Genomic DNA, 71,453 nt, shown 5'->3' with positions numbered 1-71,453 from the left:
AAAAAAAAAATGCTCGCCCCGCAGACAAACTTTTTCACCCGAGCCTCGTTCTGTGTGTGTGTGTATGTATGTGCGCGCGTCGAACCCTCGAGGCATAATAAAGCTAATGAAGTATTCCCACAAGTGTTTTCCTCCAAAGAAAACTTGGAATTTAAAAAAAAAGAAAAAAAAACTCGCTCGGCCGTGTAGTTTTAAGGCATACATACGGCACAGCCCTCGAAGCCGAGCTTTGGAGAGAAAAAAATCAGTGCTTTAATAGCGCTGAGAGAGAAGAAGCTCGTCCCCCGCCCCCACCCGCCTACGCGAGAGCAGCTGTAGTGTAGTATAATATGTATCGGCGCTCGCGCAGTATTTGCCGAGCCATTTTTTCTCCTGCACATTCGAACGTGTAATGAGAAGCGGCGCATCCTTGATATATCTGTACGCGTATATACACTCGGGGTATAGCGTACAGCGGAAAGCCCGAACTTTCGTTGGGCTGAATTATTGACGTCGAGACGCGGCGAATTAAAAATATCCCCTTAGTATATGGCAATAGACCTATGAGCACCACCAGAAGAGACGGCGGCAGCAGCGGCAGCAGCAGACGAAGAAAAAGATGAATGGTAGAGAGCCAGAGAAAAAATTGGGAACTACTCTCTGCTGCTGCGCTTATTTGAGGAGTGAATTAAAAATGAGGCCGAATAAAGACTCTCTCTCTCTCTACGCGAGCTGTGCGTGTACACTTTCCGCACCTTAATGTCTCGGAGCTTTTTATACATCCATCTCTGATCTCTCAACTTATTTTTTTTCCTGCTCTCACAGCCTTGATAAATCATTCAACTCTGCCACTGCTGCTATATACTACTACTGCTACGTTCGAAAAATATTAAGAGAATCCTATATTTACATACTCGCGCGCGAGCAAACATTTCTCGTCGCGATCAAAAATACAAAAAAAAAAAAAAGCTCTGCGACTCACCTCGACCGCTCCTGCCGACGAACCTGAGATCGTTGAATTTCGCCACCTGATTCTTCATCAGGGCCGTGGCGTTGCGCAGCTCGGCGCAGTAGTTCTCGTCGTTGCCGGCGCGCACCGTGACCAGGGTGCCGTCGCCGACCTCGCCCAGCGCCACCACCTTGAACGCCACCGGCAGGGTCTTGTTCGAGCGCCAGTGCGACGGCAGCACGGTGCACACTACGTGCGGAGAACCTGGCGATAACGATTCGTTATTCGAGTTTTTTTTCTTATTACAAATATTATTATTGGTATATGAGTAAAGGTATATACCGCCAAAAGTGCATTAATTAGTTCGAGTCTGGTTTATTTGCAAAATATACGTGAAATTTAATGACGTAACTCGTACCAGTGCGAACATATACGCTCATTTACGTTTCGACGAAAATTTCTATATTCGAGTGTATCGAGTATAGAACTCGGGCCGCGCGCACGCCGAAATACACGTGCGTCATTATAGGTACTAGTAGATAAATTGGCCGAGCACATTAGCGCGCGCGCCTCTGTCCCTCTGCCCCTGCCTGCCTGACTGCCTCGCGGCATTGAATCGCGAGTTTGAAATCAGAGCATATATTGTATATATTTTATATACATATGTGACACGAGTGAGCCAGAGAGAGCCAAAGCCCGCCTCAAAATCAAACCGCTAATGTGCGATATGGAGTGTGTGAGCGTCGATGCTCGCATATATACATGCGCGTGTACACGAGAGCGACGAGTAGTAGAGTATGAGCGACTGCCAGGACACGTTTATAATATTGATTTTTCTGCCTCTCTCTCTCTTGCTCGCTCGAGTGTTTGCACTTTCTGCGACCGATTGGAATAAATACACACACACACACGTTTGTTGCATTGTCGCGAGCGCGCGCGCGTCGTACTACGCCGCTGCCGCCTGCAGTACACCGGCTCTTCGGTCATTCGATAGGCTTAAATATGAGTTCGATTGTTACTCTGCCTCGGCTGTATATATTATGCAGAGAGAGAGCGCCGCGCATAACTTATTACGAATTTTCAAAGCATCGTTCGGTGGGTCGCGCGCGCGATGATGATATATTGTATTTGCGCAGCGGCGAATGCGCTATTTGCACTCGCTCGAGATATTCGAGTTTTGCGTTTTCGCGCAAAAGCAGCAGCTTCGAACGTTTTTGGGGGCCGAATATTCGATTCATTAAAAATTATCGCTTTGCCGTGCGTATATAGCGCGTGTATTATAGCGACAGCTATTTTCAAAACGCGCGCGGCCGAGAGCTGCGAGCGCGATAACGACATTCAATACCCGTTAATGTATCGCGCGTCAACGTTAAAGAGCACGATAATAATGGACAGCAGCGTCGACTCACCGGTGCGTATGAGCTCGCCGGGATGCTCGGCCAGGAGTCCGTCGAGGGTCCTCTCGGCCAGCAGATCGGCCGTGAGGGCATAGTCCGACTGGCTGCTCGTGGGGGTCGCGGCGCTGTTGGACGTGGCCCCGGCGACGGCTGCCGATGCGCTGCTGCTGCTCCCGTTGCCGCCGCCGCCACCGCCGGTCGTGCCGCTCTGTTGACCTTTCTCGGCCGACAAATGCATACTACTGTTGTTCGAAGACGACGATGCACCACCACCACCACCACCCCGTCGGCCCGAGCGCGAACGTCTCAGCCGATTGCCTTGATTGTGGTGATGGTGGTAATGAGACTGATGATGAGTGTTGTGATGATGATGATGATGATGATGATGAGGATTTTGGTGATGATGTTGGTGATGGTGTCGCGATTGGAGATGAGCTGCACTACTACTACTGACACTGGTTGGACCAGCCGCCTGTTGCTGCTGTTGATGCAGGAGCCGCGACGGATCCACGTAGTTTTCCACCGCTACGCCACCGCGTACATCGCGCGCAGGATTCGTCATTCGAGGGGCCTTAGGAGCTCATCGGTGCGGTCATCGGTTGTTGGAGGCGTCCGTGAGCAACAGTGCTGTTGCTGCTGCTGCTGCTGCGCGTCGTCCCACGGCCGACGGCATAGCTCTTCGCCGCGGCTTCTTTTTATTTATATTTGTTGAATTTTAGCCTAGCAGCAGTGCTCCGAGAGTTGGATCTACGTGATAAACAGGGGGTGAATAAAATTGCGTTAGTTTTTGTTAAAGCGTAAAGATGATTAATTTCTTTGGATATATTTCTTTGAAATAAGATAACGGTATTTTAAATGACTTTCGTTGATTTTTTTATACCATAGATTCACTTTTATACCTTTACAAAATTTCGCTATTCCTAATCACACCGTTTCATAATTTTCAATAGGAATTTTTCTACACAACATTTCTTGACATAAATGAAGACTAGATGGTCAAAAAATAGCCATTTAAAGTGTTTCAAAGTACGATTGAAAGTACCATTGATTGGTTTGTTTCTAACCATTTTTATATTACAGTTATGTTATAAATATTCAACACATTCGAAATAGCCTGATAATATCCATTTGATTCTTTTAAAAAATTTAGGCTTGTTCTCAATCACATTGAATACGATAATACGACTGTAAGCTTCTACCACTAGATGGCGAGTACTTTTATCTGTCAATCCGCAAGTAGAAAAGTAAAAAATCATGATATATTACAATTCTCTATAAATCTAAATGTCTGATGGCATTCTGTATTTGATTTTTATAAAATTAAAAATAACTGTTGAAAGTGTATTTAAATGGCAATTGGCACAAAATTTCGAAGTAAAAAATGGTCATTAAATATGAAAAAAACCCTGAAGCGTCGTATGAAAATAAAGTATCGAAAAATACGTTACACCGTGGATTATTCTATTGTGTGTTCACGTGTTCAGCTCTGTTGACCCTTTTACGTCCAAACAGCTTTTCATCTCGCCAAAAATTAGCCATACAACGTTGAACATTTCTACAAGGAAGCTAAACGATCTTATTGATAGTCTGTGAAATTCGACGAGTATCAATCTCCTGCTTAGCGCTCCTACGAATTCGGGAGAGTAACAAATGAAAAAAAAAAAAGGAATCCACTACAAAGACACAAATCTTACGAAATGGGATTTGTTTTTTTCCTATATACCTCCCCGCGCGTATAAGACTAAGACCCCGAGAAAAAGGGATTCCCCGCCAGAGCTAGATTTCAATATATGCCGCACGCGAAGAGAGAGAGAGAGCTGCTTTGCCTTGTTTTAAGCAGCAGCCAGTATCGGCTGTTTCTCTCCCTTTGATCCTTATTTCATTATCCCGCTGGAACGGATTCGATGGCAAATTTGATGATGTCGGTTGTGTTGTTCGTCTGTTGTATATCCCCCCGCATCCCACGCATCCACCCCGCCGTGCACCGCACCATTGGCTTTCTTTTCTCTCTCTCTTTCCTTTCCTTTTTTTTCCTTTTCTTCCCGGTTGCGGAGGAGGCTCGATTGCCAAGTTGTACGAGGCAAAATTCGTTTTATTCGAGCTCGCGTCTTTGCGACTGGTTTGTCGTCGATATCCGAGGCAAGCGAATTGCCTTTTTTTTTTGTATACACGCGCTTTGTATGGCATTCAATGAGAATAATCCTCTATACCCCACGACGTGACTTTTATCGAGATTTTCGATCGCGCGCATCAATCGCGAAGAATACAAACGCTTCGAAATTTTTGCAAATATTATCGTAAAACACTTGTGTGCGTTGTGAAACATATGTCTCGCGTCGAGACTACCTACCGAAGGGTGTGAAGTAGACTATATTCACTAGCGCATCGAGTTAAAACAAGTTATATATCACTTGATAGCACGACGCACAGAAACACACGTTTGCGAGCACACAGACACGAACACGCACGCACTTGTTGATATCGTCGAAATAATATAATACCGCAAGTCACTCTCTCTCTGTGTCGAGCTGGCGAAGAGCAGAGCTATATACTTGCGAGTCACCGATCGGTTAACTACCCGTACACGACAGTCGCACTGTAATATATTCGTCAATGTCTCTCGCGCACTTTCAAAAATAAAACGACGTTCAAAGTTCCACCGAAAAGACTACAAAAAAAAAAATTCACTAAGCACCAAAATTAGTTTTTATACCAATTCACTCGCGATAGTGTATTTACGCGGAGAGATCGGTAAGCGACTGTAGTAGCAGTCGGCGTTCACCAAAAAGCCGCAGAAAGGCCGAGAGTAGCAGCAGCAGCAGAGAGCCGCTCGTGCAAAGAGTGCGGTGATATCGGGAGAGGTATATATAAGGTTCGGCCGGCGCCGGAGCCGCGGCTTCTGCGGCCTCGCGCTGTGGTGTGGTTGCGGTGTATTTTTGAGGCCGCCCGTGTGCCACCAACCACCGCCGCCGCGGCTACCACCAGCAGCAAGCAGCAGCAGCAGCAGCAGCGGCGGCAACGGCAACCCCTTCCTCCTCTTCTTTTTCACCTACGGAGCTTCCTCCGCCTCCTCCTCCTCCTCCTCCACTTCGGGGCAGAAGCTGGATGCTCTACGATGCCGCGCATCGGTCGCGCAGCCAGCCAGCCAGCGAGTCGGAGAGAAAGAGAGAACGAACGAAATGGGAAAATGTTGCTGCTGGTGCGCCGTCGGAAAGCTATATATACACCACGGCTGCCGCGTTCAACCCCACTACCTGGTAAAAGTCATTTTCAGTCTCTCTGGTGGGAGCTAGCTCTCTTTTGCTGTCTCTCTTTCGCTCTCGTTCTCTCTCTCTGGGTGCGAATGTCTGCTTTTTACCCCCGCGTTGCACGCGAAATATACTATATACGTGCGCTGCCCTACGCTGCGCTCGCTGCGAGCTTTTCTGTCCGTGTCCCTCTATATATGTATACCTTTGTGTGCGTGCGTGTGCGTGGGTGAGTTTGTTCAAGGAGGGGAAAAATTGCGCGCGTGGCTTGTTGTATATATGTGTGACGGCTTCTCTATGTCCCACTACTGCCACTACTACCACTGTGGCATGCCCCCGCGAGCAGAGCTCGTTCGCGGATCGTATTATATACGGGATGTGCGGCCAAGAGAGATGCTCGGACGGGCTAATTTTTAACAACGATAACGAGACAGCCACCGCCGTCGTTGCCGTTGTGTGTGTGTGTGTGTGTGTCTGTGTGTGTCCGTGGCTTGGCCCATGGTCAGTCTTGCGTGATTGGATAGTGGTCGAGCGCGCGCGAGCGAGCGACTTTCCGACCTCGGAGCTAGCTCGGTTTTACACCGACCGAAAGTCGACCGACCGACCGACCCTTTGCTCGTGTACCGATCTCCTCTAATTCGTATCGCAACCTCAAACATCGTCCGCAAAATTTCGACGAGCAAGGGTCATTAGGACCGAACACTTATCACATAAACACTCTAGTCCAGCTTTATGTATAATTACTTTTACTTTCCCGCTTGCAGATTTGCGGATAAAGGTATTCGCCATCTAGCGATAGAAGTTGGCTTTAATTATGGTCTATCTAGTCTAGTCTTTATAAAAGAGAAATTAAAAAGAGAAATGACAAAAAAATTAAGAGAAATTAAAAGTTTTTACATCATGCTTTGATTTGTACAATTACTTTTGCTTTACCGATTGCAGATATACAGGTATGTCGGGACTCGCCATCTAGTGGTAGAAGCTCAAAAAGGTTTAATCGTATTCATAGTGGTCAAAAACTGGTCAACATTTTGACGAAACAATTGAACTGTGATTTTGAAGTTCCTCGAAATGCACTCAGCAATTTTAACGTAATTGTAACAAGAAGTAGCCAAAAACAGATCAGTCCACGGTAATGTGAAACATTCAAAATGATGTTTTTATTTATTAGGCCACTATTAATTTTCAGCACGTTCACCAAAGAGCTTGAAAACCCGGTACAAAATTTCGTTGTAGTTGCAGTCTAGGGATTATCGATGGGTGTAATTTTTCTGAAAAAATTTCGACGCAACGACGCTAATCAGCGATGGAGACTCACGAATGATATATACTTCTATACTGCACTGCACACAGTAAACGACCACCCGCAAAGCTCTGATATATATATATTATGCGAGGCCGAAGAATGCCGCCCGCTACCCGAAGAAAAGTAAACGCTACATAAGCGCAAACAATCGAGGATAAAAAAATTTTAATTACAGAAGTATAGTAGAGAAGCGGGACGGGGGTGCGCACATGTATATAAGGGGGAGCCGTCGTTAAGGCATCGTCGTCGTCGTCGTCGTCGTCTATTGAAAAGTGTCTGTAGCACACCAAGTATAGGACGGTTCTGTGCTCGATGAGCAGCAACAGCAGCAGCAGCAGCAGTAGTAGTAGTAGTAGTACTGCCAGTGTACAGTGCAGTCAAATGAAAAGAGAGAAAGAGAGAGAGAGAGAGAGAGAGAGGGATAGACAACATAGGCAGTTGTATTATATAGAGCGTGGAAGTGTGCAGGAAGAAAAAAAAAGTGAAAAGCATCAGCTGCGAAACAAGGCGCGCGCGACGCGAAAGCTCGGAGTGATGAGCAAGAGGAGGAGGTGAAGGAGGTGGAGGAAAGGAAAACAAAGACTGTACAGTGAAGAGACGTCGACGAAAACACAGTACACCGACCTTGTGCAGTTAAGTTTAACACGACGACGACGACGACGAGAAAACGGAACGGTTGACGCTGCACAAGAATGGGGGGTGGCCTCCTCTCTGCAGTAGTGGTACGCGGCTTGTGTCGCCGTATATTACAAAGCTACGCGAGAGAGAGAGAGAGAGAGAGAGAGCAAACAGTAGTTGATGGGGAAGAGAGAGAGAGAGACCTTATACGTAGCGAAATTTAACAAAGAGAACTAAGAAACGAAAGAGAAGAAGAAGAAGGTACGACGTGAACGAGACGAGACGATGGACTTTAAGGCCTCGTTTTTAGCCTCACGAACGTCATTATTATAATGCCGAACCACAATATTTACGCCGAATGTTCTCGAGTAGTGGAGACAGAGAGAGAGAGAGAGAGAGCTACGACTATCGAAAGCTCGAGGAAACAAAAATAAAATGTGTCGGAATCGTTCGCGTGATGACGTAGAACATAATTTTTATTCGTACTACTTGAAAATTTAAGACACTGATCGCACATTTCTCTTTTGGGTTCTTTCAAGTTACTAACTTTTTTTTTTCATTTCGGGTAGAAATGCTCAACATTTTAGGTAATATACAGGAATAAGATCTAAGTGACCCTATACGACATACCAAACCATGCTTCAAGTTATATACAATTACTTTGACTTTGCCACTTGCAGATTTACAGTTTAAGGAACTCGCCATCTAGCGGTACTGGCTGTTAAGTACGGGCTACTTAACAAGTGGGTAATATCAATTCCTCGTTATAGTCAATATTATGTTCTGAGAAAAAACGGACCACAAACTTATCAATTATTCCAAAAATCGTGCTTTCACTTATACAATTATTTTTAAATCGACACTTGCGGATATTCAGATGAAGGTACTCGCCATCTAATGGTACAGGATCAAAATAATAAATCTTGCATAAAAGTGGTCAAAAGTTAAATGATCATTTTCAGGTCATTTAAAATGCGCTTGATTGTAAAACAAATCGATTAATTATATAATAAATCGTTTTCAATTATTGTTTTTTGGATATTAAACCCTTATCAATATCGAGCACTTTTTAACCAGCATGTTTCACGAAGGACTCGCGTTATACAAAAACCCAACAAATAGTTTTCACTGAAACGAATGATTAAAGGCTACACGAGTATAAAATCAGTCAGATTTCATTAATCAAATGAATCATACGCCTTCTCGCTCCTTATCAATCGTCGAGTCTCTCGGCTCCCCCCTGCCCCCGCGTAAATTTCATAAGATCAATATGAAGTGTAGCGATAAATGCACAGGATCAAGATATTGAAAGAGAGCGAAGGAAAAGACAAACGACGAGGGAGCAGTACACACAGTAGTAGTAGTAGTAGTAGTAGTAGTAGTAGGCGTACGCGGGGGGGCTCGCGCCGATATGCAGCTTTCAGGCTACCCTTATAATATGTACACACACACACACACACACACACACGTAAAACGTCCGGGGGTTTTTTAGCACGCTATTATATCGTGTACGAAACTCGTCCGCTCGTCTGTGCACCCCCATACACGCGCCTACATGTATGGATGCACCCCAGTGTTCTGTTCTTTTTTTTTTTTTGCTCCGTTTCATTCGACCTTTCGGGTTGTTCGCGTTCGCCCCACGTAGTACACACGAGCGAGCGAACTCGAGACCTTGTCATAACACGAGCCGCTAAGCACTCGCTAATTTGGCCAATTGAAAATTTCTGCACGCGCGAGCGCGCCCGCCAGCTATAAGCTAGCTCGGCTCTTTAGTATATATGTAGTATATGCTGCTGCTGCTGCTGCACACACGTCGATGCACTTGCACAGCCCACCCCCGCGTTGCACTAACGGAGTATAATGTTCGATGGATAGACTGCGAGGATCGGTGAAAGACTATACCGGTATTTGTGGTAATTTTTTTTATCGATTGTTTAAGAGAGCCCAGACATAATTTAAAATAGAGCAATGTTTTATAAAAAACAAAGGGAATCTATCGTTTGATCTTTCCATTCACACAAATATGAAAGAAAAAACTATTCGGAGTCAATGGAATATAGCGACCGCATTCTAAAACGATCAATCGATCATTCCCGACGAGGCTTTCTTTTTATTTTTCAAATCATCCGCTTGCACACACGCATAGTTTCGCGACGAGCCGAAACAACAACAACGACGCTGTTTAATCGGCACCGGCACTCGTTATACGAGTGATTTTTGCCCAAACAAAGTTCCTCCTCTTTTTATATTCGACGCACGATTCGCGTAGGAGTTAATTGGCCCAATTAACCGAGAGCTTCCCTCTTCCTCCCTCGACACACAAAATCGCGTTGCGCTGCGAACGGCGCCGCTGCTCGTCGTCGTGCTCGTTCACGTGTGCTCGCAGCAGGACCAACGCGTCGACAGCCAATTATAGACTCGTAGATTAGTTTCGTCGTAGTGGTGTAATATCAGCGATATAACGATAACTGCAGCAGCAACAACGACGACGGTCGACGGACGGTCAACGACGATGACAACAACAACAACTTAACATGGGTTTCTAACGAGCTGTAGTTGCCCATGTCGCGCAGTAGTAGTGCATTATAAACAGAGAGGATCCGGACTATACTGCGATATACCGCACCACTCGACACCGCAACTGCAACTTCCCCCGCCGATGGTCAGTTATATGTTATATGTAAACGTAGGTGCGCACCATAATAAACAAAACTCCGGGGATGTATCTCGTGTTATATGACTGGTATACGATGTATACGGTCAATTCTTTTATCTTCGTTGACCCGCATAACAATTTTTTTCGTACGCGCCGTTTTAGATTTCGAAATCACAAATAAATAGCCCGTGGTATTCGATTTGATTCCTGCCTAAAATATATAATACGTTATTGTAACACTTTTTTCGTTGAAGATATTTACACTGCTTTATGTATCGGACGCCATTATTATTAATAATAATCTTCATTCCATTAATTATACACTTGTCAGCAGCTGCTCACTCGATATCAAGAACGATCTCTCTCAACACTTCCGGTCGATTTTATTCACGTATACGTATACAGCCCGACTCCGAAGACACAAGAAACTATATATATAAGAGGCGCGAACCGCACGAGCAACCGATCTACTCGCCGCAATCCTCCTATTCCGCGGCGTACCTGCTGCACTTGGTAGTAGTAGTAGCAGCACTCGAGGCTGCGTCGCGCGCTCGATTCCGAGCAAAAATGTTCTCTCTCTCTATCTAACAGTCACGTGGCTCGGCGCTCACTTTTACTCGCTGCAGTGCTGCTGCCTTGTGAAGGCGACGAAATGTGTATATATCTATATTTCTGCATAGGAAAGCACGTATACGTGTGGGGCCAGAGAGAGGGGTAAGAATTGCGAAAAAGCGCATGGACGCGAGCAAAAGAGAGAGAGAGAGAGAGAGAGAGAGAGAGAGACGGCTTCGTCGTCGTCGTTCGTAGGCGGAGTCGCGCACGCGGGGGTAGGCGGGCCAGTGTGACTAGTACGGTATATAAGAGAGAGAGAAAGAGACTTGACTTTTTCAACCCCACCTTACAACACACGCGCGCATGCGGCAGCAGAAACTTATCCCCCTTCTTCTTCCTCTACTTCTTCTTCTTCTTCTTCTACTTCTTCGTCTTCTTCCTTCTCTCTCTCTCTCTCTCTTTGGCACGAAGAGCTGCGACGTTGACGACGGCGACGACGACGACGACATTCTTCTTAAAGGCTTCTTAGAGGGTTAAATTTTGTCCCTCTTATACGCGCGGGTCGAGCGGCGGCGCGTGGGTGTCGAAAGCTCCTGGGGTCTTGTCGCTTGCGAAAAGGGTTTGGGCTTTGTGTGCGTGTGTATAGATATGTATGGAAGAGCGCGCGCGCGCGAAGAAAGAAAAGGAACGAGATTACACATCCTTTGGGAGATACTACTGCGCGCGAAATTTCAGGAATTCACGCTCTAATGCCGTATAATACGTCTTTATTGACGAGTGTTACACGCGTATGCGTATATCTACATCGCCAATTGCCCCTCGAACGTGTGTTTTACGACCGTAATTATGTATATTACGTTTTTGAATAATAAAACAAGACACATTGATTTCGTACGAGTATTTTTTTCTCATAACTAAGCTTATAAAGAAGAGCTTAGCAGCGTTTATATAAAAAAAAGGGGTAGAGGCAAAAAAAAAGAACATCGTCGCACTCGGTATAATCTCGTTAGGCCAAAAGTGTGTGTGTGTGTGTGTGTGTGTGTGTGTGTGTGTGTGTGTATGTGTACGCGATGATGATCCAACAAGTCTTAATAAGATTGTCGAGCGAAACCAAAAGAGTTTGGCGGGGCGGTGTGTATATATCATTATAACGTCTGAGAAAGTGACTCCGACGAGCCCCTGATTAAAAGCAGGCAAGAATCTTATTTATATAAAGCTCGAAGAAGAAAAGAAGCTGATGAAAAGCCGAGTAGTCGGGCTGAGCGGGGCTTCGCTTCTTTTGGTTTGGAGGTTTCCCTCCAAAGGGATCGACGACGACGACGACATTGTCGTTTACATTACCCCCCTGGTGTCGTGCGAGGAGATGGTCAATGACTTTATTTATCGTAGCGGACATGGAAAAGTTGATTAATATACAATGCTTTTTTTGTTATCATAAGTTACGAACACTCCCGCGAAAGAACAAAAGCAAATACACAGCTCTATATACAGCGAATGTGTGTTTTGAAAAGACATCTCTCATGCATACACATCTTTTGTACAAGCAAAGGTATAAAGCTCGCGACAACCGCATGGATTTTTCTTTCCTCTTCCCCCCCGTATCTGTAATACAGGCAGGCGCGAGAGTATTAGCACGAGGCACGCGCGGTATATATAAGCTCTGTTTCTTCTCTCTCTTGTTGGTAATGATGCGAACAAGCGTCGCCACCCACGACCCGGAATCCCAAACGTCTAATACTGATCCTCTATGAAATCGCTGCAGCTGGCACGATGAAGAAGAAGAAAAAAAAAGAAGAAGTCGGATCGGATGTATAGGCGATAGCAGCAGCTATGGTATTATTATATATACGTCGTAGTCGACGCGCGGAACGCGTCGTGGGGTGTGCGAGAAGAAAAAAAAAGTGTATATAAGAAAGCAAATTACCCGGGCGTTCATATCCCCCTGTACCTATACCTCGGCATCTTCAGATCTATATATTTTATACTCCGACGGTGGCGGTGGCGGAGCTCTGGTATATATATAAGTAAAAAAAGAAAGAGAGTGAGAGTGAGGAAGAAAATATGGAGAAGTCACTGGCAAGGTGTCGATATAACATGTTAGCAAGAGCTCTATTTTTAGGCCGCGCGTTCCACACATAGACACACATGCACGGAGTAAAGCAACCCCCCGGGGGTTTATTACTAGGGTGTGGAATCAAATACACCGGGTGTCAAAAAATGAAAGGGAGACCCGCCGCCGACGCCGCGTCTTGTACTATATGTGTTTTCGTACGTACGTACGTACGTACTCTCTCTCTCTCTGATCGTTTTGTGAATGAAGAGGTGTGGGCTGTATTATTATATGTAGGCGAAAAATATATATATACGTACGAAAACGGGCGCGACGCGAGGTCATGGCGCTAACTTAAAATAAGCAAAATGAAAGCAAGAGAGAGAGAGAAGAGAGTCATAGAGAGATTTCAAGGGTGCTAGTGCGGACGAGGCTTTTCAGGGCCGAGAATTTTATTACTTTTTGTATTCGCTACGAGAATATATTCGCCCGGTCATATTTTGATGATATTGTTCAATATCAAGGCGTATAGCTTGGGCGCGAGCTCGTTGAAGGGAGCAGTCGAATGGCTATTCGCAAGCCTTCGATTCTCAGCGAGGACTTAATGAAATTCAAAATCTGGAAAATCAGCTGTCGATTCATTGGCTTCTTCATAGTTAAATTGCTGATGTACATGAAATAATAACTTACCGTTATTTTATTCAAGTTTAACTACTCTTCTTTTTTGATCACTACGAAAATTCTGAAAAAAATTACTTAGACCTCACAAAAAAAGAATCTGAGAAACGACGCCTATATTATCTATGTATTTATGTATCAGTGTGGGTTTCTGTATATATCGCACGTATACTGTAAGCTAAGTGTGCCCCTGCATGAATGACATTTTCATTACATGCTCGGCGCAATTGTTAATGACGTGAGAATGCCTATGTACATGGCAGTACATTTCTGCTTATGACTAGTCGACGATGGAGAGGAAAAATATCGCCACTTTACTTATAGACGAGTAGTGCGTCCAGTCGCTAGTAAAGAGCTGCATTCTTGCAGTAAGCAAGTGTTTACAAATTGGCGAAGTTGAGGTACAGTGTTGGATACTCGAGGTGATATAACCTCAAATATTTTTTTTAGAACAATACGCGAAAATTCAAAGTAATAACATATAATAAAGCGAATGATGGAAAGCAGAGAAGACACAGTTAGGTATAATTAATGTTGTTAATGCCATGATACTTTTTTAAGCGATTGCTTCATCAAATTTGACTGTTCTTCAGAGTGAAAGAAGAACCGTATCATACTTGGCCAGATGCAGGTCATGATGATAATTTCGATTCCACGGACTATCGTGATGTCAACAAATTTGAAACATTGCCGTTTCATGAACTATCGGTAAGTTCGATGATTGGGATTATGGTATGTTATTTCACTATCACACACTATTATACAATTTTAATTTTAGATAAAACACGAGAATAGAACGGTGGCGTTACAGGAAAAATTAGATGAAAAAATATTCATCGATGTGGAATGCAAATATGTTAAACCTGAACTGCCATCTCTATCAACAATCAACTGTAAAACTGAGGATCAAAGTTACGTATCTACTGTGAAAATTGAAAATCTTATTCAGACCAATTACTCTCATGACAAAATACCAATAATTTCAATAAGAAAAGGTTTCGACTATAATAATAACTGTCAATTCTCTGTGAAAATTCAAGGGAAGCCCCGATTGAAGCTTGAAGGATCCGAGAAGGAAAAACCGTTTGTAAAAAGAACTCAAACAAATTTAACTCATAACTACAATCTATGTCTAGAAACTTGCAAAGGAAAAGCGAATCTGAACACACATAAGAATACGGCACAAAAGAACATTAAATCGTATCAATGTGAAATTTGCCACAAATCATTTTTACACCAAAAAACACTGGACAAGCACATGAACTCAGTACATATCCATAACAAAGCCTTCGAGTGCGAGATTTGTCACAAATCTTTTGGAGAAAAGGGTTCCCTTAAAGAACACGTAAATGCAGTACATTGTCACAGCGAACCATTCGAATGTGATATTTGTCATAAATCATTTGTACACCAGTATAAACTCAAAAGGCACATAAATACAGTACATGATCAGATCAAAGCGTTCGAATGTGACATTTGTCAAAAATCATTTGGACGAAAAAGTTACCTCAATCTTCACATCAATACAGTACATAATCGGATCAAACCCTTTCAATGTGAAATTTGTCAAAAATCATTTGGACAAAAAGGTGTCATGATAACTCACATAAATTTAGTACATAATCGTATTAAACCCTTCGAATGTGATATTTGTCACAGATCATTTAAACGAAAACAACATCTCCAAAGTCACATAAATGCAGTACATGATCATTGCAAACCCTTCGAATGTGACATTTGTCACAAATCATTTGGACAAAAACACCATATCAAAAACCACATAAATGCAGTACATGATCGTAGCAAACCTTTTCAGTGTGAGATTTGTAACAAATTATTTGTACGCAAAGATCATTTCAAATCTCACGTAAATGCAGTTCATGATCGTATCAAACCTTACGAGTGTGATATTTGTAACAAATCTTTTGGATACAAGAGTAGTCTATATAAACACTTGAATACAGTACATGATCGTAAAAAACCCTTTGAATGTGAGGTTTGTCACAAATCTTTCGGCTATAAAGGTTACCTCAAAACTCACACAAATGCAGTACATAATCGTAGCAAGCCATTCAAATGTGATATTTGTCATAAATCATTTGTAAACCAGTATAAACTCAAAAGGCACATAAATACAGTACATGGTTGCAACAAAATCTTTTATTGTGACATTTGTCGCAAATCATTTCGACAAAAAAGTCACCTTAAAAGACACATAACGACAGTACATAATTGATGAAAACGACAAGAGTGATTTTTCCGAAACATTTAAAACTTCTGCAATCATATTAGTATGCCACGATAATTTTGAAAATCTTTGTATAGATATCCTGAAGTTTTATACATTACAATAAAATATTTCAAACTGCTATAAATTTTGTTGTCACCGTGGAAAACCTTCTACTCATCTTTTCAACATTAACTTTAAAATAATCAATACTTCTCAAGTTCCTTCTTCCTATAAATAAGTTTAAAAATCTAGTCTATGTTACCAATATGAAAAGCAAATTGTCCCGCGACGACTGATTCAAAAACTTGTTTACGTATCTACCACCGAGTTTTCTTATGGAGAAAGCAATACAAAAAAAAAGAAACAATTCATTGTCAAGTGTAATTCTTTCTAAAAATAAGGTCTCATTTACAATCGCTTTTATTTCTCACATAATCAATTCACAAAAACAACAAAATTGACGATGCAAAATGAACGTAGTTAAAAGAAAAATTTAATTTCATTATTAAGACGTAACAAAATATCCCACGAATCCTTAAGTTTTTATTGAATTAAATTTTCACTGCTCTTCCTGAAAAGATATTTGGAAAATTTGAAAAAAATTAATGGGACTCTGTCATAAAAGAACAAAATGATAATCAATAAATCCATTTTTGCTCTGAAATCGAAGCTCAAGGTGACACATACACACATTTTTCCAGAATTAAATGTAGTTTACAAAAATTTAAATAATTGATGCTGAGCGCAGCAAAGTCGTATACATTCGATATTGCTAATTTTCGATGTTTTACTCTAACTGCGATAACTCATGCAGGGATAAACCAATCGATCTGAAAATTTTACATAGCATTCTTAAGGTATTGACGGAGTGCTGTATACTTTTTTTAGCAACATCAGTGTATCCTAATATGCAAAAAATGCCTTTTTATGCAATTTTGAGTTTTGCACCTCGCGACATAATTTTCGAAAAAACATAATTTTTGTTTCCGATCGGTTTTACTTGTGTATCGGTATTTAACATTGTACTTAAAACAAGTATATTATATGTGGTGTTTTGAGTACCACTATACTGAGCGTAACATGATTGTGATATAGTATAATTATGTCATGTTTTGAGTATCACTACTGAACAAAAATTTATGATATGTTTATTTATTATATGCTAATAAATAAATATATGTTAATTTATGATTTGTTAATTTATTTATTTGTCTCGATGTTTCATCATTTTGCGCGGTATTGATAGGTACGTTTCAAGATCATTTGTATTGATCTCGTGCTTGGGTATTGTCTTCATGCACACTTTTGACGTGTCTCCATAAATATTTTCTATGTTTAAATTTTTTTCCGCATAAAACACAAGCGTGATCAATGTCTTCGTGCTGCGTTTTAATGTGAGTTATAAGACGATCCTTTTGAGAAAATGTCTTGCCGCACTTATTACAATAAGTGGTCTTATTATGCATCAAATTCATGTGTTTTTTAAGACTACCCTTTCGTGTGAATGTCTTTCCGCACACTTCGCAAGTATATGCCACACCTTTATGCATCGCATCGATGTGAATCTTGAGAGAAAATTTTTGTGTGAAAGTCTTTGCACATAGACCACACGCATGCTTAATACCATTATGAACTCCATCGATGTGGACCTGGAGATTACCTTTTTGTGTGAATGTCTTTGCACATAGACCACACGCATGTTTAACACCATTGTGTGCATCGATGTGAATCTTGAGTGCAGCTTCAGTTAAGAATTTCTTCCCGCATACTTCGCAAGTAGGTGCCATACCATTATGCATCGCATCGATGTGAATTTTGAGATCTCCTTTTTGTGTGTATGTCTTCCCACATACACTACACGCATGTCTAACACCATTATGTACTCCATCGGTGTGGACCTTGAGACGATCCTTCGTTTGAAATTTCTTTCCGCATATTTCGCAAGTAGGTGCCATACCTTTATGCATCGCATCGATGTGACTTTTGAGATGTCCTTTTTGTGTGAATGTCTTTTCACATATACTACAATCATGTTTAACACCATTATGTACTGAATCGATGTGGATTTTGAGAGGACCTTTGTATTTGAATGTCTTTCCACATACACCACACGCATGTTTAACACCATTATGTACTGAATCGATGTGGACCTTGAGACTATCTTTTCGTGCAAATTTTTTACTGCATATATTACATGGATATTTGGTACGATTGTGTTCCTTATCAGTTTGGGTTTTGCGTTGACTATTTTGAGCAAATGTTTTTCCATTTGCATCAAATGCATCACTGAGTTCTCCATCCAAATTCAATTCCTCTTTTACTTCGTCAACAATTTCTTCTTTAATTTTCTTTTGAGTCTGATAATCGCAACTATTTTTCATATGCTGCCATTGATCTGGATAATCATCCTCGATTTTCTTGACTACTAATAAGTTAATGCCGAGCTTCTCGTCCTTACATTCGAATTCTATTTCCAAATCGTTATTAGGTCCAGAATTTTCATCATTTTCACGAAGCCCATAAATCTGGAAATGAGATTAGTAAAAATACTTGATCAAAATATTGATTAAACAGTCCCACATCAACACTTACTAAATTTTCTCGACAAAAACTCGAGAATTCGTCGTTTTTAGCATCGCATGCATTGTCAATTATCTTATAATCTTCATTTTTAATTGGGGAAACATCATCTGGTTCCTTCTTCAGTCTGCAATATTCCCAATAATATAAAGTATTATGCCATTTTTTTTTAAATTTCATTCTCACGAAACAAAAATTACCTGAAATCAGAGTTATATACATCACTGAAGTCCATGTTTATCACTCGGAACTTGATCAACGACTAATTGTTTTGTAATGATGTTACACATCGAGCTAGGTAACATAAGTATAATAATATTTACAAATCGTGAAATGAAAGTTTGAGAAAATTTATGTCAACAGAGACACTCTAAACTTATCATTTATTATTGGAGAAATTATACTATTGATCTCGTAATAAATAATTAGCCATTTTCTTTGAATTGTATCTTATTACAAAGAAATGATAAATTATTGAACACTTCATGAATCGAGCTTATGATGTGTCCTATACTCCTTTTCGCATAATTTTTTTTCGACGCGCAAAATATGAAGCAAAGTTAACGTGAGCGAATGAAGGGTTTATATACATTTTTATATTACACTAATGCCAAATACGTGACTACAGTCGCATCTATATCATTTACCATTTTTACACCACGAGCGAATATCTTACATCTATGTAATCTATGTGTGATAAATATGCATGGTTAGTCATGTAGTCAAATATATATCTATGTATATTGTCACGTGGGCACACCGGGCCAGCTTAACGCGTACATACAGCTGTATATGTGTTGGCATGCCATGTGCCAATTCCTTTGGTCGCAACGTTGTCAATACACGCTGAGCACAAAACATCGATATAAGTGAAATCTATTTCGTACGTGCGAATTACGGAAACCTGGATTCATATATACCTATACTAATGTACATGTAGGGAACATCAAACTAAAAAGTACGCCCTATTTTTGTGTTCTATTTCCAATTATACCAATAATAATTTTAACGGCTTTACCAAATTAGCTGACACAAAAAACTCATTGTAACATTGATTTATTATGATACTCATTGAAGCTACTATTATATTAATTTCATACGGCTGAAACAACTATTATCATGATGTCGTATGTCAGTCGCTCAGCATTTTGCAACTGTGGTTGCCACTAGTAGTACTTTACGATACTAGTGGCATAAGTAACACTTTTTGGCACGGCGTTAGTTTAGCTCTGTGCTAAGTTCACATTTATGCCCACTTTTCCGAAGTGAGGTTAGCACACGAGCGTACGCGAGTGTGATGCGAACGCAGCGGTGCCAGAATGTGCGACTTATGGCACGCTTTTCGGTGGCATAAGTCGCACATTCTGGCACCGCTGCGAAATCTTCCTCACGGAGAGAGCAAAAATAGTCATTCGATATAAATAAATCAAACTCGGGCATCGCGACGTTTATGCCCCTTCAATGCGCTCAAATCTAATGCGAAATCAAAAATCCACATAAAATCCCCCGAAAATATATCAAGCTACGTAAAGAAAACGGGTCTAAAATATTGCTAATTAAGGGATGAAAAATGTTCACGCAATTAAGCTCCACCTTCTCCAGATGGCAATAAATAATTAAGAATCGTAAAATGATTTATAAAACACTCTCTCTCTCTCTCTCTTTCTCTGCTCTGGCGTCCTCTGCGCTCTGCGCATCGTGCGGCATTATCGGAATTTAATGCACGACTGCTCTCCGGCGCGTCCGTATATGGCGAAATCTCGCGCGCTAAAATAGCTGTATATACATGATGAGTAATTAATTCGAGTAATGGAGTAGTACTGCACAGCGAGAGCCGTTAACACCGAAGGCACCCGACGACGACGACGACGGTGGCTATATTCACCGCTTTTGTGCTCGACGCACACGTATTTCATATCCGGCATACTTTTTTAAACTCAACTTAATAATTCATGTTTTTCAATCGAGTCGGTATTTTGCGCGAGGTTTCTCTAACTTATGATTTTTTCAAAGACACACGAATCGATCTTAATTTTGTTTAATTCTCTGTCCTCTGTAGTATGTTCTCTATACCAATAAGTAAAATTAGTTTCATAATTTGCATTCAACGCGCATTTTAATGCCAACGCCAAGGAACATTTACCCTACGCCGTCTTACCTAATGTTAGTCGTTTCCCATATATACACTTTTCGCCACCCTTTTCGGGTATGAAATTGTTGGCTAGAGTCTCCCGAAGAATTACGATTCGGCTTTTCTTCCTTCTCCTCAAATTTATCCCAGCCATCGCGTGGCTTAGCTCTCTCTCTGCCTCTCGTTTGTCTCGTAATCTTTAAGATCGTTTAAAAGGGTTGCGAGCGTAGAGCCTAAAACCTTACTGCGTAAACGGATAATTTCTCTTGTCTGAGCTCGTAAAAGTTTCCTAAAGTTATTATTTTAACACCGAGCTTTGAGCGTGTCAATACATTTTTCTTCAATTAGGCCTGATTACTTAAAGATACTTACGAGGACGAAGAGAGAGTTTAGACGTGCTTAGAAGTGTCGTTGACTCTTTGACAACATTTTCTTACTGGAAAGATAACTTCGACTTATGCCAAGAAGCAAAAAAGGTAACAGTTTTTCCGAAGAAAAACCGTAAATCTCTCGCGATGAAATAAATCGTCGAATTCCCATTTCCCTCGCTTTCTTGTCTACACGTAAATATAGCCGCGCAGTTCGAGCTATACGCGTTATCCTTTAATTATGCTAAGTAACGTCTTCCCGTTTTCAGTCGGTCGAAAAAAGAGTTGTATAGCAGCAGTAGCAGCGGCGGCGAATTCACGAAGTTGATCTCTCTCTCTCTCTCTCTCTCTCTCTCTCTCTCTCTCTCTCTCGCTCTCTCTTGGCTTTATATACACACAAACGGTCACAATATTTAATCGTTATATGTACCCCGAAGCTTCTCTGATCTATATATTTTCACGATGACGATGAAGTTTTTCCCGATGTTTCTCACTTTGTATCTGCGTATACTATACCCCCTTTTTACGTAATGAAAATTCTAAACGTTCGTAAATACACAGAGCTGCGATTCGCCTGGGAAAAAATTCCCGAAGCGCGCAAAATTAAAAAAAAAACTCAATTACATATCCAAGCACGAAAATTAATATTCACAAAAAATTGATTGCTCGTTGTATATTTTCGAAGGCACACGTAAACGATCTCTTTTTTCAACTTGCCCGAAAATCCGTATCCTGAATATATACTCACGCATACAAGCGCGCGAAAGAATATATAAAAATGAGCGATGGCATAAGAAGAAAATGCAAAAAATATATGCATGTAAATTCGCGCGTACAACGTTGTGCTGCGCACACCTATCCTACGTGCATACGCACATTTTGCATTTACAAAAGTTTTCCCTTTTTTTTTTTTTTATTTTCATTTTCGCATGCGCGTCCTCGAGCCATGCGCCCGAGGATGGTGTAATCGCGCGCGTGCAGGCACATAATCGCGCAGCAGCAGCAGCAGCAGAGAAAATAACAACGGCGAGTGCAGTGTGCAAAAAAAAACGAGAGAGAGAGAGAAAAACTCTCGTCGTCGTATGTATGTACACTAGTCCCTTGGCGAGAAATCGTGCAGCGCTGCGTTGGGTTTATATAAATATAAACACGAGAAAGACTAAATGCATGGGTACAAACACAAATTTAGTCATCCTTGTTGCTGCCGTTGCCTCGTGTCGCCTACGTCGACGCGCCGCAGCGTCAATCCCCGCGACCCCATTTCCATGCAAATGCAGATTTAGGTATATATAGTATACGTATGTGTATGTGTACGAAGGAATGAGAAAGCCATAACTTGTCGATGTAAAATCACGGAAAAATGTGTATACATAGGTAGTTAGTTCCAGGCCGAATACGCAGACGACGACGATGTAGTTGTTGCGTAGGGGGATGATATTACAGCGCGTATTATACAGAGCTTGCACGGGTACTTGAGCTCTATATCGCGCGGTCTTCCCTGCTTAATCTTCCAAGTTTTTTTCCGCGCGTCAATGAGAGGCGCAGTGTACATGGTATTTTATTTTACTGAAAAATCTGAAAAAAAAAATGATGTCTTTCGAAAGTTTTGATTTTTTTTCTCCTTTTTTTTTTTATTCTTCTCAAGAAACTCGAAGACGATCGGCACTGACCATTATCGCAGGCAAATGTAATACCGAGAGCTTCTTTATTTTTTCTCTCCCTCATAGAGAAACGTCGAAACTTTGACAAGATACGCGTGGATACGCGTACAGATGTACGCGTACACAAAGTTGGATACGACGTTCCGTAGAAAACTATACGCGTCCCTTGGGGAATGATAGGCACTTTAGTAAAGGACCGAATGGAAATGATGCTGTCGGGAGAGAGATCCGCCTTAGGCCTTTGGTCAGGTCGTAGCCGCCTTCGCTGCTCTTCGCTACTTGGTCAGCGACAATGTCAACCAGCTACATATATATCGCGTGCAGTAGTATACTCGACGTCGCGCGAGGGGTGGTGATTCGCTGTATGGTGCTACACTGGTGTACCCCCGGTAACGACCTATCCTCGACCGGCCAATTTCACTGATCGAATCGACGTTCCTTTTATTTTTTTTTTATTTCTATATCGCCTCTTTTACTTTTATATGCGCGTGGCAACGTGAACAGCAACAAAAAAAAAACAGCGGCAGCAGGGCGCGTCGACACAGTCGAGTGGCTCGAGAGAGCTCATCGTTGTGACTCCGCAGCGCGCAACATCGATAATGTCCTCGGTCGTTGCTTTTTTTCTTTCTCTCTCTCTCTTGGACCCAGACGATCGTAAGCCTCATTGGAATAATTTATCGTCTCGTGTTTTCGTACTGCTTGGAAGATTTTTATACACGCGGCTATGCCGAGATAGTGTACTAATTTGGGACCCCTTGAAGGTGTAGTGTAGTACGTAATTGTACTGCGAGGTGAATGGCTTTTTATGAAATATTTTGCTTAGTCAATGACTTGCGCAGAAATAAATAAAAACATATGGCAAATACTACGAAGATTAAACTTATACAATTATTTGGACTTAGCCACTTGCAGATTTACAGATACGTAGGTTCTCGCCACCTAGCGGTGGAGGCTCAAAGTGGTATTATCGTATTCAAAGTGTTTCAAAGCTGGTCAAAATTTTTTAAAGTAGTTCAATTTTCAATTTCAGGTCATTTTAAATACGTTTGATATTTGTGACAAAATAAGTAAAATAATCGCAATTTATTTCAAAACATTTTTAATGGTCATCAGGTCATTAAAGTCATGTTATTTTATTCAGGCCTCTGAAAAAAATTATCAAAAAGTACAAGAATATTCTTCTTACATAAAAGAACGAGATGTTTAAAAATGTCAGTTAAAAAAAAATAGGACATTAAATTTGACGGAAAATCGGCTGCTTATATCTATAAGCAAACTCTACGAGCTTTTTGTCATCGGTCGATAGGCGTCAAACGACAGAAAAAGAGAAAGAGAGAGAGAGAGAGAGAACGAGAGATGGTTTGACATGCGGCATAGGAAAAAAAACGAGTAGTAAGAGGTAGTAGAGTGCACAAAAGGGTGAGTGCGGATGGCGCGCGAGAGTGAGTGAGCGAGAGAGAGAGCAAGGGTCGAGTCAACGTAAGATAAATATTTGAGGCATCTGCTTGAAGAATCGGGAACACGACGTTTTCGTGTATTATGCCGCTCGCTGCAAACGAGAGTCGATAAACGGATTTAACTTGATTTGCATAGCTTTCGACGCTGCCGCGCGCGCCTCCCCCTTTTTTCTCGCCACTTTCCTTTTATTTGGAGCAAGCATTGCAGCAATTGTATTTGTACTTTTAACCTCTTTTTTTGGTTAAGAGTGATTCGCAAAATTAACGTTCTGACTATTGTTTATTACGGTTTATTTTGCACTTCCAGAGGTTGAATATGTGTCTATAACGTAAACAAAATATTTCATTTTTTTCATGACCTCGAAAATTCTGACGAAATAATACCAATAAAAGTACTTTTTTACGCACACCTAAGTGTATACTTGTAAAATATACATACGTGATCGCAATATCTACAAGGCATCGACAGGGTGTTGTGTACACGTGGAGCGCGCGCGCCTCCGACGCAGATCCCTTTAGACCTCGATATAACGACTGAATTTTAAAACCAGTCCCCGGGGACGCGTGTCTATCGCTCGTCGTTTCTTCAAAATCAGTCTGCACAACAGATCGTGGTTCTGTTCTCGAAGCTATACATGCACCTATAGTAGTGTAATAAAAGCTTAATAAATCCCACGAGGTGAAATTTTCGTTTGCGATCATTTTTCAAGAATCGAAACTGTTTAATGCTATTTTTAGATGTATCTCTTTTGCTTTCAAGCTTCACGTTCGATGCATAAGTAAAAAAAAAAAAAAAATACCAATTAAAATTTTGTTGGGCCTCCGAAAGATCACCTATATGCACCCATCACAGAGCTTGTAAAATAAAGCTCTTTTCTTTCGTGCTCGGAGTACTCACCACCGAAAACAAGCCCGAGTTACAAAAGTCGTCGTCGTCGGGTCTTCTCTTACAACCGACATCCAGGAAGCCATCAATTATTGTACTTGTTGCTCGACTCGTGTTCGAGGCGCCATCATCAACACGGCACCGAGCACAAAACCAAGCGAGTTAAATGGACGTGTACTAGTGTCGTATGTATGTGTGTTGTGTGTGTCTGCGAGCGCATCTCTCTCTCTCTCTACACACAGTCAAATATTGGGTTTGGAAAATCTTCAGCGGCTCGGAACGCGCGCTTAGTCAAGGCGAGGCATGCTCTTGACATGCCCGATGCGTGAGACAGACTGTAATCAATTTATTTTCCTCGAGAGTACAGTGTGTATAAGCGTTAATTATTGAAGTTAGATAAGCGGTCGGCGCGTCGCGCATGGTCGGCGTTAATTGTACTGCGAGTCCAAACTTAAATGCGAATCGTATAAATTTATATATCCGTTTGTTTATCATAATGAGTACCCCCAAAAATGTTTATTAATTAATAACACAGCTGCAATCGTAATTTAAAATTGAAATGATTATATTAAAATCTACTCTCCGCGAAAAAAAAACCCGTCTGGGAAATGACTTTTTTGTCTAACTCGTAAATAATCAACGATGATGAGATGTTATCATACGAAATTAGCTACTGCGTGACGTAATGACACCGTGCTATTGTCAAGAACTCGAATACAAGAAAACAATCAGTCGTTAAGAGTCGGTGCAGCATAGTGGTATGTCAATATGAGGAAATTTTACGAAACAGGTAGATTTTTTTCCAACAATGTGTTTCTTCTTAGGATTTACTTTGATTAATAAAAAATGAAAATATATATAATTTATAATTATTTTTTTTTTTCGTGGATCAGCACTGCTGGTATTCTGCGCGACAATAGTATTTGTTCTCGCTGCAGCCGACGATGATGATTTGGAAAAAAGATATATGGATTTCGAAGTCATTCCAGATGTAATTGATAAAACGCCTATGAGCTTATTGCAGGTAAAGTTTATATTTATGTATCATTGTGTTTTTTTTATGAGTATGATTGTAAAAATTTGATTTGAAAAGTTTGATCTAAAAGCAAATAATCGTGGGTGGTTTCATTTTTTTCAAGGTCACTTTCAACGATAAGGATGTTGGTTTCGCCGATGAACTAAAACCGAGAGAAGTCAAAGATGAACCACAAGTAGGATGGCAATTAGACAGTAACAAACTCTACACCTTATTATTGACAGGTAAATGTTATGAAAAATGTGAAATCTCATATGTAATAAAATATTTCTACATACAGTATATAATTTACAGATCCAGATGCTCCGAGTCGCGAGGACAAAAAATGGCGTGAGGTCCTTCACTGGGCCGTAGTGAATATTCCAGGAAACGATTTCAGCAAAGGTGAAACTTTGGCGGATTACATGAGCTCCGGACCACCCGAAGGTTCTGGATTGCATCGCTACGTTTTCGCGGTGTACGAGCAGCCGTCGAAATTGGACGTCGATGAAAAACACATCGACAAGACAAGAGTACCGGAGCGTTTGAGTTTCTCGTCGAAAAAGTTCACGGAAAAATATAACCTTGGGCTGATAGTGGCTGGAAACATGTATCAAGCTCAATTCGACGATTATGTACCCGAATTGTATGAGACCTTGAAATGGGAGTAAAATTGATTAAATCATGCCTTAGAAGATTCGATTTTAAAATTTGTCAAAAAAACTTTAGAACATATGTCAACAGCAGTATTAATGAATGCTTTCAAAAAGTAGTATTTGAAATTGTGATGTAAGAAGTTCTCGACTTTGCAAGTATGAAAATAACGATGATGACTAAATAATTGTATCTTCGTACACACCTCGATTGTTTATTCAACAATTTTAGAATAGAAGCCTAGCAAGAATCAGAGAGTTACATTATTTCATGCTCCAATCTCAAGTGCGCGGCAGAAAATGGTGAAAAAGAAACAATCCTGTTACTTCCGCAGGGAGAAACTCATAAGACCGCAAGAATTCGATTAGCATGATAATTACAGCTGAGTAGGCGTCGAGGGCACGCTTTGTTAATCAATTTTTTTCCATAGTCTTAGCGTACTAATCCATCTAGCGCTTCATTTTCAAGGATCAATCGGATTAAATGTATCTGTTATCACCAGTGTCGACTAAGACGCGTTCAGTCTTATAATTCCAAACTTTTAAGAAATTCATTTGCTGTTTTGATTATTATAACGATATGTAGAATTTTTATTTTATTTTGAGCTATTGAAAAAGTTCATCGATCGACCTTACATTTTAAGTATTCAATTTATTGAAGAGAAGAAGTTTAGATTTTTTTTTCCTACTAGCACAAAAATCACAAATAATTTTAGTTTGTTCTTAAAATACGGAAATATTTCTGAAAAAATTTAGCGACAAAGAAAGTATAGAAACACGATCCCGTGGGTACAGTTGACCAGAAATTTATACATGAAACCCCATAAAAAAGACTAATGTTTTTCGCGCGATTGTCTGAGCGTATATATAGCAGAAATCGCCGCACGTATGACACATACGAACGACATTAAAAGTTCTCCGTTTATACAAACATGGCTTTCGGTGTCATAAAAAAGAGTCAAGAAGAGGAAAAATCTCTAATGCTTCTATCCGAGTACGCTGATCCACCGATATTCGGCATATGGACAAGGAGCCCAGAATTTCTATATTATTATTTGAAAACGCAGGCAAAACACAAACTTGCGAGCGACTTTGGTGTTAAGAGAGATTTTATTTGTCACTGAAAATGAGGGTCATTGAGAAAATATTATACGAGGTCAATAATATAATTGGAAATTAATAATTTTGTTATAGCATATGGTGGCATATCCTCTTACACTGACTGTAAAAGTATAAAGAATTCTGCAAGAAACTATGGAATCCGGTATAAATTGAGAATTTAAGGCGAACAATAAAAAATTTTCCTTGACCCTATCCATTGTGAATCCTTGTTCAAGCAAACATCGCGTGACAGTTACTCATGTACGGAAGACAGATTCTCTTACTTACTTATGCCCTCTTGTTCGAGGCAGCAGAAGCAGCGAGTCGCAAGATATACATTTATACGCGTGTAGCGATATATAAGCATTCAGAAGAAGAAGCAAAAAAACATATGTGGATTTATGCATACGGGGTATCTACCCCGCGTGAATATTTGAACGGTTCTTCAGCGCCTGGCCAAACTCCCCGGTAGTCTCAGTAGCGGTGAATTATTCAGGCCAATCCCCGAGGGTAGAGAGAGAGCGAGAGAGCCGCAACGGAGCATGGTTATGCCCTCTTGTGCCCCGTCTTTGGCCGGCCGCTGCTTGTTATGTAGATATATGCACGTCGCGTAGAGCGAGGCCTGCATTCTCTGTTAAGGGGAAAAAATTGCGCGCATCCGAGGCATCAAATCAAGGAAAATACCGTGATTCGTTTAAATTTCAGTTTTTTTCATGTTGTTGTTTCTTATAAAAGTAATTGTTTAATTTCGTTTCAATTATTCAACGAATATCAAGGAATATTGCGAGGATTAGGTGAACATAATGAATGTAAAGAAAACATTTTCCCGGGCTTTCTTTATTGATCTTTACTTGCTTAGATAATGCATCAGTTACTAAAAGTCAACCCAAGTAAAAAGAAACTATTAGGAAAAAAATATGTACATTTGTTTTGGTAATGGTTAGAGTTAGAGTTCTTTGACATGGAACTCAAAGCGTTACTACAAAATTATACAATATAAATAACAATTATCTTTTCGAATGAGATAATGCACCTCAAAATGCTCAAAAATTGTCCAATTGCATATAAAACATTGGACTTTGTGAAATTTCAGCAAATATAATGATGAAACAAAACTACGTGGAAAACATAAGATATATTTTAGCATAGCGACTTTGCGACAAGATTGATTTCCAAAACTGTTGTTTCTTCTCAAATTTACAATCGATTTATAAATGATAAAATATTAATTATATGATAATTATATGATAATTTTAATTATATTTTGGATATCCTTTCCGAACGTGATGTACGAATTGTTGTCAGTATAAGGAATAAAATGATACAATTACTTGATTGTAATTTATGAATAAATTTTGACACCGCGAATATTAAATGAATTTTTTTGCGATCGTTTTGAACGTTTTCTACATTACCCTAATATTTATAGTTTTCTTAAGCAGCAATCGGTATCTCAGTCGATAATGAAGTATTTTACATTTTCTTCATTACGTATAGAGTATACCTTCATGTGGTCAACTACCATTCAATTTACCGACCACCAAATCTTACTGTTTTCAAGTAAATTTTGACCCCAGTTTTTTTACAACTAAATACTAATATCCACCACTTCGCTGTCACTTTTAGGCTCTATTGCAATAAAGCATAATTGTTAACCTGTGTTAATATGGTTTTTTAATAAAATTCAATAATAAATTAATGCTAAATGATTATTTATTATGTATTTTTTAATATTATTGTATAATACAAATGTATAATATAATACATCTTTGTTAAATTTATTGTATCGGCACTGCTTGAACTTCATTCCATAAACTGCCTAAAAGTGCTTGAAAATTTAATCATACTCATAGTCAGAATCTACTACTAGATGGCAAGTATCATTACTTGTAAATCTGCAAGTGACAAAGTAGAAATAAGCTTATATATAGTAGTAAATAGTATAACAAGTATATCGAATATTTTGGTCACACGTTGTCGCATTCTAACATTAGAAGTCGTTTAATTTTATGAAGATTATAAAGCGCTAATCCAGCTAATTAGAAGGGATAGCCGTTTCTAAGCCAGGCGATATTATTATGCCCCCACTACGCTTGATTTCCGATTTCTGCGTTACCTGCCATAGTCTCTCCTTCGGTTCTTTGCACTGACAGCGGATCGCGGTATACATTTCATACAGTCAGTACACATCGGGTAGCGTTGCGTAGGGTCCCAACATCTGTTGATCGACTGCTAGAGAAAGATCGCGCGGTATAGACTGCAGCCACGAGTAATTTTCGGTGGACTCCGAAAAATACATTGCATCATATAAGGGACTTTGTTTGTGTTCGAGTACGTCGAGTGACATACGGATCGACGATTTCACTCGTCTCTTCTGCTGGAATCGGGTAAACATCAAGCCTAGTGGTGAGCAAAATTATACCTATATAATACGCTTGACGCCGAGTGCTGACGACTCTGACAGTGCGCGGTGACACTCTGCGCATATAACAACATCGGAGCACGATTCGTCTCAGTCTTGACTAGACTATGATATTAATTAGACTATTTTTTTTAAATAATTACAAGGGTGCCATTGAAATCAAAGAATTAATATTGGCTGAATATTGGAGCAATAAAAGTTTGTTTCTATATCATGAATATACTTAATCCATTAGCGGCACGAGGACAGGGTTTAAAAACATCAACTTCGCCGTCGTTTTTTAACCAAAAAAAATAATGAATAAAGTATCGTGTTGCTCTTTCCGAAAGTTTGACTTATTTTTTACTGAAAAAAAATTTTTCGGACTTATTTTAGCGGAATAAAGTAAAAAATGATACATTTTCACGCGAACTTCATGACTTATTGCTCAATTTTCGAATTCACAACAAAAAAAATTTTCTCGATGGTTGCTATTTAGAAACAATTGCCTTAATTTATTACGGAATGTGATCACAAAATTATTATTTTTACAAAATGTTTGAATAATTAACTGAAACAAATTATAATGAAAAAATGAATTTCCTGAACATTCTAGTATATTTCGAATTTTCGAGAAAAGGTATATAGAAGACAACGACTTTGAAAAATCCACAATTTGCTTATTTTATTGTATAATTAAATTAAAAATTCTACAATCTAAAATCGGGTTATTTTAATCCTTATATGTTTTGCACACATGATCTTTGATTTTTTTTTGGAAACTGATAACAATTTTTTTTTGTTTTTCATGCAAATTTTGATTGTTAAAAAAAAATTTTTCAATAAATTAAAATTTAATAAATAACAATTTTCAAATAAATTAAAGTTCAATAATTGACCATTTTTTGTTGTTTTTTTTATGCAAAATTTGATTGTTAAAACAATTTTGTTTAATAAATTAAGTAAACAAAAGACTTGAATTATAACCATTAAATACAACGACAAAGTGGATACGGTTAAACTCTGTCCTCGCGACGTTGGTGGGTTAAGCATCAATTTTCAATCGTAAAATTTTAATTAATTATTAATATTTAATGTATAGACGATGACGCCTTATGCGATCCAATAATGTCGATCGAAGTTACCGACAGATCAAATCATCAACTTGACTTTCCGATTTTGCGCAGTCAATTTTCCATTTCGTTCGGAAACCATTTCCGCAAGTCTACTCGATTCTTTTTTGCAGAAATCAGCCATGCCTCGAAGGAAAAATCTCTACATGGATCCCTACCCATCCCTTTTAAGTTCAATGAAAGAAGCCGATTACGATGAAAGGTTGGAAATACTGAAGCGCTTCAGGCTCGATCACATCAAAGAGGATCGATGCGAAATCATCGCTCGATTCCCCGGCTTGTACAAGCAATTGCAGGGGCCGGTTCCGAAACTCCCGGCCATTTTCGATAACAGAGAGCTCGATCAGCTTCTGTTCGAAGCGACGGATACCTTTGCCGGCTATTCGGTCACTCATACGGCGCTGCAGTTCGTCTCGCTGGTGGTCCAGTCCGGCTACAGGTACGAGCCCGAGCACGACGACGAGGGCAGACCCCGCGCCGAGCACGCCACGCCGCTTCATCTGGTGGTCCTGCACTCTCCATCGCACTTCAAACCGGGCTGGTTCGAGTTGAGCGATGACCTCTTCCGGATCTACGAGAGACACGAGGTGAATTATCGGGACGAGCACGGACTGACGCTTCTGCACGTGGCCAGCCACTTCGGCTACGACCGCCGAGTGCGCAGGTACCTCGAGCTCGGGGCCGATCCCAATTGCCGCGAAGGCAAGACAGGCAACGCTCCCCTGCACGCGGCTCTGGCCAACGGCCTGAAGAGCACCGTGAAGCTGCTGCTTAATTACGGGGCCGATCCCAGCATGGCCAACGCCCAGGGCGCGACGCCGCTGCACGTGGCTCTGGCCAACAGCCAGAAGAGCAACGTGAAGCTGCTGCTGGAGAACGGGGCCGATCCCAGCATGGCCAACGCCGAGGGCGCGACGCCGCTGCACGTGCTGGGCTTAATACACAATCGCGCCAATCTGGCGGAGATGCTGAACAAGCTCGGCAAGCACGGCCCGGTGCACGTGGACGCCCAGGACAACGAGGGCAACAGCCCGTTGCACCTGGCCGTGGGCAGCGACAACCAAAACATGATGGTCTACCTGCTGAAGCGAGGCGCCAATCCGAATTTGGTTAACAATCGGCGACTGACTCCGCTGCACTTGGTTTGTCGAAGGCACAACGGCAGCACTCTCAAGTTGTTTTTCAAAACGATCGACGAGCTGCGGCAAGAGTCAGCACCGCAGAAGGGCAAACGTTCGGCTAGCAGGCGTCGTCGCGTCGACGTCGTCGTGTACCAGGAGATGAACGTCAACGTCCGAGACGAGTCGGGCCGGACACCGCTGCAGCTGGCCGTGGCCAATTGCAGGCCCCAAGCGGTCGATCTGCTGCTGGAGCACGGCGCCGACCTGGCCGATTTCGCGTTCCCAACCTCGGACTACTTCGGTGCGTCGTTCGAGCCAGACAGGACCCTGAGGATGGCCTCGGGCGCGCTGGCCTCCTGCGAGTGCCTCGAGAAGGCGGGCTACACGCTCACGCGCGACGACGCCGTGACCATCATGAAGTTCTTCGACGGGTGCGGCGGCATGTTCGCGAGTAAGGAGATCCTAGATCGTCGCTGGTACGATGACGACGCGCAGTTGCGGACCTGGGGGAAAAGCATCAAGCCCAAGTGGCTGCCGGACGAGATGACGCTCGAAGACCTGGTGATGCTGCCGTTCGAGCTGGCCGACCAGCGAATGGAGTACGACCACTATCACTCGCTGTCTCTAGAGGGCCTCTACTACTTCGTCGTCAGCAGGAGCTCGCCCTGCAACGAGTACCTGTGCGAGCAGCTGGCGCGAGGATTCTTCCGTCGCTGGGCGCTGCATCCCTTCATGGAGCTGATCCACGACAGGCTGCCGCAGCTCTGCTGCGAGATGATCCTCGAGCATCTGACCAATCGCGATCTGTGCAACGTGTGCTTGGCCGTGGCGGCCGAGAGCAGCCCCGTGACTCAGCCGCACGGCGAGCAGCGGGAGCCGCCACCACCACCGAGACAGGAGGAGGAGGCGCGCAGCAGCGAGCCACCATCACCACCGGCGAGGAAGAGAAGGAGTAAAAAATTGAAGACTTAGGAGAACGAAGCGAATCGTTCGTTTTTACAGTCGGTATACGGGATCGACAAAGACTTAACTTTTTATACGAACTGTATTGAGAAAAAAGAAAAGCGACTCTGTACTATATAGACCTGTATATAGAAACGCAACACTTGTGATATGTCGATAAAGCATACTTGCCGAATTTTCGTGTGTCCAATGTTTATGAATTGTACCAATTGTTCACGTCGTTCAAATAAATATATTATCAAAAAGAAAAAAATAGTTTTGATTTTTCTATTAATAATTTGAATCTTACCGATGATGTGATTTCGAATTGTGTATCTATGCTATGGAAGTTCATGGAGTAAGATGGATTCCGAGCATTTTCGTGAAAATCGGTGTCTTGGACCGACTCGACTTTATGGAGTAGTAAGAATATTTACATATTTCATGAATCAATGAGCATATATTGAATCAAACTGATCGTATAGGGTTTGATTATTCAGTACCAGGGAACTTTAAAAAAAAGTCCAAATCTGTGACCCAAAGGTCGTAAAACTTCGTTTTTGATTTAATTAAAAAGAATAGACTCTAAATCGATGCTATTAGATATGAAAAAAACATTCTTTCCGTCAAGGACACTATGAAATTAAGTAGGATCAAAACTCAATGATTAGCTGAAATTAAAAGTTCATTTTTGCACTAAATAATTCATGAGAAATTTTAATGCTAGATGAATTTTTCAAATTAGTTGTATTTTTTTGAGATAGAAAAAACATCCAGTTTTAAAATCGATTCTAGATGTTAAATGTTTCTATGAATACAAACTTGTAGACCATATTTACTATCGATCGGAAGATATCTGTGTTTTCGCTGGATACGTAAAATTCTTAGCTCGTTCCAAAAAACGATCTCTACCAAACATATGAACAAGCTCTTCAATTATTATGAATTTATAGTATGAATGACTCGGAAAAGGGAGCATAAATTTGAACTTAGATGAGTGCTACATAATTGAGTATATAAAATTGAGTATCCACCGATACTCGAGGGACACTTTCTAACGCGACTATTAGCTTAACTACGCCGTGCCGTAAAGTGTCACTTGTAGCCCTTCTATCGAAAAGTACCATTATTGCACACTAATATAAATGAATAACGAACTAGTGCTGTATAGCTCGTTCACTCAGTTTTTGATGATTTGTACGAAACCTCTGAAAAATAGGAGTATTATAAACAAAGTACAGTAAGAGTCTCTAAGTTAAAGTAGTTTTTTTTAAATATGTTCAAAGTTATCTTTAAAATATGATGAGTTCGACTAAATTTCATCATTCCATTCGTGCAGCTTCAATTGATTCAATTAAAGCATAATTCAATTTGAATGAAGTTAATCGATAACTTGATGTTAACTTTCAATCGATATATAATTTTAAATTAATCATTAATCATCATTCATTAATAATTTATTCATACAATCAGTTTATTTCGATGTTTTTTAATAGGTACATAGATTGACCCTTGTTATTGGATTTACAACTCAAACTATTTTTATATAAGAATATGTTTTCTGAAATGTATAAGAATAGAAGAATATGTTATTTGAAAATATCTTATAATGTTTACTCTTCTGTGTATGGAATCCAATGAAAATCAGATTTGTTTAAAAACGAATATTAGGCGGGTAATATTAAGCACAGAATAAATGTGGTGTTCCTGACGAGACAAATGTAAATTCTTGCCACATATATGTGCTGTAAGTGATAATATGATTATGCGCCAAATCAATATGCATTTTAAATTACCCTTTCAAGTGAAAGTGTTTTAAGGTTTTCGACCATTATTCGATGAATAGATATGGACCCTGAGATAATCTTTGCTTTTAAATGACTTTCCACAAATGTCACACGGGTAAACAATACGATTATCCACCATATTAATATGAGTTGTAAGATATCTATTTTGTTTAAATGTCTTTCCACAAATATCACAATTTTAAGAGATACAGTTATGCATTACATCTATATGTTTCTTAAGAGAAGCTTTGGTTTTAAATAACTTTCCAAAAGTGTGACATGGATAAGAGATACGATTATGCACTGAATCAATATGTGACTTAAGATAAACTTTGCTCTTAAATCTCTTTTCACAAATGTCACACGAGTAAGCAATACGATTATGCACCTTATCAATGTGGATTTTCAGAGCACCTTTTCGCGTAAATTACTTTCCGCATATATCGCAGCTATGAGATTTTTTACCATTATGCAATGAATCAATATGTACCTTGAGAGCACCTTTGTGTTTTAATGATTTTATGCAAATGTCACGTGAATAAGAAATAGAATTATTCGCTGAATCAATATCGGGGTGCATAGTTATCTTGTCGCAAAATGTCTTCAAACTTGCATCACACTCAGTAAATTGTTTTTCTTTATTTGCGTAAAGATAATTTTTCATATTCGTACCGACGAGTTTGCAGCCGATATTTGAATCTATATTTTTTTGAGTATCGTCAAAAAACTCTTGCTTTACGTTTTCAGTTTCTGTTTTAATTGGGAGATTAGTTGCAAAATTATCGCTAATTTTGACATCGTTATATTTATCAAACCTATGAGACCAATCATTCACTTTAACAGGTAACGATAAATTCATGTTTGGTTTCACATCTTTGCACTCAAATTCTATTTTGATAGGTTGAAATTCACTAATTCCTTCGTTCTTTTTAACGGGTGCTAATGAATTCACATTAGGTTTTACTTTAATTTCTTGGTTATGTTGAAAATGATTTATTCCTCTTTGTTCTTCAACCGTGCGCATCTGTAATAAAATTGAAGTTTATAATGAAAATATTGTTTAAAAAAAAATAATTCATTAGATAACAGATATCAATCAACTTACGGTATTCTCTTGTAGACATCTGAGATATTGCAAATTTCTAGTATCGGATGTTAGGTTATTTGTTTCACCATCATTATTTCCATTATTACACATATCATCCGGTTCTTCTTTTACTCTGAAAGTATCGATAAAATTAAAAAGATACACTTAGTCATATTGTTATTTTAATTTGCAAAAAGGCAATTACTTGATAGCAAAGTTGTTTAACGATGTGCCACCATCATTAAACACATCAGATTCAGGGCACAGAAAACTAAACCTATCATCTGTACTTGCTCCAGCAGAACACGAAGGTAAGTATGCAGGTAAGTATGAGTGTTGTTTTATTTTTATTTTTTTTCATGTTCAATGATGGTGGTACGTCATTGAACACGTTAGATTCCGGGTACAGAAAACTATCTAAAACTATCTTCTGCCAACTATGAATAAGGATTTAAGTGAGTTTACTATATTTCAACTAAACAAACCCCCCAAAAAACACCAATATTAAATAACGGCAACAATGGTTTGATGCAGATTAAGAAAGCATTTCACTATAGTAGCAGCTAGGATTTTCGTTCAAACGGTTTCATATTCAGTGGCTTACATTCTTTCGAACACTTACAACAGAATTTAGAGGTATTTTTGGCAAACCTATATGCTCTTCAAGCACACTGTGAGTATGAGAGCTATTACTAATTTTGAAGAAATGTAGAAAAAATTTGTTGGCTTAAATTAAAGTATTAAATAATTTCCAAGTTAATTTTTTCGCCAAAAACGCATTGCTATTACTGATTAATTGTCTCGAAACAGAAATAATCGTCTGTCTATATGCTCGTCGAAATCTTTGAATAGCGCAAGATCGATTAATTCACGATGGCGATAATATTACGTGAAGTTTATCAAAAATTTCATTCCACACAATATGCGATGATACTCTGGGAGTAATCGTTGGATGAAGAGCTGCAGTTAAACAAGTAGCCAAAATAAAACACCACTATGACACACCCAATCATACCTTGGCAAAATTTTTATTAACATTTTTGAAAACATCTGTATAATTATCGATCTAAATATTTACATTATGGTACCAGAGCGTTTATACTTTTTGTCCAAATCTCATCTTGCATTTCTTGCGTAGTATAGTCAAGCGTAGTCTTTACGACTTTCATGAATTCTTCTTTCGTGAAAGACAAGTGCGATTGTTGTCCAATTTTTTTTCGCACTTGTCGCATGTTTAATTTTTGCGGCCTTCGTGTACTACCTTTTGGTGTCTGAGTAATTCCGATTTTCGTCCGAATTTCTTCTCGCATTTTTCACATATGGCATCTTTGCGTCCTTCATGGACTGTCTTTTGGTGGAACAGTAGAGACTGTTTATATCCGAATTTCTTCTCGCATTTGTCACATGCAAAATCTCTACGACCTTCGTGGATTGACCTCTGGTGCTGAATCTTACGCCAATTGAATCCAAATGTCTTCTCACACTTGTCGCATGCATAATCTTTGCGACCTTCGTGTACTGTCTTCAGGTGGGTAAGCAAATGCGCCTTTAGTCTAAACTTCTTCTCGCACTTGTCACACACAAAATCTTTATGACCTTCGTGAATTACTTTTTTGTGCCTAGCCAAATCGTATGGAGCCCTAAATTTTTTCTCGCACTTGTCGCATGCATAATCTTTGCGACCTTCGTGTACTGTCTTCAGATGGGTAAGCAAATGCGACTTTAGTCCAAACTTCTTCTCGCACTTGTCACAAGCAAAATCTTTACGACCTTCGTGAACTATCCTTTGGTGCTTTAACAAATCTGATTTTTGTCCAAATTTCTTTTCACATTTGTCGCATGCGAAATCTTTGCGATGCTCATGGACTGTCGACATGTGCACGATCAAATGCGATTTTCTTCCGAATTTTTTCTCGCACTTTTCGCATACGTAATCTTTGCGACCCTCGTGTATTGTTTTTTGGTGCACAAGCGCCTCGGATTTTCGGGAAAATATCTTTTCGCAATTGTCACATGGGTAATCCTTAAGACCTTCATGTATTGCTTTTTGATGATCAAGTAAGGTATGTTTGTATCCAAATTTCTTCTCGCACTTATCACATGCGAAATCTTTGCGACCTTCGTGTACTGTCTTCAAGTGCAAGAACAAATTAGTTTTAAGTCCAAATTTCTTCTCACACTTTTCGCATTCATAATCTTTGCGACCCTCGTGTACTGTCCTTTGGTGTTTAAGCAAATTCGATTTATGTCCAAATTTCTGCTCACACTTGTTGCATGATAAATCTTTCCGGCCTTCGTGGACTGTTGCTATGTGAAGAAGCAAATGTTGTTTTTGTCCAAATTTCTTCTCGCATTTGTCACATGCGTAATCTTTCCGACCTTCGTGCACTGTCTTTTGGTGGGAGAATAAATGAGGTTTATGTCCAAATTTCTTACCGCACTTGTCGCATACGTAATCTTTGCGACCCTCATGTATTGTTTTTTGGTGCACAAGCGCATCGGATTTTCGGGAAAATATCTTTTCGCAATTGTCACATGGGTAATCCTTAAGACCTTCATGTATTGCTTTTTGATGAACAAGTAAGGTACGTTTGTATTTAAATTTCTTCTCGCACTTGTCACGCGGGTAATTGTTGCGATCTTCGTGTATTGTTCTTTGGTGATTGAGTAAACTCGGTTTTTGTGTAAATTTTTTCTCGCACTTGTCGCATGAGTAGTCTGTGCAACCTTCATGGGCTGTTCTTTGATGGGAAAGCAAAGACTGTTTATGTCCAAATTTTATCTCGCATTTGTCGCATGAATAATCTTTGCGGCCTTTGTGTACTATCCTTTGGTGCAAAAGCATATGCGATTTATTGTTAAATTTCTCTTCACACTTTTCGCATGCAAAATCGTTGGGACCCTTATGTACCGTCTTAATATGTATGAGCAAACTCTGTTTATTTCCAAATCTCTTGGCACACTTTTCACATAAGTAATCTTTGAAAACTTCGTGAAATATTTTGTTGTGCTTGAGTAGAGTTGATTTACTTTCAAATTTCCTCTCGCACTTGTTACATGAATTATCTTCGCGATCTTTGTGTACTAATTTTTGGTGCGTGAACAAACTTGATTTTTTCATGAATTTCTTCTCACACCTGTCGCATTTAAAATCTTTGCAGCATTTGTGTATCGATATTTGGTGCCTACTCAAATGACTTCGGAACTCGAATTTCTGTTCGCACTTGTCGCATGCAAAATATTTTTTTTCATTGTGAATTGTGTCTCGGTGTTTAATCATAATTGATTCTAACGTAAATGTCTCCTGACAAATATCACAAACGTATTGTTTGTTTTCTGAAACAACAATGTCATGTTCACTTAAATTATCTTTTGAAACGATTACTTCGGATTCGTTCTCAATTTTATCCATTACGATGCCGTAATTAAACGATAGATCCTTCTGTTTAGTACCAAGGAAATTGAACTAGTAAAATTTATCTTCCGGGATTATAGCTGGTTTCATCGAAATGGACAACATTCAAAATAATTTATTTTCACTACAAACACGATTAGTGTGTCGAAAGACTATTTCGAAACCGTTTACTAGCATATTGTTGACAATCAAATAGGTATATAAATTTATATACGGTGCTTATAATAGTTGAACCAGTTTATAATTCTAATTTGGCGACGATCTCTCTTGAGAATTTTTTGGCCTTCTTACTTAAAAGAAAACTTCCTGTGACCAAGAGTACGTTATGAAAAATTTTATTATTCGCTATGGCGTATTTGGTGCACTCCGTAACTGCTGATACGCCTTTTCAGAGATCCTTGAAATCCCTAAATAAACTGCAAATCTGGAACTCAATATAGAAATTGTAAAGATTTTTTGACAGTATTGGAAATCCTCTTAAAAGTAGGTTCTAAGGCCATTAGATTAAATTAAGCACTACTAGCTTCATTATTAGGTACCAAGAGACTCTACAAATATTTTTGGTAACGATCTACGATTCGGAGCTGGGAAGGTCTTCTCGTTAGTTTTAGAAGGCCAAGAAATTTATTTGAAAAAATCGTCCAAGTTTGAATTTTAAGTTTGTTCAAATATTATAAGAACAACGTATAAACAGATAAATCGGTAACTTAATTGTAAACAATACGATCATAACGATTTACACATCGTTCTTTGACACACTGATCATGTTTATAGTAAAAGCAAATTAGTTTGAACGCTGTTTTTCCGGACGAAGCAAGCCATAATACTTGAAGATATATTTTACTCATTTAAATTACATAGGACTAAATAGAAGGATCTATAAAAATGAGAAGCAATCCAAAGAAGTTGTCTTAAAAGATAACTCAAGTAAACAAGACATTGTTGTTTTAGAAAACAAACAATACGTTTGTGATATTGATCAGGAGGCATTTTCACTAGAATCAAATATGATAATATACCGAGATACAATTCACAATGAAAAAAAATATTTTGCATGCGACAAATGCGAGAAGAAATTTGAGTTCCGAAGTCATTTGAGTAGACACCAAATATCAGAACATAGAGACCGCAAAGATTTTGCGAACGACCAGTGCGAAAAAAAATTTGTGAAAAAATCAAGTTTGTTCACGCACCAAAAATTAGTACACAAAGATCGCGAAGATTACTCATGTAACCAATGCGAGAAAAAATTTGGAAATAAATCAACATTACGTAAGCATAACAAAATATTTCACGAAGTTTTCAAAGATTACTTATGTGAAAAGTGTGCCAAGAGATTTGGAAATAAACAGAGTTTGCTCATACATATTAAGACGGTACATAAGGGTCCCAACGATTTTGTATGCGAAAAGTGCGGGGATGAATTTAATAAAAAATCGCATTTGTTCTTTCACTTAAAGACAGTACACGAAGTCTTGCAATATTACTTATGTGACAATTGCGGGAAAAAATTCGACCGTAAAAGTTATTTACTCTTTCACATAAAAACAGTACACGAAGGTCGCAAAGATTATGCATGCGACAAGTGTGAGAAGAAATTTGGAAAAAGGTCAGTTTTGATCAGACACCAAAAAACCGTTCATGATGGTCAGAAAGATTTTGCATGTAACAAATGCGAGAAAAAATTTGGACATAAAAGTAATTTGCTCGTGCATTTAGCGACAGTCCATGAGCATCGAAAAAATTACACATGCGAAAATTGCGAGAAAAAATTTGGAATTAAATCAGATTTGTTAACGCACCAAAAGACAGTACACGAAGGTCGCAGGGATTTTGCATGTGATGAGTGCGAAAAGAAATTCGGAAAAAAGACGAACTTGTTTATGCACCAAAGAACAGTACACGAAGGTCGCAAAGATTATGCATGTGACAAGTGCGAGAAAAAATTTAGGGATCCGTACTATTTGGTTAGGCACAAAAAAATAATTCACGAAGGTCTTAGAGATTTCGTATGTGACAATTGCGAGCAGAAATTTGGACATAAATATCATTTGCTCCAGCACAAAAAAATAGTACACGAAGGTCGCAAGGATTACGCATGCGACAAGTGCGAAAAGAAATTTGGACAAAAAGTGCATTTGCTCACGCACCAAAAAATAGTACACGATGACCGCAAAGATTACGCATGTGATAAATGCGTGAAAAAATTTGGGACCAAAGGTAATTTGATAAATCATCATAAGGTCATCCACGAAGGTCGGAAAGATTACGTATGTGACAAGTGTGGGAAGAAGTTTACGCAAAAAGCGCATTTAATTTATCATCAAAAATCAATCCACGAAAATCGCAAAGATTTCGCGTGCGACAAGTGCGAGAAAAAATTTAGGCTCCGATCAAATTTCATCAGACACCGAATAACAGTACACAAAGCTTGACAAGATAACTAACACATTAACTATGGAAATGAATATGAAAAAAAAAGTTCATAAAATTCACAGAAACTACCTTTTGGAAAATTCTCGAAGATTACTCATGTGTTAAATACGATAAAAAATTTTTTTTTAAATCCAAATGTAATTTCCAACATTGTGAATAACTCAGGAGAGCAAATTTTTTGTACGTGAGCGTGTGAAAGAAAATAATAAACACGCTTGCACCGTCATTCTCGGTGCTTTATTTTTTAATCAAACGTTTGCTATTTGCTGCTCTACATGGACTTTTTGGCTACTTGGTTCTTTCAAGCTCTTCATGCAACGATCATCTCAGAGTTCTTTTTCACTTCTCGTTTAGAGCTGTGAATGCGAGCGTTTACTACTGTATTTTCGATAAATTTCACGTAATGATAAGCAATAGTGAAAGATTTGAATAAATTTCATGACGAAATGATCATATCTGCTGAAAGACACATAATCGATAACGAAAATATATTCGTACTCAACAACTAACGTGAAAACCATTTAATAATTTAATTTACACCAATAAATGTTTTCTATATTTTTATTATTATTAGTTTCTTAATTTGTACATCCTTTGATAATAAAGCTTTAATAATAATGTTCCGAATTATCAAAAATAAACCAGGTCAACAAAAAGTCTTTTTTCTAATCCCCTACTAATTTAATTACTCGAGAGCAACGAACACATCCAAAGAGTTAATCAAGATTATTTAATTTTCCCAACTTCCAATTTTCGTCGCATTTCTACGCGACAGCCAACCGAGACTCGCCTTCATACTGTACCGCGTTCGCAACTTTTAAATAATATACATAATATACATCCTGTTTATATATCGCAAAGGTATGATCATCGCTTGAAGAGTGGCCGGCAGGTGCTCGGGCAGCACGCGAAAGCCGCGCGCGCCAGGTATGATCGCAACGGCCTGCCTACCTACCTATATTCCTACCTACACACGTGCCTGCCTCGAGTATAAATAAGTAGCAGGTGGATTCCCGATATTTAGGATTTTTTTTTCCTCGCGAGTGTTGCGTATGTGTGTGTGTGTGTGCGTACGTACGTTACATGTAAAACGTTTTTTGTACGTCGAAGCGATCGCTTCTCGAAATTATTCGCGGCTCGACATTCTTTCTTCGTGTAGAAAGTGTCCGATGCATTTTTATGTACGCGAATTATCGTAGGCACTTACCTTTTTAAAAACCGAGTGTCAAACCCCTTTCTTACGAAATTGCAACAAACAATTTATCGTCGATGAAGTTTTTTGAGACAAGAATTAATGAAATTCTATTTGAACGCACTCGGTTATAATCATCGACTGAAATGTATACCTTAAGAAAATTACAACTGGGTAGCAGCACGTATGAGCCGTTTGCGATCGAAATACCTCGGGACACACGCGCGCGTTGGTCTACCGAAAGAATCGTCGCACAGGCGCATTCCTCACCCCATCTCCGTTCACTTTTCATTTTATAGTTTCGCATTCCAGAACGCTCTCCCCTGATTTTTCTCAAAATAAAGTATAAATGCCCTATAAAAAAAAAACCTTCGTACTCGCGCAGACGCTCACAGGTATACTACCTGAACTCACACACGTACACGCGCATTACGTCAGAAATGGATTTGGCGATTGAATCGAACTATATACACATAGACACACTAGAGTAACTGTGTAGGGACGGTTTTTGTGCGCGAGTATACGTGCCATTGTACGATACGTCATGTAGCCGTAACGATGCTTCAACAGTTTGGCTCGTACTTCTTTTACTGTTCAACGCGTATTCGACACAATTTTCGTACGAATGCATCTAATTTTTGTATGAAATTTGCGCTTCACCCCTCGAGGAGCGTTAAAAATTCACGAAACTACCGTTTTTGTTTTTAGCCCGCAAGAATTAATCGGGCTTTGGCTCCCTCGTATTATAGTCTGTATCGGTCGTACGTGTATTATATTAGGATGGATTAAAAAAAAAACAAAAAACTAAAAAACGAAAGATGCCCGCGCAAAAGACTACATACTCATGGCAGGACATTAAATTCACGCTGAGTGTGTAGAGCATCCGTTCTGGCCAAAACTGGTTCTCGACCTGGCAATTAATTGGATTTGACCCGTCGCAACGTATGTGTATAAGCGCACACAGACACACATGGCCCCGAGTAAGTATGTTTAAAAACACGAACGTAGAGAGATAGATAGTATAAAGACACGAAGCTATAAAGAAAATCTCAAATCTGAAGGAGCGATACGTAGCGCACGAGTGAAATATGCCTTTCGAAGGGAAAATTAATTTATTTGAAAGAGTATATAATTTTGATACGATTGCAAAATAACGATTAAACTGTACAACTCCAAAATCCATACAACATAACACTTTCACGAAAGTTGCAGCTTATTGTAACCGAATTCTCTCGAAGCTACCACCCTTGCTTTTGTCAAATCGTATCGGCATTGCTCACGCAGTACATATGCGAAAAACCCAGTTACAGATTGTAACCGCCAAAGAGAGGTCGACTTATGGATCGCAACAGGCCGCACACCTTATACGTGCTTGGCTCAATTCTCTCTTTCTCTCTCTCTCTCTGTACAACCCCTCGATTCTGCCGCGGGAAGCTATAGCCGCTGCCGCCGCCGCTGTCTTTTGGAGGAAGATTCATCGGTTACATTAGAGGCACCTCTTATAATTTATACGTACGCGTATGTGTGAGTATGTATACGAGTCGAGCGCGACTTGTAATGCGCGCGATACGAATATTAGGGACGCGTGCCAGTTGCCAGACACACACAGATACGAACACACACAGTACAGAGGCAGGAGTCGCGGAACAGCCACTCATCATCACGCATCTGCCACACACTCGATACATATATATATACACAAAATCGTGCAGTTGGCTCGAACTTGCTCCATATATATATACACAAATGCGTGTGTATGTGTATGTGTACTCGAACAAAAACGTTTCCGCAGGAAGCATCTCTTGGGCTGCGTACGTATATACTGCCTCTGTCTCGACCCTATTTGTGCATCGTTATATACATGTGCATTTTTCACGCGACTTACTTACTTCTTGCACGAAGTACGCGTGAGATATGTGTGCGCGTATAGAAATTTCGAGGGGCGCATTTTTCACGATTTATGCATAATTATATTACGAGAGCTCCGTGTGAAAATTACGAGAGAATATAGACACTTTATAAATAAACTTGGAGTGCGGGAACTGGTATGTACAACGAGAAAAAACAACTTCATAAATCGAACGAGCAATTTTAAATCGATACGATTTGATATTGTCTTCTTTCACGATCGAGTATAATTTAAATTTCCAGGTAAAATGTAGGTCAATAAACGATCGTTTAATGTTATTTATTGGAATAAATTATACCGGGGTTAGAGCGAACGAATTTTTAGTTATGATCTCGGAAGGCTGAAGCTTAATTCACAATATTCAAAAGTAATTGTTTTTACGCTGTTAAACAAGCACATCCAGAAATTTCGTAGACGGTTACATATCCTTTACAAATCGGGCCGGTAAAGCCTGTTGATTGTGTCTCTTCGGAGCGCAACAAGTTTCAAGTGTGCAGGTTCGTCGACGTCGTCGTCGTCGTCGTTGTTTGTGCGAAAACAGCCCTTATAGCAGCTCGAGCTCACGGGCTCGAAGCACTTATAAATTTTTTTCGCTGCACCTTCCGATATATATGCGTATACTCTGCTCTCCCTTAAAATACAGTACATTCGGAGCATTGCGTACTGTACGTCGAGCTGCCACCGCTGCCTCACTCGTTCTCTTCCGGCGCTCGAACGTTTCGGAGATACATACGTACGTACTATACATACGTACGCACATGCACACAGAAGAAAGAAAATACAGAGAAAGAGCGAGAAAGAAGAGAGAGAGAGAGAGAGGAAGGGGCCCCTTGCGAGCACACACGAGCATCGCATCAAGCGCAGCTGCTGCTGCTGCTACCGGCACAGCCTGGCCCCGCTCTTTTTCCCCTCGCGGCACAAGCGGCACAATAACAGCAGCAGCAGCCAAGAGAGAGAGAGAGAGACCGGCAACTGCCTCACGGCATTGAAAATTAGTCCCAGCGCAACTGTCGCGCACGCAACATGCCCGCGCCCAACGGCCTAAGAATTTGACGAAATTTTTCGTGTGTGTTTCAGCTTCTCTCTCACCTACTAGTGAAAGTTTCGATCAGTGAATAAAAAAATAAATAAATAAATAATTAGTTGAGAGTGTGTTTGTGCGAAGGAGGGTGCGATCGAGCCCTGTGCTAGTGCGCGCGCGCGTGTGCCTATCCGTTTGTTTGTTTACCGGTGAAAAAAAAGTGAGTGCAAGATGCATCAGAGAGGGCTGATATTCGCGTTGCTGCTCTGCGGCTTGGTCGGCTCGATCCACGCCGATCTCATGATGGATCTCTACGTCAAGCTCATGGACGACAGCATGTTCCCGACCGACGCGAAACCCGCGCCGCGATCCAGACGATTCTGGAACCTGGACGAGAGCCCGAGTTTTCACTTCGAGGGTCCCCTGGACGGCCCCTTGAGGATGAGATCCAAGAGGAGCGCCGTCGAGAGTCCCTTCTTTCGCGTGGCCAATCCGGTGAAACAGCATTTGGATGGAGGTACGGATAGCCGAGTTTTTTTTATTTGCTTATTTATCGAGCTGGAAAAAGTTTCGACGAACTTTGATTTACTCATCTATTTATTTTTTTTTACTTTTTGCAGTCAATCGACGGATAGTAGACATCTACAAGAAGCCAGACTGGATGGTCGAGATGGATCGGCAGTTTTACAACGAAAAGCCCCAACCGGTGCAGGTGATCGCTCAGCTGCTGGGCGAACGAGCCGAGTCGGAGATGGAGTCGAGGATCCTGCTCGATACCGAGAAAGAAAGAAATAAAGAGGACGATGCCACGAAGAACTTGAGCCTCGGCGAGAGGAGAAAAAGGTTTCGCATGGCGAGAAAGAAGTACGACGTGTACCAAGAGTCGGAAAAGAAGCACTTCCGTAAGTCGCGACCGAGGCGAGACGTCGAGTACTCGATCAAGCGAGAAAAGAAGATAGCCGCGCTCGAGGCTCGCCACGGCCAGAAGGAGACCGTCGAAGATGCCCACGGTAGTAGTAGCGACGGGCACAACGAGACCTACGCGCGCGAGCTCAAGAAGGGCCTCAGGGCGATGCCGAATATGCGGCCAAAACGTCAGGCTGAGACAAACAGCAGCAGCAGCAGCAGCAGCAGCGATGGTGGCGCGGAACACGAACAGAAGCACCATCACCACCACAACAATCACCAGCAGCACCGGCGAGTCTTCACGAGGCGCGAGAGGCTCGACGACAACGGCGACGTTATCCTCGAGTGGGACCCGATCGAGCCCGAGAACGTCACGTTCAGATTGACCGCCCGCACGCTGGGCTACGTCGGGCTGGGCTTCAACGACAAGAGCAACATGCTCGGCGCCGACATCGTCATCGCCTGGGTCGACGATCAGACCCATCAGGCCATGATTCTGGTAAGAGTTCCCGGCCAAAAATACTATAGGCTTTACGAGATCTAGTATATAGATTCTTCCCCCCCATCGCCTAAAAGTAGCGTAGTGCAAGTTGTTTTCTCTTTTTCTTGTTTTTTTTTCTCAGTTTTTCTTGTAATTGTATAAGCATCTCGATTGACCCCGCGTTGACTCTCGATTTTCATTTCAAAAATGAAGTTCGTAAGAGACGGCTGCTGCTCCTAATTGAGAGGTGAAGTGGCCGGAATTTTGTACGCGTGTATCAGCTGTCGCTCCAAAAATGATCCATTCAGTTGTATATATGTACATGTGTTATGTGATTGTACAGCGTATATGCCATCATTAAATATAACCATACGGACTTTCAAGTGTTTTTTTTTTCTTTTTTTTTGTGTGTTCATTGACTGTATATACGCATATATATTTGTAAATATTGCTGCGATCATAACAACTATGACAATTATTAAATCTAAACCAATTTCTAATCAACGTGTGCCTTCTCTTTCGTTCAACGCGAGGATGACTCGTATACGAAGATTAAAATCTTCCGATTGCCTTACATTAAACGCGCGAGGCGTAAAGATATTTTTTTTATTTATTTATTTTTTTCTTTCAAACTCGACAACCTTCGAAATTACAAACGAGGATATATTCGCGTTGACCGCAACAATATAATGGTATACGTATGTAAAAATAATTCCTTGCTCCGAGTCTATAAAGGAGCGCGTGAGAAAATGTAAAAAAAAATTATCGTTCATAGCCGTATGAATAAACGAATATTAAATGGATGCTCTTTCAAATTTCACGATCGTATAATATAAAGTAAACACACGCGCGTGTATTTAAATTACAATCGCGCCCGCACTTTCATAATCCTATAATACACGTCGCGTACATATCCGATCGAAGTAAAAGTGACACCGGTACCGGTGAATTGGTATACACGAGACTAATTAGAAAACACGTGTTGTACACGCGGTAATACAATTATATAGATCTCGATCGTGAAAATACCCGCGCTTCTATCGATGCGCTTACTTCGAATGAAAATTCAAACGAGAAAGAAACGTAATTTTTCCATTTTCTTCTCGGGCTCGTCTTCGTGCATGACCGAGTGAGATTCATTATAAATACTGACACGCGCGTGTGTGCGTATGTGCCCGCATCGATAAATTCGAACTCTATATATCATAGGATAGCATACACGAGTGATTTGCTTTGATGAATGAGCTAACGTTAATCCCGGCAGTCATTCATTAATACGACGTAGTGCGCGTGTGTGTGTGTGTGTATACGGAATGATCTGTTCTTGACGCGACCATTGCTATATACACACGCGTCGTTGCATGCGTTTTGATTTATTATAAGCAGCAGCAGCAGCAGCAACAGCAACAGCTGTTGCTCGAGCTTATCGATCGATCGATCGCTGCTTATAACGAGTAAAAATTATAGATAGATTTGTTTTTTCAACTTACGAGACGCGGCTGAGCCTATTTACAAAGAAGCTTTTTTCGAATCGTAACATTTGTTGATAAGTCTGTTGACTTTTGGCCCTACGACTCCTCCCCAAAATTATAACGGCGATTCTCAAACGCTCTATACTTTATGCCGTACAGGAGCAAGCACGATGTATATAAATTCAGCCCGACACGTCGATCCTCGCTTTTTGATGCACGCCGCGTTTATATGTGTGCGTTTCTGTCTATAAGCTTCTTCGTGTACACATAGTATATAATGTATATTTTGGGCCTGGCGTTGACCCTCTCTCTCTTAATCTCCCTTTAATTCTCTCGATTTCGCTGTTTTTTTTCTGTCTCTTTCTTTGACTTAAGTTTCAGTCGAACCGCGTGCCTATACGGTGCTTTATACACCCTTTTTTTCTCTCTCTCTCTTTCTCTCTCTCGTTCTGAGCGATCCGTATGTACCACGCTCGGTTGATCATCGTTTCCCGTCTATGCGTTTATGCGCCGCGCAGCTCGCTCAAGGGTGAACATTATTAAAGGAGGTATATCGATAAAGAGAGAAAGAAAAAGCGACAGAATTTTTTTTTTCAGAAACAACAGATCCCGACGTCGAGATTTTCGAAACTTCTTCCCAAGCGATCGTGCTTTATTTTCATCTCTATTTCAATTTCTTCTCGCGTGCACGAGTGTGTATGTGTAAAATCCATGTGTGAAGTGCATGTGCTCTGCACTCGAGTTTATTTATATCGCGCCGTATGGATATGGTTAATTGGCTTTTAACTTATGGGTATATTTTCATTGAAGCTAAAACATTTTTCTCGCGTGTGATTCAGAAACTAACAAATTTATAATGTGTATTACGTCCCTTTCTGTCGTATATCTCGATTCGTCGATAAGTGCTTCGAGTCGAATGTAATACGCCGTTTAAAGTGGCTGTTAATCAAATTTAAAATCGAGGAAATCGATATACTCCTCTTCCTTTAGTCTCATAATTTCATTTATTTTTATTATGTTTGAAGTAAAGTCATTGAATATCCGATGACGTCATTCAATCTTACAACTTTTCTATCATGCATGTATACTCAATCATATTTATTAATTTGAAATTATTCGATTTACCTTTTAAATTTTCAAATTGAAAAAAATAAATATTCTGTAAATTATGAGATTTTTCAACACAAAAAACGGTGCAGCCGATTCGACAAAATAAGTATGAAATCGTCCTCCCGATGCAAAACGAGCCTCTCCGCCCTAATTGATACCTTTTTTCGATAAAGCTGTGTGTGTGTGTGTGTGCAGTATAAACGTAACAGCTGAGCGAGAGAGAGAGAAGTAAAAAGTCATCACTCAGAGCCCCGAGAATTTCTTTCAAAGACCTCGTTACTCACGCGCGGCGCGGGTCAGCAGCAGCAGCCAGCAGCACGCGCTCGAGGCACGAAATAATGCGCCCGATTGAAGTCTTTTTGGTATTTTTCAAGCTGTTAATTTGGGTGACTTTACACTCCTCCGAGCCACGCTCTCTGCCCCGTTGTCATCCTTCTTTCTTTCTTCTCTGTTTTTTTGTCCTTTTTTTTTCAAGAAAACTGCTTTGGCTTATATTGTATAAGACGCTGGATACTTTTAAACTACGAGGCTATTTGAAGAATGAGAATTTTTTTTTTCTACGAAAAGGTGTAAATTTAAGCGAGCGAGTAAAATTGTCGAAATAGTTGCAAATTGCATGAATATTTAGCGCGATGTATACTTGAAGCAAAATGTATATTTTTATCGAAACGATATTAATTACTAAACAACCGAATGTCCAACTCTGAATTCGTCAATGCTTTCGTTAGTTATAGTCTGCGGTGAAAAATATATATGAGGTCTCGATTTTCCAACGATTTTTTCATGATGAAAAATGCATTAATTTCTCTGCGAGGCAGCGATTTTTACGTACTGAGTTTTTTAAGCTTGAAATTCAAAAATTCTGTTTCCTTCGTGTTTATTGTTATAATTTGAAAAAAACTATTATAGAAAACAATCGAGTACAGCTTGCACACCTCTATCAAGGAGTCAAACAATCTATAACAACATCGAGCGCTGCATCATTTTCGTTAAATATCGTCAAGACAATCGAACAAAACTTTGACGCCGATGTTCCACGAATGCATTCTTCGAAATCTGTCGTTCGATGCTGCTGTTTTTTTTTCGTCTCTTTTCGTCTCTTTCTCTCCCGTCTCTACTACCACATGCGTTTATGTGTATATATACAGCTACTCCTCGTATTCCCAAACTATAAAGACGATTTACGTCCTGCTGCTTCTGCTATATATACGCACGCTATGTCAGGTAGTATAAACACGTACGGCGGCGGTGGCAGCGGCAGCAGCACGCGACGATCCTTTTCGATCATCGTCGCGCGCACGGCCTCGTCTATCTATATTTTTAATTGGGATTTGCTGCAAGGCTCGCATCCTTCCCCCGAAAAAAAACATCCTCGAACATATACATAATTCTTAATTACCAGAGTATTTACGAATTTGGTATTGCGATCGTGATTCCGTTCTCGAGTTGAATTATGCAATTTTAAATTTTTGGAGTTTTTATTTTATACGATTCAATATAAACTATGAAGCGGCGATTATTTATATTCAGATGACGATTGATTTGTTGTTCCGGTTGTGTTGATTTTTTTTTCTCTAATATTATTCTCAATTTTTGATCGTCGCGTATATTTCTTAGAATTTACAGATTTAAAACCATCGATAAATACAAAATGTCGGGTTTTACTATAATTCAAAATCGTCTATTAAATAACAATTATATCCCGATTTCGATCCACCATATACACTCAGAATGATCAGCATAGCTTTATTTTCACTCATTCTTTCACGCCTCCGCCCTATAATTTATACACACCGAATTCGGTATTTTATAATACATCTAAATAAAGTTTCTTATAATCCTGAATTATGAGCCACGACCTTGCGATAGAGAGAGAGAAAGAGATGTGAATTGCTCCCGGTGTTGTATTGCGCCGCGCTACTGTTTTTATTATATATACGAATACATCACACCTCTTTCTAAAAAAAAAATAATAATAATAATAAAAACTTTCGTCTTATATACCCTAAAAACTTTTCGACGCGCATTTATCTTTATGCGCCTGAGTATTTCTCCAAAAAACTAGTCCTTCTCATAGGACAAGGTCTGGGCGCGCTGCGTCGGTCAACAATGAGCGCATCTCTTCCACGCGGTGTGTCGTAGCTCGTTTCTCTCTCTTTCTCTCCTCTCCCTCGCTTTAAAAAGAGAGAGAGAGAAAAAAAACCGCCTCTGTACCACACGACGCACGACGAGTGCGCTTGTGTATACGTATATGAGCAATTCTCCAAATGAAACGCATTTTTTGAGGTAGAATCGCGACAAATTTTTTTTTCAACCTACGCGGATACGGACCCTCGGGAAATGTTTTTGGGGGTCCTAGGAACATGTAACCACGTAGGAACCATTGAAATTTCAATAGTGCTTATTTTTATAGCTACTTTTGTGATTTAGAGGACGAAAAATCATGTTTTCTCGTCAATGCGGCTAATTACTCAATTTCTAAGTCGCTGAAAAAGTATCAAAACTCATCTAAAAAAAATAACTGGCTACTGTGTTCGATAGGAAATTTTCTCAGCTTTCCACTGGTGGTATCAGATATTCCGATAAGTCGCACATTCGCCGAGAAAATCGCCATCAAAAGTGCCAAGCTAAATATCTCGAAAAACTCGGTAAGGAAAAAGTGATCTTTGAGGTTTAATTTCGATTTTTCCTCGTGAAAATGAAATTTATCGAAAAATCTGACTACACCATAAGAAAGCTGAGGAAATTTCCTATCGAAAGCATATCTTTATTTATTTTTTCGGTGGAATTACGAGCTAGTTTTGATTGTAGCGAGCCGAAAACCTCGCGACCGCGCTGAATCAGCTCGGAAACAGAAAACAGCGAACAACGTGAAAGAAATTCCCATGTATAACATTGTAATTCCACCGAAAAAATAAATAAAGATATGCTTTCGATAGGAAATTTCTTTGGCTTTCTCATGGTGTAGTCAGATTTTTCGATAAATTTCATTTTCACAAGGAAAAATCAACAATTATCCAAAAAGTTCACTTTTTCCGTACTGAATTTTTCGACATATTTAGCCCTCAATGTGTGATGGTGATTTTCTCGGTGAATGTGCAATTTATCGGAAAATCTGATACCACCATTGGAAAGCTGAGAAAATTTCCTATCGAACACAGTAGTCAGTTATTTTTTTTAGATGAGTTTTGATACTTTTTCAGCGACTTAGAAATTGAGTAATTAGCCGTATTTACGAGAAAACATGATTTTTCGTCCTCTAAATCACAAAAGTAGCTATAAAAATAAGCACTATCGAAATTTCAATGGTTCCTACGTGGTTACAGGTTCCTAGGACCCCCAAAAACATTTCCCGGGGGTCTGTATCCACGTAGGTTGAAAAAAAAATTTGTCGCGATTCTACCTCAAAAAATGCGTTTCATTTGGAGAATTGCTCATATAGCGAGCACGGCTCGTTCTCACGTGTCCGCGCGCTCGAAATTCTATTTACCAATTCTGTATTTATATGTATCTGGCATTAGCATATTTAAATTCTCACACGACGAGCAGCTCTGCCCGTTTTTCGCGTACTAATAATCTTCGTCTCGGGGCTTCCGAGGTATATACACCATATAATGTATATATTCACGCACGCACCAAAAAATGCATTACGCAAGTACAAAAAAAAGAATCGAAGAAAAAAAAAGTGCGTTACAAGCCTACGGTCGAGTCCACGTACACACGCGTATGCACGCGAAGCATCCTCCAGCGAGCGTGTAAAAAAGGCCCTCCTGTGGAGTCCTGTGGGCCCAGCGCGCGAGCCACACATTTTTATATACGTTCGCGTACGCACGCATGCGAGAAAAAAAACACAAGCGCGGTCCCCCCCTTCGTTGTAAAAAATAAAAGGAGATTTTCGCGTTTCTGCGCGAACGCGTATTGTTACGTCAATTGTGTGCGTTTAGTTGTCGAAGATCCATGACTCGAATCTATACGTAACTGCTAATTAGCTATGCGTAAAGAATACGTATGGACGTCTTTTCAAAAACACGTTTTTTCCTGAGATTATCTCAATTTTTTATATTGATATTTGGAGACTCTAATCGTTATCAAATAACAGTCAAGCGACAAAATTAAATTTTCAATAAAAGTATAATATTGTTGATAAATGTACCTTAAAATTACTTTCAATATTGATACAAAGAAAACGAGCAGCTATTACTTTGAAAGCATCTAAACTACGGAACACTCCGAGTGATTGTGCACTTACATCGATCATTTCCACGAAATTGCTCTCGAGAAGCCTTTATTTTGACAATCGAGTTCTCGTTTGAAAAAAATAACTCTCGCGTGTGCTTTTGACCCAGTTCATCGTGGCATGATGATTCTCGTGTACGATACAATGACCAGCGCGAAATACGAACACAATACGAATCGATACGAGCGACGCGCAGCGTGAGCGAATGAGAATCTTATAATCTGATCGAACTGATCATTCAATCGATTCATTTAGTTGATAATTTAAATTATTAGATTTATTTTGGCATTAGAGTAATTGAAGAAAGAAACGTTTAAATTATGATAATGATTTGTGGTAAATTGTTTCCTTCTCCTAAGTTTAGAAATTATTTTTACCAAGAATTGATAATTCAATACATCAGTTAGGATTTCGTTCGAAATTAAGTTTCAAACTTAATTTACACCTCTTGAAGCACTTCATTAACCTGCGAGTAATGCTTCAAATTTTTCCCGATAATTTGAAGTTATTTTGTTCAGAGCATTAATTTCTCGTTTATTTGCTACATGTATTTACTTGCATACTTCTCACATAAATCACAGTGGTGATCCTTAGAATTTCAGATATAATATCTCTATATGTTAACACAATGAAGTATTTCAATTTGAAATAATCAAAACAAACTTGCGTAACGACGTTTCGAATTTTTGAGCAGTGAGTGTACAATGTCTGTCGCGAATTTACAACTGACCGCTGCAACGTTCCGTGTTAGAAGTGCTCAAAATTTTAAATCAAATGAGAACCTCACGCACGTGAAAAAAGTTTTTCAGCTTTGACTTATAATTGTCCAATTTTACTTTTCCGCTGGTGGATTTAAAGATGAAGGTACTCGCCATCTAGTGGTGGAGACTGAAAGTAGTATTATCGTTTTTAACGCGATCCAAAACTGGTCTGAATTTTTTGAAACGATTAAACTATTGAATGCGCTAGATATTCATTACACCACTGAGATAGAAAATTATACAAAAACACGTCAATTAATATTAATTTGTATTAAAACATATTACATGGTTATTATTTGGTCATTAAGAAATTATTAACGTTTAGCATTTCTATCACAGTATAACTCAAAATATTACTGAATGCAATATAAGAATATATTACTTCATTGCGCAATACCTCAAAACTATCAGTATTTATTTTTCATTAGATTTAAAGTGCCTATTAAATCGTCATCGAATCCGAGCATCGGCGCGTTTTATCGCGTCGTAAACCATGTACGATCATAACGAAAGAAAAAATAAAATGCAACAGTGAGTTATTTAATCGATCTCCTCTGTGTCATTGCAGGATTCTCACGGTTCCTTGGACGACAACCGTGCCCCGGAGACCGACGCTTCTCAGGACGTCTATCTGCTGCACGGCTGGCAAAACGACACGCACACCAGCGTGACTTTCACGAGGCCCTGGCACCTGTGCGATCCGGACAATAAAATACTCACGGTAGGTGGACGTCAAGTTTTTTTTTCTTGTTTATTTTTTTATCCATATTTCGTCGAGCTTATTCAAAGATCTCTTAATGAACGATGATATAATTGACTCGCGCAGGCCGATACGATTCGAGTCCTGTGGGCCCTGCATCCAACCGATCCGGAACTGAATCAGCCGGCCTTCCACGGCGACAGACGCGGCAGTCGGGCTTTGAGGCTCAAGGCGTCGGCGCCTCACGGACCTCCCACGGAGAGCATTCCCGACCTCATCAAGTGGGATGTCAAGCTCAATCAGGTACATTGGAATTGATACATCTGCATAATTTTTAAAAGTATTTGCCTCTATATAACGATTAAATAATTTTATTATTTTGTAGTTCACCGTGTCGAATCACTCGGACACCGTTTACTGGTGTAAAATTTTCAAAGCGCCGAAGCTTCACCGAAAACACCATATGATTGGGGTAAGTTGATCTCTCTTCATATACTCGATAAGTACACTGTAAAAATTATTCGTAATGAACGTTTATACAAGAATATTCGAGTAGACATGCCTCTATGATCTTTAAAATTAAAAAAGTTACCGTTAAAAATCAGTGATTTTTGTGTGAAAAATAAAGTAAGTGATAAGCTAACTAAGGAGTAATATGTGAATTTTGAACTACAGCTTTGAACACAGTTTTCATTATATTAAATTAAATGACTTGCATTATAAAATACAAAATTTTCGTTAATTGGTAACTAAGGCAAGAGGGTCGAGAATTTCGCTTATGTTGACTCTTTTTAGCAAGTACATGGTATTTTATAAGTTACCACTAGAGGGCGTATGGCCGAATTCTTGAAAACCAAAAGAGAAACGATAAAGTTTAGGATTAAATAAGATCGGTTGTTGGTCAACATTATTGCCATCTGATAGACGGTCCCAGTATATTAGGCCGCGAAAAACAGAAAAAAATTTCATTCATTGCGGACAATTTTTACAGTGTACAATTATTAATAAGCCAAAGAAAAAAACACAAACCTTCTTTTCTCTCGTCCCACGCGCAGTTCACGCCGCTGGTGCAAAAGTCGAACGAGAAGTACGTGCACCACGTGCTGCTGTACGAGTGCAGCTCGCAGAACTCGATCCTGGCGGAGCACGCGCGAATCGCCGGCGCCCACTGCTACAGCCCGACGATGCCCAAGGAGTGGGACACCTGTCTGCAGCCGGTGCTCACCTGGATCAGGGGCAGCCAGGGCGAGTGGCTGCCGCGTCACGTGGGTCTGCCCATAGCCGAGCACCTCGAGAACTCGTACTACATGCTCGAGGTGCACTACAGCAATCGCGACGGTCGGCGCGTGGTCGACAGCAGCGGAGTGCGCCTCTACCTGACGCCCGATCTGCGCCCCATGGAGGCGGGCATCCTCGTGGCGGGCGTCGCCGTGTCGCCCATGCACATGGTGCCGCCCCAGCAGAGGGAGTACGCCACGGCGGGCTACTGCACGCCCCAGTGCACCGAGAAGATGTTCGACGAGGCCGGCATCAACGTCGTCTCGGTGGTGCTGCACTCGCATCACGCCGGCAAGCGCATGAGTCTGCGCCACGTCAGGCGGGGCCGCGAGCTCGAGCCCATCGTCCAGGATCGCAGCTTCGACTTCGAGTACCAGCAGACCTACACGCTGGCGCGCGAGGCCAAGATCCTGCCCGGCGACGAGCTCGTCGCCGAGTGCGTCTACGACACCCGGGGCCGCGCCCGGCCCACCTTCGGCGGCTACGCGGCCACCCAGGAGATGTGTCTGGCCTTCGTCATGCACTATCCGCGCACTCCCCTCGCCGCCTGCTACAGCATGACCCCGGTCAAGGAGTTCTTCAACGCGCTGAACGTGCAGAGCTTCAGGGGCGTCACGATGGAGCAGGTGGAGAGGCTGTTCGTGGCCACGACGGCCGACACCGTGGCCCTGCCCAAGTCGCCGAATCATCACTCGCCGTCGGCCTTCCCCGGAGAGCTGGAGAACGACGCGGCGGCGGGCCGCGAGGCGGACAGCGGCGACGACGACCTACTCGTCAAGCAGACCAAGTCGGCGATACTGAGCAAGGGCGATTACGTCGATTACGACGACATATTTTCCAGGCTCGTCATCGAGAAGCCGGACGAGTTCAAAGGTACGTGTGATCTCGTAATATATGTTATGTCGATTGATAATTTTTATACTTACCTCTCCGTTGCAGATCACACTTTGTCGGATCACATGCAGGCCCTCGCTTGGAACGATACGTCCCTGTCCAAGTCCATCGAGAGGAGCTTGTACCACGGCAGGCACGTGACGTTCTGCAGGACCAGAAACGACAAGTATCCATTGGTACGTTGTTTTGACTCGATTATAAAAAAAAAAAAAAACAGGATATCATTGCCTAACTAAAATTTTGCGTCTTTTCAATTTTGCAGGCTGCGTCGATACAGATGTTCCCCAATTTCACGGTGTTACCGCCGGTCAACGAGACGATCTGCGCCGAACGGCTCTCGGCTCGCGGACTGGCCACCAATTCTCTCGCGACGTCGTACGCAACGATCTTCGCAGCATTTTTCGTCCTGTGCCTCGATTCTTTGAGGCACTTCTGAGTTCGAATCTCAAGATTGTGAATATTATATAGAGCTCGTTTTGCTTTGTTTTTTTTTTCCCGTACGAACGAGTCAATTTGCCATCGATGTATTTCGTACATCATTATAAAAAACTCTCATCGACGGACTATTTACTTAAGATGAGAGACCCGAGCGTGTGTGTGTGTGTGTGAATATAATGAATCGTAGAATTGTAAATGTACCGTCCCGTGTAAATGTATTGTTTGAAAAATCGTGCGAAGCTCGATCGACATGGTCCAATCGATCGCCCATTATTTCTCGATGTAATCGCTAGGGCTTTACTGTGTTTTTTTTTATTCATATTATATAAAATATATATCATAGTTTATTAATGACATTGATAAATGCTCTGCTGGACGAGCAAAATTTTGTAAATATAATTTTTAAGTTTTTTTTTTGTGCGAATAATTGAAGACTTTTTGTACTTTCGATTAAAAATTGAGAGCAGAAATGATTTGTAGATATATGTGTGTAAAAATATATTTTTAAGTTAAAATAGATTGGATCTATCTTGATTTTCATTTAATTGTATTCCATCCATTCGTATCGACATTATAATACAATATTCTAGTGACGGCTTATGTACACCTTAAACTTAAAATTTTTTTTATTGAATTTTTGAGTAGGATTTTTCCTCTACTTTCCATTGCATTTTTCGAAATTCTAAAATTTTGGTTTTACTCTGAGACACAGCTGTTTCCGTGAGTTTTTTTCGTATACTTTACGAGTTAAAATTTTTCTTCTTTTGCATTTTCTGGCTAGTAGCGTTTTTGGTCACCTGACGTAATATTCGGAGGGAACCGATTGAGCTTTCTTCAGGACATCAATGGTTACGGCCACTACCACGGGTGAGACGATTGAGCTCGTAGATCATTCTGAAATGTACTTTTATGGCTCAAATTTCGGCAAAAACGAAAAATGAAAAAAAATGTGTGTTTAACTGTTCATGAATGGCAATCTGCGTGTTCGGTCATCTCAGCCGCAGTAGTGGCCGTGAACATTGATGTTCTGAAGAAGTGTAAGCGACCCTGGTGCAAAAAACTCAATCGATATACCCTCTGAAAGTTACGATAGATGACCAAAAACACTACTCGCCAGAAAACGAAAAAGAAGAAAAAATTTAACACGTGTAGTACAGGAAAAAGGTTCACGGAAATATTTTCATCTCAGTACAGAATCAACATTTTGGAGTTTTGAATAATGCAATGGAAAGAAGAGGAAAAATTCTACTGAAAATTTCAATAAAAAAAATTTTAAGTTTAAGGTGTGTATAAACCCTTAAACGGAGTTTTCTTTTTCAAAAACAAACCTAAAATTCAGTAATTTGTAATGGAATTTTTGCTCAACGCGTGCCAGCCATAGGTTTTTTCGGTCGATTCATCGGAATATGCTTTGATGAACTTTTCATGCAACTCTGCAAAACCGTTTCTCTCTCGACATTGACAATTAAAATCAATCCAATTTCAGAGATATCATAGTTCACGAAGTTCAAAAAACTGCAACGATCCGGCACTACGCAGCGCGCACACGTTTACTGGAAAAATGAGACGTAAGCCGAGATCGAATTGGCGGGGGTACACATTTATAGTCGGTATATGGCCAAGCAAAATAACGCTTATGTCTATATTAAGCACGAACACGCCTGCTTGTATACGTCGCGACGCTGTAGTGCGAGCAGCTAAAGAAAGATTGTATATCGATCGTAGCTAGTGATTTTCGTGAAAATATTACAATAAATATCTCAAATAATAATAAACGATCATGCCGTTGTGCGAGAAGTGCGGAGCAGTGACGAACGCGAACGACAATGTCCAGGGTGGAGGCAAAGCCGGAGTCGATGTAGTCGCTGACAAGGATTTCGAACGCGTGAATGCGATGAACAAACAATTCGTATACATAATGAGGGAGTGTTATTATCGGAAAGTCGATTGGGCTGACAAAGGCCAGCGAGTTAAATTCCTCCGTGAATTGTACAGCTACATCCACGTCTGGGTGGGTTTACGTCCGAATCTCCGAGAGGTTTTTATTACCGAAGATATCGACCTTCTGCTGAACGATTGCATCGATGGCATCAGCGAGGGCCAGAGTCATAATCACGATTACGAATGCGAAATGGCTTTCGTCGAGTTCGTGGCTCGCAGCGGCTACAAAGACGACGAGACCTACGCCGATGAAGAAAGAATGTCATTGGCTCGACGCGCTAAACCGATACATCGCGTGGCTAAAATCCCACTCGACTCCAGAGTCGTCGAGAGTCTGCTGAAAATTTACGACTGGTTCGACGTGAATTACACCGAAGTGGACGGATTAGAAATAGGGAAACTTGAGCTTTAATACATGTGTTGGAATAAGAACAGTTATAATTTTGTTTCGTTCGTAATGCGCTTCAGCGGTTCTCAGACTTTTTTGTTCGACCATTAGTCTTAGAAATAAATAAATAAAAAAAAATAAATTGCTTTGCTTGGATTTTTATTTTTTGTGTTTCAATTTTCAAATCTTACAATAATTTTAATACAGCTGCCCATTGTGTGACATACCCATGCTTTACAGAAATAAAAAGAGAGGCATGCGAGTCCTAATATTCATTATTTATTTATCTGCTAAGATACCTTAGCTATCATTTGATACGCGACATGCATTGTATTCAAAAAGATGTATTTTCACTTCTTGCAGATCTTTTTTTATCGACGATTGCAATTGTTCAATCTTCTGCGCGTACTGGAGAAATGTTCATTTCATCCAATTATCTCGAGACAACTTTCATGTACCTAAGTTTTGCTCCAATTATGTATCTTTATTATGTGAAATTTTAAGTTATCTTTAAACCCAAATGATTTGTGACAAATCTCACATTCAAAGGGTTTACTACGATCGTGTATTAATTTCACGTGATTTTGGAGAGTACGTTTTCGCCCAAATGATTTGCGGCATAACTCACATTCGAAAGATTTGCTACGGTCATGTACTGCATTTATATGATTTTTGAGGTGATGTTTGTGTCCATATGATTTGTGACAAATTTCACACTCAAAGGGTTTGATACGATTGTGTACTGATCTTATGTGAGAATTGAGGTGACCTTTTTGTCCAAATGATTTGTGACAAATGTCACATTCAAAGGGTTTGATACAATTATGTACTGTATTTATGTGTTTGTTGAGATTACTTTTGTGTCCAAATGATTTGTGACAAATGTCACATTCGAAAGGTTTGCTTCGATTATGTACTGTTTGTAAGTGAGAATTCAGGTGTTGTTTTAGTCCAAATGATTTGTGACAAATCTCACATTCGAAAGGTTTGCTACGATCATGCACTATATTCACGTGCTTGTTTAGATCATATTTTCGTCCAAATGACTTATGACAAATGTCACATTCAAAGGGTTTTTTACGAATATGTACTTCATCAACATGTTTATTCAGGTTACCTTTTACTCCGAATGATTTGTGACAAATCTCACACTGAAATGACTTGCTCCGTATTGTCATTATGTGTCTTTCAAGTTCATTCTGAAATTGAAATGATTCGTTGTAAATTTTACAAAATTGACTCAAAATAATTTTCGAACAATTTTTACCTTCTCGAATTCGTTAAGTTTCAACTGGAGCTTTTCTTTAAATTTACTGGTATTATCGTTATCAAATCCTTTTCTTATTGAAATTAGTTTTTTTTCATTCAAGTAGCTGGTCTGAATTTGATTTTCTATTTTCACATTAGGTAGAACATTTTGGTGCTCAGTTTTGCAGATCTTTGTAGATAAAGACTCCGGTTCAGGTTTGATATGTTTGAATTCCAAATCTACGAATATTTTTTCACCCAACTTTTCTTGAAACACCATAGACTCATTCATGTGATTTGCCTAAAATTAGAATTATGCAATAGTTTCTGATAGGGAAGCAATATAAAATAATTCAAATCATCGGACTTACCGGTGATTCGTAAAACGGCAATGCTTCAAAGTTTTTGACATCACAATAGTCCACCGAATCAAAATTATAATCGTCGCCTGCATCTGGACAAATATCGTTCGGTTCTTCTTTTACTCTGAAGAGTAATTACGTGCGTTGAAAAGAGAGCTTCAAAAAATATCAAAAAATGCAACATATAAGTTATACCTCACTGTGTCTCCGCTGCCTTCCATCACTAGACTGATTATAATTTGTATTTTCTTTTTGAATTTTACAAAACAAGCACTGCGAAAATATTCGAGGTTATAGGTAAGCTTCGAGTGGACAACGCTGTACCTCAATTCTTAAACACTTGCTTACTTGCAAGAATTTAGTTCTCTGCTATCTACTAAATCCACGACTCATATTTTTGGTGTTGCTCTAATGACACGTGATGCTGCCCTCTATGCATTGCTAAACATAACTGCGTGTAGAAAGTCGAAGGTAGATGGAGGAATGTTTTGCCAAGGAGCTATCACACTGAGTTATCTTGCTATTGTACGTATTACGAGTAGTGCGCTCAATCGCTGGTGAAGAGCTAATAATTCCTTTTATAAAGTTTACAAATAAAATCAGTAAAAAAGTATAGTTTTCTAATCTAAAATCAAGGTATAACAGTGTAGGCTACTCGAGGCATATTACGTTAACTATTTTATCACTGCCAATCGTGAAACAATCAAGAGAGTGATGGAAAGAAGGGTGGGCAGGGTTAGGTACAAAAATTTTTCGTACCGCCATGATAATTTTCATTTAAGTTGATTATTCTTCTAGGATAAAAGAAGAGCCAGGTGATACTTGGGCGGACGCATCTGATGATGAAGTTTTTGTTCCGATAGAATATTGTGCAGCTGAAAAATGTGAAATGTTGCCCTTAAGGAGGTTCGGGAGTCTCAGCGAAATGCAGCCAAATTTTTAAAACACGTTTAATTGCTTTGAAACTTTATAATATGAATGTTAATATCAAAATACAACTTTTCACCGCAAAATTTTGTTAAAATGATGAAAAAATTTTTTGACCATTTAACATGGTTTCTTACGAGAAATCATGAATTTTCGCTTTCAATGAGCATAAACATAATGTAAAAAAACAAAAACTAAATAGAAAAAAATACGTACATGTAGGAAATTTAATAAGGAATAATTTGACTGCAAAAAGAAGTTCATCGACCGTTTAGTTATCGAGAAATATATTGTTATGTGTAAAAATTCGTGGGTCATTTGTGCGTACCCTAACCAACAAATGAGCTAGAACAACAAAAATATGTGCTCATTCGACTCTAATGACAAATAGAGTATTGTTTTAAGCCTAAAACATCGAAAAAAACTCATCAAAATGATTGAATTATTAATAATAGCTATAATTGTGTGCCAGCTCATTGAAAAAACCTACAATTTCGTGTTATTTCGAAGTTGGCAGCGCTGAAAATTTAACATTGGAAGTATAGGAGCCCCTCGCGTCCCGCTTCGTCCCCCTCTGAGACTCCCGAACCTCCTTAAATGGGGTATCGGTGAGTTCAATGATTTGAGTTAAGTTCAAAAGTTCAACTACCAAAAACTTACACAATATTCGTTTCAGGCAAATGATGCTAATAAGGCCGTGGCATTGCACGGCAGTTTTGATGAAAAAATATTCATCGATTTTGAGTGCAAAGGTTTTAAAACTGAACAAACTTCTTTATCGACAATCAACTGTAAATCTGAGTATCCAAATAATCAACCTATTGTAAAAATAGAAAACGATTTTCAGACAAATTACTCATACGATGAAGATAGAAAACACTTTGAATCTGACTTTTTTCACAAATCATTTAGAGAAAAAAGTCACTCTAAAACTCACATAATTACAGAACATGATCGTAGCAAACGGTTTAAGTGTGACACTTGTCAAAAATCCTTTGACAAAGGAGCAGCCTCAATAGACACATTAATAAAGTACACAATAAAATCAAACCCTTCGAATGTGATATTTGCCATAAGTCATTCAGCCGTAAATATTACCTAAAAAATCACATAAATATAGTACATATTCGAAACAAACCCTTCGAATGTATGATTTGTCACAAATCATTTGGAGAAAAGTGTATAACCTCAACATTCACGTAAATACAGTACACAATCGTAGCAAACCCTTTGAATGTGAGTTATGCCGCAAATCATTTGGACAAAAACGTACTCTCCAAAATCACGTGAAATTAATACACGATCGTAGTAAACCCTTTGAATGTGAGATTTGTCACAAATCATTTGGGTTTAAACATAACTTAAAATTTCACATAATAAAGATACATAATCAGAGCAAAACTTAGATACATGAAAGTTGTCTCGAGATAATTGGATGAAATGAACATTTCTCCAGTACGCGCAGAAGATTGAAGAATTGCAATCGTCGATAAAAAAAGATCTGCAAGAAGTGAAAATTCATCTTTTTGAATACAATGCATGTCGCGTATCAAATGATAGCTAAGGTATCTTAGCAGATAAATATATAATGAATATTAGGACTCGCATGCCTCTCTTTTTATTTCTGTAAAGCATGGGTATGTCACACAATGGGCAGCTGTATTAATATTATTGTAAGATTTGAAAATTGAAACACAAAAAATAAAAATCCAAGCAAAGCAATTTATTTATTTTTTATTTATTTATTTCTAAGACTAATGGTTGAACAAAAAAGTCTGAGAACCGCTGGGGATACTTTGGGTATGCTCTTTCAGAATCCGGTGTTATTTTTGCGATAGATAAAAATTATCATCGTTTATTTTGCAATTAAAAATAAAAAAACGTGATTTTTTAACTTGAAATTTTTTTTCAAAGTCGATTTTCTAACTTGTCCTGCCTTCGGAGGGTTCCCATAACACAAGCAATCGTTTCTCTGAACTTTCAAAATACGCGCTGCCGTAATTTTTATCCAACCCTCTACATTTCTAAAATGGCAAATTTATACCGAGTAGCGATAAAAAAATTCCCTCATTTTTTACTCGGAAACTATTTCACATGCGCTAAATATCAACTAAAAAGTACGATGTAGAGTGTAAAAATTTATTTGAAATCGTTGAGAGAATATGTGTGAATTTTTTCAGAATTTTTCGGACCACTTTGAAAATTTTGCAAAATATGACCATTTCCTAGCCTGTCGAAAAAATCCAAAATGTTCCAAAAAAATTCTGAAAAAATTCACATGTATTCTTTGAACAAATTTGAACACTTTTTATTCTATAACTTTTTTTTATATAGTCAATCATTTCCGAATAAAAAATTAAGGAATTTTTATTTCGCTGCTCGGTATAAATTCGCCAGTTGAGAAATATAGGGGCTAGATAAAAATCGCGTCAGCGCATTTTTTGAATGTTCAGAGAAAAAGTGCACGATTGCTGGTGTTATAAGAGCACTCCGAAGGCAGGACAAGGTAGAAAATCGACTTTGAAAAAAAATTTTAAGTCAAAAAATCACGTTTTTTTTTAATTGCAAAATAAACGATGATAATTTTTATTTGTCGCAAAAATAACACCGGATTCTGAAAGAGCATACCCAAAAACCCCTGGGTATGGGTTTTCAAGAAAATATTTTAACTTTATCTATAATTTTTTTACAATGGAAAATTCATGCACAAAATTGCACTTTTGCGCGTTAATGGGTTAAAGAAAGCTCTGTGAGCTATGATAAAAAGCCTAATATCCTGTGTGCAACGATCTAAAGATATTATTTCGCACTATTAAGGTAGTTCCCTAAAAAAAATGACTATCGATAAAGGGTCTTGAAATTTTAACCACATATTATTGACAGTGCTTTTCATATGTGTGAGAAATTTCAGGAACTTTAACCAAACCATTTCCGAAATATAATTAATCAAAGTTCGATACTTTAATATGGGATCCCTATGCTAGCGTGTCGAAAAGAAGCTATTTTGTGTGATTTTCAAAAAACGCATCGATAAAATCTTTTCAAAAACTAGCAGATGATTGTTCAATATGCACTAAAACATAGCACAAAAACTGGAAAAACTTGACCAAACAGTTTTTGAGAAAAATTAATGTAAAAACATTGCAAAAATAAAAATTTTAACTTTTTGACCTAAACCCCACTTTTTAAGGTTTTTAGGGTCATTTTAAACAAAAAAGTGCTTTTGCAAATTTTCTCTAAAATCTATTGTTCATGAGCTATAAACGATTCAAATTTAAACAATTTCAAGCAATGAATCTTTGCGATTTTTCATCTCAATAAGTACGAAAAATTTTAAAAGAACAAAAAAGTCTTAGAATGTGTCAAGGAAAGCGTATGGATTTTTCCAGATGTTTTCTAGACGTATGCCCACATTGGTCGGTCAGGTCTGAGGGAACTACCTTAACTCTCGTCAACTATCGCGAATAAAAGTATACTCTCGCGTAGCGTGTATGCAGTAGGTTAGCTGTAAAATCGAATAACTAAATGTATTTGTTTCTTTGATGATATTAAAAAATTTTTTCAGTCATACGTATACCCTCAAATTTTATTGGAATTTTCAGGATCGCTCATCGCCCTTTTTCTGAGGCTCACACTACTTTTTTTGAACAATTTTGTAGCGAAGCTTTATTGAGAAAAAAACATCGTTTTCATTTAATTTTTCAGAACTTTCTTCATATCTTGTTTAATCATGTATCATTTTGAAATAGAACAGTGTTTAATTTTAATTTATCATGGAAATAATCGTATTTTTAGGAGCAACCTCTCTGCAGAAGTTACATACTTATTTATAATGAAAGAAATTTTTAAATCTCACTAAAATATATTTATTTTATACATTCATAAAATTCAAAAATTATCCTATACTTATTACGTTTAAAGAGTTTAAAAAATAAGTTTATTTCCTATACTTTCTGAAACTCTTTTGCAATAAAAAATTAACGAAATCTCAATTTAACCATGAGTAGCTGCGAGTTACAACAATTCGCGTAACGGCAACAAAAATGTACCACACGTAAAATAGCTCACCTCAACAATCCGTCATTTTGTCTTGGCCAATGTACGTAGAAAATTGATTGTATCCGCGTCGACGCACAAGAAAAAGCGCATCACCGTAAAGGACGCGATAATACGCCTCCGCCGATGACGCCCTGCGTAGCGCGTGCGGGGGCTGATGCTGCTGCTCGTCTCATCAATGAAAAAAAAAGGAGGCTATTTCGCACCTGAACGACTCCCGAGCGAAACGAGACCCATGTGGTGGCTGCTGATAAGCAGAGATTGCGGATACATTGAATTATTGCCGCCGCCGCCGCCGCTGCTGACGCAAGAAAGTAAATCTGCTATCCCCAGCTTCTGATGCTGCTGCGGCTGGGTATAAAACAGTGGAGCATCGAGTTCGAAGCCGTTATTCAAGTTGCACGAGCGAGTAGTACGCGAACGCGCCGAGAAAATTCGCTGCAAGAGAAAAAAATTGTCGCTGGGTCAGTTCTTCGCCAAATACTTCAACTTCTCCGATTGCGCCAAGAGATTCTTGTCCAAGACGCACTTTGAATTTTGAAAAGAGCTATCTATCTTGATCATGCGAAGAACGAGACACGTCGTGCTGCCGGTCAAATCCTGGCAGTACATCGGGCTGCTCGTGGTCTCGCTGGCCTGCCTCACCCTCGGCCACGTATCCCGCGACCGAGAGGGCAGACATGGAAGTCTCGCCGGGCCCGAACTATCGCACAATGCTCCGCACGAGTAAGTATACGATGATATAATCTAATTACGATAAGTATATGCGACGCCTACGGGGTTAACAAACATATATGTGATGCAGGGTGGACGCCTGTCCAAATGAAAACGGCGACTTTTGCCGATCGAGCCTCGAAAGCGACGAGACGAGGACGATCGCCTCTCCCAGGACTTCTCGGCTGATCGAGCGACGCGTGGAACAGCGTCTCGTCGGTCAACGCAATCGTGCCGCGGAACGACAGGACGAGCGTAGAATTCGATCTCGATCGAACGAACGTGAAATCGCTGCGAGGCGAATTCGTCGGGACGATCGAGTAGCCCGAGACGCGAGGAATAATTTGCTGGAACGCAGAGCTCGAGCAGCGGACGCTCGGAGAGAACGAGTGGCTGCCTCGACGCAACGACGTCTCGGCACGAGCGAAGATCGCGATATGCGACGAAGAGTCGACTCGATGGAGCGACGCGATCGAACGTCAACGCTTCGATCGAGCGAACGTCGAGCAATCGATGAAAGTCGCGAGAGAATCGCCTCGAGGGATCGACGAGAGCCGAACGCACGCAGAGAGAGGTTGGTTCGATCGGTGGTGGAGCGTCGTTCCGACGAAGCCGGCAGAGAGGCGAGAATTCGCCGCGAGCTTCGACTCGATCGAAGAGCCGTATCGATGGATCGTCGCTGGGAATCGACATTACGCAACAACGATCGAAATGCCCAGAGAGAACGGCGAATTTCCACGGAAAATCGAGAACGAGCCGTTCGATCGAACGAGATGCGCGCGCTCGATGAAAATCGGGAAAGAGTCGATCCGGAACGTCGCGATGCCAACCGAATTCGACGAAGTACTCGATCGGTCGAACGACGCGAGAGGACCAACGATATTCGCTCCGTGGCCGGCCGTCGCGCGAGTCCGAATCGAGAGCGCCGATCTCTGCTCTCGGAGCAGCAACCCCAGCGAGAGCGACAGGCACGACGCGAAGTTCGAAGAGAGTCGGAGCAACGATACGAGAGAAATTCTCGCGCGAGGATGGACGAAGAATCGTCGAGGCGAAACGTCAGGCTTTCCGGTGAAGCGCGTAGCGCTCGCAACGACGAGACCAGGAGAGAGAAAGGACTGAATCTCGCTCGTGACGCGATCCAACGAGATTTCGACTCTTGGACTTTTAAGCCCAATGTAAGAATAAAACATTTTTACGTAAGATCGATTAATTACATGAATTATTGTACTTGATTCGGGTTCATGTTTTACAGCTAAAATTGGAGGAATGGAACTATAATATTCTGAAGCAAGGATTGCTGACTGTTGCTTGCTTGATCTATGCCTCTTCGATAATCAATCGCAAAACATTTTCAGGGTAAGATTAACTACATGGTTTTTTATTCGCGTAAGTAATTATAGAGTATGATTGATAATCCAAATACTATGTTTTATTGCAGACATCTAGCCCAATTTGGAAGCCGCGCAACAGCTATCTGGTAAACTTTGATCAAACCCAATTATCGAATACTATCGATGACTGTTGATTATAAATGTAGAAAATTATACTGTTAAAAAAGTTTTAAAGGTATTAATTTATTGAAAAAAAAGACAGAATAAATAGTACAAAAAGATATGAGCTATTCCACAATAGGTGTTGGAGGCCCAAAAAATGAAGTTGAAACTAACCATTTACTCTTCAAGAACACAATGAAAAATAAAAATCCTGAAGAGCACAGCCCCCTGGGTCCAACCCTCATGGATCTACAGGGGCTCAAAGTTGGATTTTTATGTTTTGAGGATATTCTGCTTGTTACTCTGCTTTTTTAAGGTGCATATGAAAAAATTTTTAAACCATGTTTTTTCATGTAAAATTTGATGTAGAATTCAAATCTGTACTCAGATGAAACATTCATAACCTCAAAACCCCTTGAAATAGAAAAACATGGTTTAAACATTTTTTCATATGCACCTTAAAAAAGCAGAGTAACAAGCAGAATATCCTCAAAACATAAAAATCCAACTTAGAGCCCCTGTAGATCCATGAGGGTTGGACCTAGGGGGCTGTGCTCTTTAGAATTTTCCTTTTTCATTGTGTTCTTGAAGAGTAAATGGTTAGTTTCAACTTCATTTTTTGGGCCTGCAACACCTGTTGTGGAATAGCCCATATACAGGAGTAGAATTAAACAAATTTATAAATAAACAAATCTTTGATCCAAAATTCAAAAACTTTAAATGTTAAAGTAAACTAAAGTTAAAATTTCATATGCATATGGAAAAATATTAGACTCGCTATTTTTGACATTTTTCTCACATTGACTGTTTAATAGATATAGTAAAAGTAGCTCGAACCTATAAACTTGCTATACAAAGATGTGTAACCATTATAATGTAATAAAGGATATGAATTTCACTTATGGCATTTCTTATTTATTCATTGCCATTCTTTGCAGTTTTTAAAGTATAGAGCTCATGAAGTGTAAAGGTTTGCCATGACATTTTACTCTATATCGTCCAGTAAAGTTCATCAAAACAAATTATTTATGTCATTGTAACGTGTAAAAGTATATAAAATCGAAAAAATGCCAATTCCCATTTTTGCTTTCGATTATTTAAGTAATTTTACCTCTTTTTTTTTCAATCGACTATTCATTTGAACATTTGGTTAATTTTTTATAAATTTTTGATTTTTCAGTTATGATACAAAGTTTTCTGTTGTAAAATTCAATTTGGCGATAAAAGCGAGATAAACATGCACATTCACATTAAGCTAACTAAAAAGAAATTACATGCTATATGTAGTTGCTGAAATCGGGTTTTTTTAATTTTTATGAAACCACGATAAAATTCTACAGGTTCGGACGCTAGCTGCAGCTTAACGTCTGCAACTACTGCTGTGGGTGCTGCCTCTAATGTTAACATTTTAAAATCATAATGTAAACAAAATCATAGCCACATTGACATAGGCAGTTTTTTTAGCTGCTCCAGCAGAAGAAGCAGTAAGCAGAATAATTTTTATTGCATATATGAAAATTCAAGTGATAAAAAATGTCACATGTGCATCTATGCACTATGATAGCATGGACCAGTTCAGGTTAGGTATAGTTATCCGTGTAGTTTAAGGAACATTTTAAGGCCCTTTAGGAGTTTTAGTTTGTTGTCATGTGCATTGACATTAAAAAAGTCAGAGTTTCATTGATTTTAATATAAGCAATAATAACCCTTTTGGTTTAGTTCATATTAATGCTTAATAGTGCAGTTTATTACAGTGAAGTGATATTATATGCAATAAAGACGGTCATAATGCAAGTGTGTAGAGTACTAGGTAGACCAATCTACTACAGGATATATTCTCTATTGTTTTATTATTCTCTATTATCATAGAGAAAACATTTAAAATATCAAATCTCAAATACAACTGCAATAGTTGAAACATTTGGACTTGACTACTTTTCCACATGCAGTGCAAAGTGCATAAAAGCATGTGAAAAAATGAAATTAGTAGAAAGTGAGTGATAATCATGTGAGGTCCAGCGATGATGGGTAGTATAAGTTTATATAATAGTTGAAATTCAATCTCTCTATTTGGTTGTGCTGATAAGT

At 39.7% G+C, this 71,453-nt stretch overlaps 7 protein-coding genes across 7 annotated transcripts in view; 5 read left to right on the top strand and 2 right to left on the bottom strand.

Moving 5' to 3' along the window:
- The window catches only part of LOC106652823 (mucin-19-like), a 45,237-nt gene extending 42,527 nt beyond the window's left edge, over window positions 1-2,710 (bottom strand). The window contains exons 1-2 of the mRNA XM_014371962.2: window positions 2,338-2,710; window positions 962-1,192 (exon numbers count right to left, since the gene is read on the bottom strand). Of these exons, the coding sequence (XP_014227448.1) occupies window positions 962-1,192; window positions 2,338-2,563 (457 nt within the window). The 5' untranslated portion in view covers window positions 2,564-2,710. The remainder of the gene's footprint in view (window positions 1-961; window positions 1,193-2,337) is intronic.
- Window positions 2,711-13,929: 11,219 nt separating this feature from the next.
- Window positions 13,930-15,101, top strand: LOC111693615 (zinc finger protein draculin-like). The gene is made up of 4 exons (XM_023458730.1): window positions 13,930-13,955; window positions 14,027-14,141; window positions 14,212-14,961; window positions 15,093-15,101. Exons 1-4 carry the CDS (start codon window positions 13,930-13,932, stop codon window positions 15,099-15,101), a joined length of 900 nt encoding a protein of 299 aa, XP_023314498.1.
- A 10,329-nt stretch (window positions 15,102-25,430) lies between these two features.
- On the top strand, window positions 25,431-26,668 carry LOC106652881 (protein D2-like). Its single transcript, XM_014372041.2, has 4 exons — window positions 25,431-25,536; window positions 25,640-25,770; window positions 25,886-26,006; window positions 26,077-26,668. The coding sequence occupies exons 1-4, from the start codon at window positions 25,515-25,517 to the stop codon at window positions 26,430-26,432; spliced, it is 630 nt and encodes a 209-aa protein (XP_014227527.1). The 5' UTR covers window positions 25,431-25,514; the 3' UTR covers window positions 26,433-26,668.
- A 2,978-nt stretch (window positions 26,669-29,646) lies between these two features.
- On the top strand, window positions 29,647-33,363 carry LOC106652873 (ankyrin-1-like). Its single transcript, XM_014372031.2, has 2 exons — window positions 29,647-29,921; window positions 31,163-33,363. The coding sequence occupies exon 2, from the start codon at window positions 31,172-31,174 to the stop codon at window positions 33,140-33,142; it is 1,971 nt and encodes a 656-aa protein (XP_014227517.1). The 5' UTR covers window positions 29,647-29,921; window positions 31,163-31,171; the 3' UTR covers window positions 33,143-33,363.
- A 1,945-nt stretch (window positions 33,364-35,308) lies between these two features.
- LOC106652898 lies at window positions 35,309-36,273 on the bottom strand. Its single transcript, XM_014372064.1, has 3 exons — window positions 36,192-36,273; window positions 36,005-36,119; window positions 35,309-35,923 (listed from the first exon to the last, which is right to left on the bottom strand). Exons 2-3 carry the CDS (start codon window positions 36,095-36,097, stop codon window positions 35,327-35,329), a joined length of 690 nt encoding a protein of 229 aa, XP_014227550.1. The 5' UTR covers window positions 36,098-36,119; window positions 36,192-36,273; the 3' UTR covers window positions 35,309-35,326.
- Window positions 36,274-45,962: 9,689 nt separating this feature from the next.
- Window positions 45,963-58,234, top strand: LOC106652824 (MOXD1 homolog 1). Its single transcript, XM_014371964.1, has 8 exons — window positions 45,963-46,476; window positions 46,580-47,364; window positions 55,495-55,647; window positions 55,753-55,929; window positions 56,012-56,098; window positions 56,682-57,777; window positions 57,844-57,974; window positions 58,061-58,234. Exons 1-8 carry the CDS (start codon window positions 46,191-46,193, stop codon window positions 58,232-58,234), a joined length of 2,889 nt encoding a protein of 962 aa, XP_014227450.1. The 5' UTR covers window positions 45,963-46,190.
- A 9,308-nt stretch (window positions 58,235-67,542) lies between these two features.
- On the top strand, window positions 67,543-69,460 carry LOC106652878 (trichohyalin-like). The gene is made up of 4 exons (XM_014372037.2): window positions 67,543-67,884; window positions 67,964-69,047; window positions 69,125-69,228; window positions 69,311-69,460. Exons 1-4 carry the CDS (start codon window positions 67,721-67,723, stop codon window positions 69,351-69,353), a joined length of 1,395 nt encoding a protein of 464 aa, XP_014227523.1. The 5' UTR covers window positions 67,543-67,720; the 3' UTR covers window positions 69,354-69,460.
- Window positions 69,461-71,453: the final 1,993 nt, after the last annotated feature.

Source organism: Trichogramma pretiosum, unplaced genomic scaffold (assembly GCF_000599845.2).
Source record: "Trichogramma pretiosum strain Unisexual culture from Peru unplaced genomic scaffold, Tpre_2.0 scaffold115, whole genome shotgun sequence".
Classification (NCBI taxonomy): domain Eukaryota; kingdom Metazoa; phylum Arthropoda; class Insecta; order Hymenoptera; family Trichogrammatidae; genus Trichogramma; species Trichogramma pretiosum.
The sequence above is the reverse complement of the archived record's forward strand: the minus strand, read 5'-3'. Positions and strand labels throughout refer to the sequence as shown.

Coding starts and splice junctions, on each gene's coding strand:
- LOC111693615 (XM_023458730.1), top strand. CDS start 13,930: ATGGAAAGCAGAGAAGACACAGTTAG. Junction 13,956..14,026: donor AGCAGAGAAGACACAGTTAG/GTATAATTAATG, acceptor ACTGTTCTTCAG/AGTGAAAGAAGAACCGTATC. Junction 14,142..14,211: donor TGCCGTTTCATGAACTATCG/GTAAGTTCGATG, acceptor TTTTAATTTTAG/ATAAAACACGAGAATAGAAC.
- LOC106652881 (XM_014372041.2), top strand. CDS start 25,515: ATGAGGAAATTTTACGAAACAG. Junction 25,537..25,639: donor GAGGAAATTTTACGAAACAG/GTAGATTTTTTT, acceptor TTCGTGGATCAG/CACTGCTGGTATTCTGCGCG. Junction 25,771..25,885: donor CGCCTATGAGCTTATTGCAG/GTAAAGTTTATA, acceptor ATTTTTTTCAAG/GTCACTTTCAACGATAAGGA.
- LOC106652873 (XM_014372031.2), top strand. CDS start 31,172: ATGCCTCGAAGGAAAAATCTCTACATGGATCCCTACCCATCCCTTTTA.
- LOC106652898 (XM_014372064.1), bottom strand. CDS start 36,097: ATGTGTAATAATGGAAATAATGATGGTGAAACAAATAACCTAACATCC. Junction 35,924..36,004: donor GATGTCTACAAGAGAATACC/GTAAGTTGATTG, acceptor ATTTTATTACAG/ATGCGCACGGTTGAAGAACA.
- LOC106652824 (XM_014371964.1), top strand. CDS start 46,191: ATGCATCAGAGAGGGCTGATATTCGCGTTGCTGCTCTGCGGCTTGGTC. Junction 46,477..46,579: donor GAAACAGCATTTGGATGGAG/GTACGGATAGCC, acceptor TACTTTTTGCAG/TCAATCGACGGATAGTAGAC. Junction 57,778..57,843: donor GAAGCCGGACGAGTTCAAAG/GTACGTGTGATC, acceptor TCTCCGTTGCAG/ATCACACTTTGTCGGATCAC.
- LOC106652878 (XM_014372037.2), top strand. CDS start 67,721: ATGCGAAGAACGAGACACGTCGTGCTGCCGGTCAAATCCTGGCAGTAC. Junction 69,048..69,124: donor CTTGGACTTTTAAGCCCAAT/GTAAGAATAAAA, acceptor CATGTTTTACAG/CTAAAATTGGAGGAATGGAA. Junction 69,229..69,310: donor AATCGCAAAACATTTTCAGG/GTAAGATTAACT, acceptor GTTTTATTGCAG/ACATCTAGCCCAATTTGGAA.